The sequence below is a fragment of the Netta rufina genome, assembly GCF_964035555.1.
Source record: "Netta rufina genome assembly, chromosome: 19".
Classification (NCBI taxonomy): domain Eukaryota; kingdom Metazoa; phylum Chordata; class Aves; order Anseriformes; family Anatidae; genus Netta; species Netta rufina.
This window is the reverse complement of record NC_140143.1, coordinates 12,674,074-12,746,162: the sequence shown is the minus strand read 5'-3', so window position 1 is coordinate 12,746,162 and position 72,089 is coordinate 12,674,074. Positions and strand designations below refer to the sequence as shown.

The window sequence follows — 72,089 nt, the reverse complement described above, 5'->3', positions numbered from 1 at the left end:
TAGGTGCAAGGGAGAGCTTTTTTTAGTTATGACAGACTGCTGTAGGTTCACTTGAAAAATTGATTGGCCACACCTATTTGCAAGACACAGAAACACCGGATATCATGAGGCCAAGAATTAGCCAAGAAACAGACTAAAAAGAAACCACATGTAGTAGTAGATCTTTAAATGATCTTTGCAGTCTAACTGCCTAGAATAAATTAGTTCTGTTGTTGGAGAGGAAATCTTAATGGCGCAGGAACAGTCTGTCCCCACGTGCCCAAAGACAAGCTGGCGGGGAAGAAGACCAGCCTGGCTCAACAGAGAATTGTGGCTTGAGCTTAGGAGAAAAAAGAGAGTTTATAATCTTTGGAAAAGTGGGCAGGCCACTAGGGAGGACTATAAGGATGTTGCGAGGCTGTGCAGGGACAAAATTAGGAAGGCCAAAGCTCGTCTGGAGCTCAATCTGGCTACTGCCATTAAAGATAACAAAAAACATTTTTATAAATACATCAACACAAAAAGGAGGACTAAGGAGAATCTCCATCCTTTACTGGATGCGGGGGGAAACTTAGTTACAAGAGATGAGGAAAAGGCGGAGGTGCTTAATGCCTTCTTTGCCTCAGACTTTAGCGGCAATACCGGTTGTTCTCTGGATACCCAGTACCCTGAGCTGGTGGAAGGGGATGGGGAGCAGGATGTGGCCCTCACTATCCACGAAGAAATGGTTGGCGACCTGCTACGGCACTTGGATGTGTGCAAGTCGATGGGGCCAGATGGGATCCACCCAAGGGTACTGAGAGAACTGGCAGAGGAGCTGGCCAAGCCACTGTCCATCATTTATCAGCAGTCCTGGCTATAGGGGGATGTCCCAGTAGACTGGCGGCTAGCAAACGTGACGCCCATCTACAAGAAGGGCCGGAGGGCAGACCCGGGAAACTACAGGCCTGTCAGTTTGACCTCAGTACCAGGGAAGCTCATGGAGCAGATCCTCTTGAGAGTCATCACGCAGCACTTGCAGGGCAAGCAGGCGATCAGGCCCAGTCAGCATGGGTTTATGAAAGGCAGGTCCTGCTTGATGAACCTGATCTCCTTCTATGACAAAGTGACGTGCTGGGTGGGTGAGGGAAAGGCTGTGGATGTGGTCTACCTTGACTTCAGCAAGGCTTTTGACACTGTCTCCCACAGCATTCTCCTCAAGAAAATGGCTGCTCTTAGCTTGGACTGGCGCACGCTTCGTTGGGTTAGAAACTGGCTGGATAGCCGGGCCCAAAGAGTCGTGGTAAATGGAGTCAAGTCCAGTTGGAGGCCAGTCACTAGTGGTGTCCCCCAGGGCTCGGTGCTGGGGCCGGTCCTCTTTAATATCTTCATCGATGATCTGGACGAAGGCATTGAGTGCACCCTCAGTAAGTTTGCAGATGACACCAAGCTATGCGCGCGTGTTGATCTGCTTGAGGGTAGGAAGGCTCTGCAGGAGGATCTGGATAGGCTGCACCGATGGGCTGAGGTCAACTGCATGAAGTTCAACAAAGCCAAGTGCCGGGTCCTGCACCTGGGGCGCAATAACCCCAAGCAGAGCTACAGGCTGGGAGATGAGTGGTTGGAGAGCTGCCTGGCAGAGAAGGACCTGGGACTGATGGTTGATAGTCGGCTGAATATGAGCCAGCAGTGTGCTCAGGTGGCCAAGAAGGCCAACGGCAACCTGGCTTGCATAAGAAACAGTGTGACCAGCAGGGCTAGGGAAGTGATCGTCCCCCTGTACTCGGCTCTGGTGAGGCCGCACCTCGAGTACTGTGTTCAGTTTTGGGCCCCTCGCTACAAGAAGGACATTGAGGTGCTTGAGCGGGTGCAGAGAAGGGCGACGAAGCTGGTGAGGGGCCTGGAGAACAAGTCCTACGAGGAGTGGCTGAGGGAGCTGGGCTTGTTCAGCCTGGAGAAGAGGAGGCTCAGGGGTGACTTTATTGCTCTTTACATGAACATAGATGAACATAGTTTTTGTATAGCGTTTATATTCATTAAAACCTTAAAGGAGGCTGTAGCAAGGTGGGGGTTGGTCTATTCTCCCATGTGCCTGGTGACAGGACGAGGGGGAATGGGCTTAAGTTGCACCAGGGGAGTTTTAGGCTGGATGTTAGGAAGAACTTCTTTACCGAAAGGGTTGTTAGACATTGGAACAGGCTGCCCAGGGAAGTGGTGGAGTCACCATCCCTGGAAGCCTTCAGAAGACGTTTAGATGTAGAGCTTAGGGATATGGTTTAGTGGGGACTGCTAGCGTTAGGTCAGAGGTTGGACTCGATGATCTTGAGGTCTCTTCCAACCTAGAAATTCTGTGATTCTGTGATTCTGTGATATTCCAAGCCTGTACATAAAAGATATTACCAGTTTTTAAAATGTTTAAATGCTATAGTTTTTGATGGGAAAGGACTATTTCCAATGCTTTGAACAGCCAAAACATAAGAACAGATACAGAAGCTCAGAACAAAACTTAATCTAGACTACAGCAACTCAAAGAGAATGCATGGGGTAGAGTGAAAGAACAAGAAAACATATAGAAGTTTTTCCCTTGAATATTATCCCATCATCAACCAAGGACTCAGAATTATGACTCATGTTCATATGACCAAATATGTGTTTCAAGCACAATACAAAAATGCATTTGATGATAGAGAACAGATTTACCTTTGATTTCTGCCTGTTTCAGAGCCCTGTTCAGGTGGCTCTGCTGACATTGGAACTCTCCTTGTACAAGATCCATTATGAAAATAAGATCAGATCAGATGTTCAGTTCATTGCCTGACTGTGGCCACTGTAAAACTTAGTGATGTTCTAGGGCAGGTTTAGTCATCTGTACCTGTGTCATCTGCCAATGTCCAGAATTGTACCTGCTATTTTAGAGCCAGACTTAAACAAACACAGTCTCTGTCTATAAAGGGACAGTGATATGACATGAACGAACAGCTTATGGTGATTCACCTGAGACTAAACTGGATTTGCCTGCCAGGATAATTCACCTGTAGAGTTTACTGCTTCCATTCACCCCCTTTCTTGGAAACAAGCTGAGAATAACAAACTGTTCTGATAACATTATCCTCCTTACAGTCAACATACTCTCTGTGGAGAAGCAGGGCAGGTCACACCCTATTACATGACAGGCACATATATGGTCATATAAATGTGATTCATAACTCTGACTCTTCAGCTTAAGAGTTAGGTGTCACCAACACCCTGTGGTCACAAACCACCTTGATTGAAATGTTGATGCCATGACTTCTCTACAGCAGTTCAGTGTTCAGTTCTCTCTGCCTGGGAGTCAGGAAAGTCTAAGTCACAAAAACGTACTCTAATCAGCTGGCTACAGACTTCCAGGAGAGAAGTGCTATCAGTCCATCTTGCTGCGGCTCCTGTTGGTGCAAACTAAATATGCTTTGGGTAAGAGACCAGGGCATTCAATAGTGACAAGAACATTCACAAATGAGGGCATACCTCTAGATCAACTCAATGACTCCCAAGCGTTTATATTCATTAAAACAAATACCATAACCTTGTCTTATCTTCTCCCAGGTGAATTCTATAGCCAGAACTTAAAGCATCTAACACAATTTTAAGCATTTCTTTATTGAAAGTTTAGCTATTTCATGCAAAAGAGAAAAATCCTTAGGAGGAAGATAGGCGTTATCTATAAATCATGTTGTCTCAGTATCAGTAACCAACAAGCTGTGGACATTTGTTTTTCAGTTTCTAGAGCTATACAAGAACATAAGACAAATAGCTCTGGGTTAGAACACAGGTCTGTCTCGTTTATTAGCCTCTTGCCAGCAATGTTTAACAGCAGAAGTCTAGGAAAAAGGACAGGTGCAGAGACTTATTTCTGAAGAATATCCTCTGGATTTCCTGCTAATGATAGCTCGGATCCTCCCCAGTGAGAAATGGTATCTTGTATTTAGAAGAGCTCATTTCCATTATTTTGGGCAGTTATTTTTTGAGCCCATGAAAACTTTTGGTATCCATAAGATCCTGTAGCCAGGTTTTCCAGTTCAGGCACTGTATTTTGGAACTTGCCTCTTGCCTGTTTTGTCTGAGGCAATGTTGGCCCACTGTCATAAGCACAATTCACCTACACTGACCTTTGTGTTATAGCTGCACTGATGCCCAAACTTGAATGGTTGAACTGAAAGTTACCTGCATGTAAAGACGTGGACATGCACATACATGAATCACCTACTTTAAGCATCTTAAGGACTTTGTCCAAGATCAAATGAAGAGGCATCGGAAAAGCAGGAAAACATCCCAAGATGTCTCTGACAAAAGCCCATAAACCTTCCTTCAAATATCTTTCTCTCTGGTTTAGCATCAGTCTCAGTGGTGTGATTTGGTCTTGCTAGATCATCTACAACAGGTTGCTGGGTCCCAGAGCATCTGAACTTTTGATCCCAGAGAGAATTAGACTTTTAGCCAGCTAAAAAGAGCAATCCAGCTAGGTAGTCCTCCAGCCAAACTTCCCCTGGGTGTGCTCATTTGGACATTAATATTTCACTGATACTAAACTTTGCTCTTCATCATGAACTGCTCATTACTTGAATGCCATCAGGGATTTCTTATGTCATGAAAGAGCAGAGATTCTGCATGAGCACACTGAGCAGGACTGACTTTCTGCTTTCTGTGGATAAAGTCGTTGATCTGTGTATATGTGTGTGCCTGTATCTGCAGAACATAGATGTCTTAGTGTTTTCCTCTCAATGGTGTCTCTGTTCTGCAACCATCTGTGTATAAAGCTGCTATTATCTCATGAACAATGAGTCATACAGGAAAGTCTCTAAGAATTAGGCAAAAACTATGTTCATCTCTATTACTGAAGATGAGGATTCAGTCCCACAAGCTCTCTGGAAACTCAGCATTAGTTTTCCCTTGACAGTTTTAATCTTTAAAATCTGCTGTTGCTGGCACAAACTTACAAACAACAGGTTGGCAGTAAGCTGTCTGCAAACTGGCATTTCAAGTCTACTGCTTGTCCTCCTCTTGGAACTTTCTAACAAAGACCCAGTACAGCATTGCTTACTGTGACCAGCCTTTTCCTCATTCCATTTTCCAGTGGGGATCTACTAAAAATAATTCCCCAACTCTTTCTCAGCCCTCGCAGATGACTCTCTCCGGCTCTTTCATTTCCAAACTACTCTGCAGCTCTGCAAATTGCAGTGGGAGAGTTGGAAAAAGTTAGGGTCACTGCTCCTTGTGTCCAACAAGCTATACCTAGACCTGGAGCTGACCAAAAGATTGCGAAGTTGGCCATATGAACGGAGACAGTGATCCATACTGGTATCAAATAATAAGATCAAGAGCAAAGGTCTTGCACCTGAGTCAGGGCAATCCCAAACATGAATATAGGCTTGATAATGAGTGGACAGAAAACAGTCCTGCAGAGAGGGACCTGGGGGTAGTGGTGGATGAAAAACTCAACATGAGTTAGCAATGTGCACTTCCAGCCCACAAAGTCAACTGTATCCTGGGCTGCATCAAAAGAAGTGTGACCAGCAAAGCAAGGAAGGTGATTATCTCCTTCTACTCTGCTCTTGTAAGACCCCCCCCCCGGAGCACTGCATTCAGCTCTGGAGCCCCCAACACAAGTAGGACATGGACATTTTACAATGAGTCCAGAGGAGGGCTGGAGCACCAGTTCTGTGAAGAAAGGCTGAGAAAGCTGAATTTATTTAGCTTAGAGAAGAGAAGGCTCTAGTGAGAACTTATAGTGGGCCTACAAAGAAAGATGGGGAGAGACTTTTTATCAGGAAATATAGTGATAGGACAAGGTTTAACAATTTAAAACTAAAAAAGGGTATGTCTAGATTAGATATAAGGAAGAAATTCTTCATAATGAAGGTGGCGAGGCACTGGACCAGGTTGCCCAGATACACTGTGGATGCTTGATCCCTAGAAGTGTTGAAGGCCAAGTTGGATGGAGCTTTGGGCAACCTGGTCTAGTGGAAATGTCGTGGTTTAACCCGGCTGGCAGCTAAACACCACACAGCCGTTCGCTCACCCTCCCCCCTCCCTCTCTGGGATGGGGGAGAGAAATGGAAAGTGAAGCCTGTGAGTTGAGATAAAGACAGATTAATAAGACAGGAAAATAATAATAACAATAATAATAGTAACAATAATAATAATAGTACAATAGTGATAATAGTACTACTAATAATAATGTGTACAAACAAGTGATGCACAATGCAATTGCTCACCACCCGCTGACTGATGCCCAGCCTAACCCCGAGCAGTCCAGCCCCCTCCCCCCGGCTAGCTACCCCTATATGTTGTTTAGCATGACGTCAGATGGGATGGAATACCCCTTTGGCTAGTTTGGGTCAGCTGTCCTGGGTCTGTCCCCTCCCAGCTCTTGCTGCATCTCCAGCCTGCCCGTTGGCAGGACAGAGCAAGAAGCTGAGACGTCCTTGGCTTGGTATAAGCACTGCTCTGCAACAATTAAAACATCAGGGTGTTATCAGCACTCTTCTCATCCTAAGCCAAAACATAGCATTCTACCAGCTACTAGGAAGAAAATTAACTCTGTTCTAACTGAAACCAGGACAGGAAAGTATCCCTGTCCATGGCAGGGGGCTGGAACTAGATGATCTTCAATATCTCTTCCAACCCAAACTATTCTATGATTCTAATAACAACAGCCTTAATTTCACATATCCAATGAGATTTGGGTACTTAGGAAATAATTGAAAGAAAGAAAATACCCAGAAGATTTTCTTAGAAAGTCTCCTGTGGCCAGAAAGGGTACAGAAAGAAGAATATCTGAAAATCAAGTGAGCTTCTCTGGCTAGTGGGGAAGTTTCTGTTTTGGGTCATGTTGTCAGACACAGTGGATAGAAAAGGTTACAGGGTTTTCATGGTCTCCATTGCCCCAGAGAGGTAACTAAGATGATTAAGAAGGTTTGAAATAAACAGTCACATATCCTAATAATGTAATGTACTCTAAATAAGTAGATCATACCCAGGAAACATGCACATGATAAATTCAGATTTACAGTTAGTTTAGATTTTTAATTGGAAATTTTAATCTTAGATTTTAAAAGTTCTCTAATATTTTGGGTGATAAATAAGGGTTAGAGATACTGATACATGAAAGGAAACATGCTCCTGTGGGCATGAGTGAAACTGGGTGGCTGGAGTTAGACCAGATGTTAAGATCAACATATTAAATGACAATAACTGAATCACAGAATGTTTGAAGCTGGAAGTGATCTCTGGAGGTGATCTAGTCCACAAGCAGGGCCACCTAGGTCTGCTTGCCCAGGACTATGTCCAGATGGCTTTTAAATATCTTCAAGGATGGAGATTAAAATCCTATGCTATATAATGGGAAAAAGACATTGCACTTTATACCTGGAGTCATCACTTTGGGCACCTAAGGAAGTGATTGGGTAGCTCACTTGGATGGTGTCTGAGAGACCATCCATGCTATCCTTCCTCAGCCACCACCCTTCCTGTTAGCTGCATCCTTCTGACTCTCCTGTGGCTGGTATTAGTTTTGTGTTCTCCAGCCTTTTCACTGAACTGATCAGTCTTCAACCAGAAGAAAGCCACTGCTAGGTGGGTTCACTGAATCATTGAAAAATGTGTCTTGGAAGGGCTATTGGAGGTCTTCAGTACAATTTTCTACTCCAAGCAGACCTAACTTAAAAGCTAGATAAAGTTGCTCAGGGCCTTGCTCATGGGAATTCTGTAAATCCCTAAGGACACAGATTCTCTGCAGAGTCTCTGGTCAGCATGTCACAGGGCATCACCACTCTCATGGCAAACAATGTATTTGTCAAAAAACATCTTTCTGGTTTGCAACATGAGACCATTGCCTTTTGGCCTTCCACTTTGCACTTGCAGGAAAAGCCTGGATGCATCTAATTTGCATACCCCCCTTTTCAGCTGTGTTAGTTTTAGTTACATAGTCCCTAAGCCTCCTCTTCTCCAGGCCAAACAAATCTAATTCTCTTTGCATCGTCATATGGCATGTTACAGCTGACCAGTCATAGTAGGGGCTTTTGCTGGATTCTCTCCAGTATGTCGACACCTCTAATATAATCGTGGGGCGGGGTGTGTAGGGCATGGCAGAGAACTGTACAAAGTATTACAGAAGCAGTCTCATCAGTGTCAAATAAAGTGAATAATTACATCCCCTTACCTGCTGGGTCCATTACTAGCTACTTACTAATGCAATGCAATCCAATGACTGGTTAGTATTATCACTACAGGAGTGCATTGCTGACCTATGTATAGCTTGTTTTCCATGGGGATCCCTAAGTCTTTTCTGCAGAGCTGCACCCTAACCAGTCAATTCCTAGTCTGCACTGATGCAGGGAGTTGTTCTATCCCAGGTAGAAAATATTAAAGGATTTATTATTTCATAGAATTAGAACAAACATATGAGGTCAATTAGACCAAAATTTACCAGTTGAAAAGGTACTTCAGTCTTCTTGTGCTTTGTCTGGTAATACATGTGATGAGCAATGGTGACGTATAGGAGCAAGGTTTCATCCCTGAAAAATCCTAATTTTCTGCAAAATATTTTTAGAGCCGCATAAGGTCCAATGTTGGTCACAGACGTACGCAAATGGCCTGTAACTCTCAGCACAATTTACCCTTTTTCTCACAAAAGGCCCTGCAGGCTTGAAAGCGAATCTTGTAGGCCCCTGGAATGAATCCCACTTCCATCTCTTTCCCCAGGACCTCAAAGGAGCAGCAGGCACCATGCCTAGAAAGGATAAATTTTGTGTGTGCATGGTATGTTTTTAAATCAGCATTTTAATCCTCCTTCTGACTTCACAGATAGACAAACTACTAGGAGTTCTTAGTACACCGTGACGTATACTAACATTCCACTACATTCTTAGTACACCTTGAGGTATGACAAAGCTCCAGCTCTCCTATTAAGCTTATTTGTTACTGTCATAAAATAAAGAGTATGTCCTTTTTATTTCCCCAGTATAACTTAAACTACTCATAGGTCAACTAAATGAACAGTAGTCTGTTTCTTGGTCTTAAAGAAATAAACAAAATTTATTTAGAAACCCTAGCAGCTGTCCTATTTCAATTTTCTTCCAGCTTTCTGTTTGGTTGGTTTTGTCCACTTTACTCCCTGTCCTGTTTTCTAGAAACTGTCTGCTTCTGTTCAGAATGCTAATGCTAATACACCTGCAGTTCTTATACATTCAGAAGCAAAAGCTAAGTACAGGGATACAGAAATAAAGAAATACAAAAAACTCCGAAGCTGGGCAGAGCTTAGAGCTGCTTCCTGGAATTGCTAGGCACAGACCTGTGTTCACATTCTTCCCAGTCTATGGAGGCTCAGTGCCACTGTCCTGTCTTCTCAGATCCTCTCTGTGTGAAGATACTTAGTTGAACAGTGTGCAGTTTCTGAAGAACAGATAACACGAATTTTTGCTTTTATTTTGACATTTATAGCTAATTTAAAGGTGTGGCCTGTTATTTATTTATTTATTTGTTTGTTTATTTATTTATTTTTCCCTCAACTTAAGAGAAGTTCAAGCCTTTGGCCTGAGCTCTGTGCCCACCATCAGCTTGGACAGTGCACTCTGCCTCTGTACAGTGGTGACAAGTAGTAGTATAGAGTTGGACTAAGTCTTTAACATTTACCTTGTCCATTCTATGTCTCTCCCAAAACTGTCTTAAATGAGCATGGTGACATGATCAGAGGTCACGAAAGGAAGCCACTGAAGCTCTTTTAACTGCTGATGCTAATGTATGACCTGAACACCTAACAGGCTGATTTACTGAAATACAGCTGCAGAGAAACAGCTGATCACACAGAATGATCCTTCTTACTGCTGACTGGCATGCCCAGAATAAGCCAGTGCTGGCTCATCGGTAATACATGTGTCTGGTCTTTCCATTACCTCTACTTTCCTGGCATACTGCGACAAAGCAAAGGACACAGAGGGTTCTACATGACATCTCACCTTATGACAGCTATCGTGCACATCTAGAAACTTCTGGGAGTTCAAAGAAATTTTCAGACGAAGGCTCTGCTTTCAGCTTTATAAATATGCTTTTAGTTTTCATCATGTTAAAGAAAAATGGTGTTAAAAAACATACCTGCAGAACAAAACTTCAATGCAGATGTTATTTCTCCTCTTTGCATATTTCTTCCTTTATATACAAATAAAATTATAAGAACTGGTTTGTACTTAACAAAAGGATAAACCCTGCTAATCTACTTTATGTGCTAGCATTGTGCTTACCACAGCACCGTTTGTTGGCTGAGGCATACCACTGTGGTCCTAATGTGCACAGCTGTCCAATGAAAACCGTATCATGTCATGTGAGTGTGGGCAGGACTTGCCAGTTTAGAGGGGGTTGGACACAATGACAATTCAAGTCAGACTGCTGTGTTTGTGACGTTGCTAACCATACATATCTCTAACAATTGAAAATGCCATGCTGAGGAACGTACAAGCTAGAGCCAATCACAGCAGGTAGCCATGGAGCAAAAGAAGAGAAACAATAAGATGATTTTGACCAGCTTGACAGGCAGTGATCACAGACCATCATGTGATGGGGCATTAGTAGACAAAACACCAGAGAGCTATGACTGGCACAAAGAACCCTGAATACAAGTAGGATGATGACCAGTCAGGAGGCAAATGGGTTACAGCCAGCAGTGATGACAGGGTACAAAACACGGAAGGATGACAGAAGCCCAAACTGAACACAACATACAAGAACAACTGCCACAATTGTTTCCCAAAACAATTTTTGAATTCTCCAAATGAGAAAGGAATGAGATGGAAGGAACAAGGAATGAGATAAAGGAGATAAGAATAGTGTGCCACTAAGTACTGAATGTAAATGAGGGGAGGCAGGAAACCTGACAGGTGTGACCAGCTGATGTACATTGATGGCACGTGTGTCCAAATACAAAAATGAAACAAAATAATGATCAGAGCCACTGACACTCAGAACCACCTGGCTGAACATGATTACCCCACATGGCTCCTATTGACATGAAACACAGAGATGTTTTAAAATTAAAAATTTGAAGCTACAGCCAATTAATTGGCCCCTTATCTTTGCTTTTGAGAAATTATATAATTCTATTAAATGATCCTTTTTTTTTTTTTTTAATTTTTATTTTTATTTTTCACTTAGGTCTGATCCTTAGAAAATGACAAGCAGCTTGATAAAGACCTGGGCAATGGAGGCCTGGAACGGCCCTTTCTTTTTCAATGTGTGGACCGTACTCACCACAGAGGGTGCCAAAACACAGTGTATCAGAGTGGCACTTTGAGGTGAGAGTACAATCCCACCATGTTACAGAAGCCTGAAATTGGTGGAGGGAAACCAAGACTGTGGCAAGGGACGGGGCTACTTCGGAAGGCTCCTAGGTCAGGCTGAGAACTCAGATGTGGCCCTGCTCCAGCACCACCCTGGGAAGAGGTTTCTGGCTGATGTTTCTAAACCTTGAACATGGAGACTCCGACTAGAGTTCAGTGGGTGACGCCCCTCAGGCTCTGGGCCTGCACCTCGGGACACACGAGCTTGCTCGTCTTTGGAAGAGAAACCAGGGCTGAGGAGCTGCGACACTGCGTACGGTGAAAGCACTTCTCCCCCTAAGGGCGGAAAGAAAAGGAACGTTCCCTGCCGCAAGGCCTCCGTCCCGGCCCGGGCAGTCGCCCGGCGGTTCCGACTCAGCAGCGAACAGGGTGGGACGGCCCCCACCCGCCACCGGCCCCGGCGCGGCGAGGAAGCGCCCTCTGCAGGCGCCGCCAGCCCCCGCAGGCTGGGTTTCCGCGACCGGGCGGCGGCACGGCCCCCCCGACCCTGGCCTCCTGGGAGCTCCTGCTGCGACCCCACGGCGCGCCAGGGCTTCCCAGCGCTGCGGGAGAGCGCTGGCGCCGGGCTAACCCGCTCCGCGGTCTGGGTGGGTGAGCTCGGCGGGGTTCTCGTGGAAGCTGCGCCAGCCATGCGGCTTCCTACCCCCACGGCGCTCTGTGCGGCGTAGCCCCCCTTCCCTCCCTCCTTGGACGCTCACGGCACGGCCTTCCTGCCCCACGCAGGCAGCATGGAGCAGACCGCCTTATTTTCCCTTTCTTCCCACAAGTAGGTCTCTACACCACAGGAAACAGCGTATGCAGCAAATCGCCACACATCCCTTAGACACCGCAGATCCTCACACATGCACTGTAATGGAGCAGAGGCTCTACCCTTTCCTACAGGACTGTGTCAGGGACTGCTAAGGCAGACAGAAGAATGGAGCAGTTCATAAGTGCTTGTGATATATGGAGTTATAATTTGTGCTAAGAAGATAGTTGATATTAATAAAGAAGGGGGAGATGTAGGAGTGTTGCCATGGGGGTCAACAAGCCCCACGGTTGATGATAACATCAGACTCTTAACGATGAGGCCATCAGGAATGTAGAGTTTAGAGGGAACAAAGAAGGGTGATTCAGGAGACTCCATGCAGTCTCAGGTTGCTGTTCTCCAGCTGTTAAGGCATGGAAGTTGCTGGGTGTTTGCTAGTTGCTGGGCAAAGTTGTTTGACCAATGAGAAGTTGCTTTGAAAAGGACTGCAAAAGGTATGAGGGGGGAACCTGTCCTCAAGATGAAAAGGCAACACGATATAATGAAGTTATGTCATCAATAAAGAAGTAGAAAAAAAAGGAACGAATTGAGATGGGGAAGATGCTAAAACTTATCTGAATTAATATTTAGCTACATATATGGTAAAATATCCTAATTATCTGGGATGTAGATGAGAACCTTATGAGAAGCATATGTAAAAAGGAAGATATCGTTCAAGACCAATGGATTAGGGAAGGACGAACAACTCATTAGGGAAGAATGAACAACTTGTTGGCAGGAAACAAGGCAAAGATAAACAAAAAACTTCTAAATACTGTCCAACAGAAGGTCAACGTTCAGAAAGGTAAAAAGTTTAACCTCCTCTTCCTTGTTGCCTTCATCCTGAAAGACCCCTGCCCACAACCACCAGGCTACATTGCGCAGGCGCAACCAGGAGGAGCTAAGGGCGGGGAGTATAGAAATGAGTACTTGGAAGAGGTCTGCCTTTTCGGGGGAAATAATGAATATGCATTACAGCTCATGTAATATGTAACAGTATTCATGTATAAAGTTGTGAGAGATGACCAGGCAGGCGTGCACCTTTTTGAGGGAAGCTATTCGCAGTGTGCCCGGTGCACCACAATAAAGTATACCTACTTTACAACCCTATGGTTGTGGAGTTTTCCGCACATCAGGATAGGGACAGGCTAATAGGACAGGGACCAGGACAGGAACATTGATCCCCTAAATAAGATAAGTTCAGCCAAACTCAGCAAACCGCTCAAAGAAGCTTGTATAGAAAGTCGCTGGAAATAGGCGCACCGGAGCTGGAAAGAAGCTCAAGCTGAGAGAAGCGAACCTGCGCACACAACTGCCCCTTGGTGGTAAGCAGTTACGCATTATGGAGAATCATATGTCCTTAGAAACAAAGACTGTCCTGGTAACCTTACAGCTTATTCCCTTTATTAACTGTGATAAATTAGTAGGGGTTTGTTCATTGTCCTTGAGAATTTAAAGAATCTACTGAGGAGATAAGGTTTCACAAATCACGGCATTGAAACATGGGGACAAAGCAAGACATCCTGTTTTGCCCCCACCTGAACACAAGCACAACACATGATCACCGGAGGAAGAATAACGACCCCCAACAACAGACTGTGCAATCTCAGGACAGGTCTCGACAAGCCGACAGGTCTCGACAGGTCTCGACAAGTCTCGGCAAGCCGGAACTTCAATGCTATAAAACAGCGACACTGGAAAGGGGAAGTTGCGTGCCGTGGTGGAGCAGAGACTCCCCAGCCTCCCAGAGCTGTTTTGCTTGTGTCTGCTTACTTGATTAATAAAATAATTTCAATAGACCAGTAAATTGTGTGGTCTAACTTATAACATTAACAATCAGACAGTTTATGATTGTGAAACATGGGACCAAATTGAGGTCAAGGTGTGGGACTCTGCTACTAAAAATGACAAGGTTGCAGTGGGATTGCTCGGCACCTGGCGAGCAGTCTCTGAGGCCTTACAGAGCCATGTGGGACCACAGTCAGAAACGTGGGGTTTGCCGGATAGTGAGGGAGCTGCGGACTCATCCACCCATCCTTCTACACCATTGCCCCCCCCCCCCCCCCCCCGCCACTACTGCCATCACAGGCCTTTGCTGTTATGCCCCCTGGTGACCTGGATGTGCCTTTTTACCCAGGCCGTATTGGCCTTGAAAAGGAGATGGATATGTTTCCCTTCAATCCGGAAAGAATGGGATACATAAGACTTGAAGGCTGAGTTGCTTAACAACTTGAAGCGAGACATATTGTTCCCATGACTAGCCCTGGAATTCTCCAGTGTTTGTAATCAAGAAAAGGAATGGAAAATTGAGACTGCTATATGATCTGAGAGAAATTAATGAAGTCATGGAAGACATGGGAGCACTTCAACCAGGATTACCAACTCCAACTATGCTCCCCCAGTCATAGACATTAATAGTAATATTAATGGATTGTTTGTTAAACACTTGCCTTTTAAAACTTTGCCATGTTTATGTTTCAACTGATACCTTTTCTGATTGTACATATGTATAGGCGTACTTGGGTTTAATATGTAAAAGCAATGATATGTATATTTAGAAAGTTCGATGTTAGTATATGCGTGTTGGTAGAGTGTAGACTCCCTGCGCACCCAGCACCCCAGCACTGTTTACTTGCCCTTTAAATATTACTAAATTCAGATTGATAACATGCTGATATTGTTCCAACCTTATGGAGAGATGTTTGCTGACTTCCCTCGCTCCTTCCTCCCCCCTCCCCCCCTTCTTTTTTCTTCTGTTCTTCTGTTTAATTGTTATCTAAGCATGAAAGTTGAAAACATGGAGGACAAATGAGGTTTCTGTGCCCATTACCTTGGGAATCCTTTTCCCTGCATCGGATGTAATCCATACTTGGGTAACTGCTGCCCTACTTGCTGTAAGCGTTTACACTCAATCTCATTACAAATGAGATAGCCCTTACAGTCACCAGTGTGCCATGCAGGTTTGTTTTTATTTCTCACATCTACTTAGGGTTGACTAAGAATGTAGAGGCCAAACAGCAGTTACATGCATACCTACTGATTAGAAGCAGGTAATGAATATTTGTTGTATGCATAGAAGTCTCTAGTGTCAGGAAGCCTGCAGCAGCTCTGGTCATGGACCTCATTCTTCTGATTTCTAAATGTTAAATAAATAAATAAATATGCAGGTTATTGGGGGTAATTGAATTATTTGTGGGGTTGTTACAGGTCTGTGGCTATTGCACATGTTATGCCATATTACTGGCAAAGAAATATTATCTCCCAATTCTGCTGAAAGACCTGGGTTCTTACAGTAGATTATATGTGATATATACATGTATCTTGGGAGGCACCAACAGGATTTTCAAAAAACACTGATTTTGAATAAGTGCCAACTCTGTCCTTCCTTCATGATGACAATCCAGTGCAAAAGTGTGAAAAAGACCGCTGCCAGGTGTTTGAGCAGAGATCTTTGTGGCACTTGGTGAATAAGAAGGGTCCTTCTCTGCAGCCCTTGAGCTTACCTGTCTTCCAATATCACAGCTTTTGGCTCGCAGTTTGTTAACTAGAATTTCAGCAATATCAGCTTGTTCTTCAGCCTCTTCCAACTTGTGCTGGGTCTTGCGGCATCGACAGAGATTAGCGTTTGCCTGTGCTTCCTGAAATCATGGTGCCATCAGGGACATGCACACAATCTGTCATCACCCTGTTCCACTTAACACCCTGCACCTGTTCCATAGTAATGTAACCTAGTACAGTTAGCCTCACAGCTCTATCCTTGCAGTGCCAGAACTCAGTGCATTTGTACTACTTACAGGAACATGAGTACTGGGAAAACTGGCTGGTGTGACTCCAAAAGTGTAACAACTCCACGATAATTACAGCTGTGCCTGCTCTGTTGTAAGCCAAAACTCTTTAAAATATAGGGAATATTCAAAGGTAATGGCCACCACTGTCCCATCAAACTGAGTATTCACTTATTTTAATGAACCTGGGAGACCAGGCTTTTCAGAAATATCCACCCAGGACCCACAAAGATTTAAAGAGTCCTGCACTCACAGCTTCCTCAGCCTGTTTCTTGTATACTTTCACTTTTAACTGCAGCTTGTCCACCAGTTCCTGAAGCTGGGAAATATTTTTCTTATCCTCTTCAGACTGTGAGAAGTGAAAATAAAGTCATCCTGGAAAGATGGACCAACGTGATGCACTTAGAATACAAGAAAGATACAGAATAGAGCAGAGGATTTGAAATACCTGGTAAGTGAGCTCCTTCAGTCTTCGTTCATACTTGCGAGCAACTTTCACTGACTCTATTCCTCGTTTCTGCTCAATATCAAGCTCATTTTCTAGCTCATGAATCTGAAACAGAGTATCATGATAAAGACAGCAAGCTGCCAAGAAGGGCTGCTGACATCATTGTAGGATCCAGGGTTTTGCAGACTAAGGGCTGCAGAGCAAGTGGCAGTGCAGAGCAGCTTCCTGCAGCTCCTTCTTGGACTAGCTAAAACCTTTCACCATGCTACATTAGTAGTGACATGGTGTGTGACGCCACAGTTACTTATACAAAGAACTTTGCTGTGTGTAGCTGGGGCAACTTTAACAAAAATCAGGCTTAAATCTGTCAGGGAGGAGGAAACTGAAACAGTGAAGGGAGGGTTGTTCTGCAGTGTATGCAAGTCAAATTTGGACACCAATTGTTTTATTTTTTCAGTGGATATTTCCTTCCATGACCAAAAGCACCTAACTCCCAGTCAATTGTGCTATATCTTGTAACAGGAATAGATTGAGTGCAGTAAGTGGATCAGGCAAATGTTCCATCTAGCCTAGTGCTCTGTCTCTGGGAGTGGCAATAGCAGATGCTATCTAGGGATGGCATGGAAACCTGGCCACTGTCTACTTCCCTCACACTTGTCTAGCTTTCACTGTCATTAGATTAGGAGTTTCAGTTGACGTATCTGTGCCTGTTCCCTTAAGTATCTGTTTATAAACAGCTGATTCCTAATCCCTTTTTGAACCTTCCACCACTGCCTCTACAGTCTTCTGTGACAGCAGTTTCCAGAATTTCACTGCCCAGTCTGTATAGTACTTTCTTGTATCTGCTTTAATGTGACCTCCAGGCAAAGATCTTCTCTGTATGATTTGTCCTTCTAATATTGTGCATTTTGATGACTAACCATCACAAATGCATCTAGTTTACTACTTTCATGATTCTGTAAACTTTGATCACATCCTTCTCATCCATCTCTACTCAAAACTGAAGAGTCCTAGCCTTGTTTGTCCCTCATCATAAGGCTTCACCCCCTCATCTGCCATTTCCTGGAAGGTTCTCTAACTGGTGGGTTCTTCTTGAGATGCAGAGACCAAACTACCTGTAGTACATATAATATAGTGGCAAGTAATGCTCTCTCTCTATCTCTGGTCTCAGTGCCCTTCCTAATAAAGGCTAACTATTTTTTTTTTTTTTTGGCTTTTTGCTTCTACTGCACATTGAGCAGTTTCTGAGACCTGTCATGGATTGAGATCTCTTCTTACTGTAACTGCCAGTTCCAAACTTGTCCCCATGTAAGTATGTTTTAAATTATTTTTCCCTAGGAGTATGCCTACACTGGTGTTCATCTGCCACCATCTTTGCCCACTTATTCAGGTTTTATGAGGTTGTTCTCAAGTTCCTTACATGCAGTGCAGCATTTGACTATTCAATGTCAAATTCATCAAACCTGCTGGAAATCCCTACTGTAACATTCCCAAGGGATTCCAGCAGCCAAAGATCAACTCAGGACCCTGAAACTGTGTACCCCAGTTTCTCCCATACCTTTGCCTCTAGTTTCTGAAGTTGCTTCTTTCCACCCTTCAGTGCCAGCTGCTCAGCCTCATCCAGACGGTGCTGCAGGTCCTTCACCATTTGTTCCAGATTCTTCTTCATCCTCTCCAGGTGGGCGCTGGTGTCCTGCTCCTTCTTCAGCTCTTCTGCCATCATGGCTGCCTGGTTATAGTACAGAGTTATATCTTCACATCACTAGCAGTTCCGTGCTCCCGTTGGGAGCAATGAACAATGACCAGCTTCATATTGGTGTTTGGATCTCTACATTCTCAGTCAGTGTCTATGGCTGTGCTAAGGGTCTGTCATATAAGAATGATCACCATTTGTTGGTATTTCTACAGGTACTCTGCCTTGGAGTATGGGCAGGGTTGATGACAACAACAACAACAACATCCAAATGACTCAGGATCCAAAGTTTAAAAGCATCTCTGCTAAACTAAATGATTTTAAATATCTGGTTGTTTGGTGCTTAAGTTTCAGAGTCAGACTCCTTAGCAGTGTTTATCAATTAAATGACTCTGAATGTCTCCTAGTAACAATGAAAAGCTTGTGCCTGTTGAACTCTTCAGAATCCTGAATAGCTATCACCACGGTTTCATAAAAAGGACAGAGAAGCTATAGGGGAACCTGCAGCATGGCTGCTGAGGGGGAACCAGAACTAAACACAGTACTTCAGACCCAAGCGTGTCATGATGTGTTGCAATAGTGTAACAATTTTCTGTTTCATCTTCATACACCATTTCTGGATAGTTCTAACATTTGTTTCTTCTGATACTGTGGAACAATTTCCTTGTTTAAATAAAGCATTTCTATTCTCCCTTTTTATTTTCTGTATCTCTTGCATAGAGAAGCACATATGATTTTAGTCTCAGTTCCTGTTTTCTGCTGTATCTAAATAGGACTTGGTTTGGGCTATTCTTCCCATTTCAATTTTGCCATCATTTGTTTTTTGCTTTCTATCTACCCTGGAAGTCAAAGTGAGTACCCACAAAGTAGGTATTAAAAAGAGGAGACACGGTTCTTTTTCAAAACAGACTGGTAACAGAACATGAGTACATGACCTAGACTGTATGGTTCTTCCATGACAAGCAGTAGAGCAGAGGCTGTGCAAGGCCCAAGTAGGAGGGATTGTGTGTCACTGATATTTTCTGTTCCTAAGTTGAATAATCAATTCTCCCCCGCCTAATGGCTATCTTTCTAAAGTATAAATGTGACTGGAGTGGTATAAAATGGAAGAAAGGGAAGCAGGAGAACTCACATCTATGATTGCTTTTTTTGCTTTCTCCTCTGCATTTCTGGCTTCCTGAATGATCTGTTCAACTTCATTCTGTAAATAAGTAATGTCTGCTTCCAGTCTCTTCTTGGTGTTGAGGAGGCTTGTGTTCTGTTGGGACAGTCCAAAGACAGCTCATTTCCATACCATTTCATGCCAGACCAACATGCCTATTACAAAGGAGATACCAAATACCTGAGAGTGGAGAATCTGCACTCGCTCACTGGCATCTATCAGCTCCTGCTCAGAAACTTTCCAGACTCGCTCTGTCTGCTCCAGGGCAGCTCTCATCTCCTCAAGTTCTGTTGTCATCAGGTTGTTCCTACGCTCTACCATAGCAAGCTGCTCCTTCAGGTCATTATTCTCTCTCAAAGCATCATCCAAATGGAGCTGGGAATCCTTTGAAATTGAAAGCACCATGAGATTCAGAGGCAAGCAGAGTGTCAAAGTCTTTATAGGACAGCTGCCCTTCTGATCTCTACCTGGAGTTGCCCTTGCATGCCTTTGATGTGCTTCCGTGTCTCTGCCACCTGACAGTTGGCATGGCTCAGCTGTATCTCCATGTCATTTAGATCTCCCTCCATCTTCTTTCTCAGCCTCAAAGCATCATTTCTGCTTCTAATCTCAGCATCCAACGCAGTTTGTATAGAATCTAATACCATCTGGTGATTCCTCTTCAGCTGTTGAATTTCCTCATCTTTCTCTGCATTCCTTCTATCAACATCTGACTTCACTTGGTTCAGCTCCAGCTGAACATGCAAGATTTTTACTTCTTCGTGTTCTAAAGAACCCTAAAAGTGTTGAAACAATATTATTTGTCTATGTAGTGTCTATTCTAGGAAACGCCCATGCAGAATTTTGACACTTCACAGTCAGTAACACAGACGTATTTGCATTACTGTGGACCTTTAGAAAAGGCCTAACTCTGCAAATGCAGACTGCTTTTCCCATACACAGGAATTATTATACCTTAGTGGGATAGTAATCAATAATTTAATAATAAGATTTCTTAGAACAGTGACTCCAATACCACAAATTCTGGGCACCGAGAGCTATGTTGACACTGCAGAGATAACAAAACGTGTGAAAACATTAAATTTCCAGGAAAGCCAAGCCTCATACTGAGAAGAAGCTTGCTGTCATTTGTGTCTCAATGCTGAATTCTGTTTAGAGACTCTGCATGTAGTTCCTCCCAAGGCGCGAAGCCCCAGCAACTGTGTGAGCATTCCCCCCTTCCATACAGCCGTTTCCCTGTGATATTCATATCATCTAGCTTACAATGTTTGGGAATTAGAGTTTGAGGCTGGGTCTTTAGAACAAGTGGACAGAAATAAGCGCATCCAGAGGATTAAGCATTTGATGTAGCCCTGGCATTCCTTTTTAGAATAGACCCTCCAGAGATACATAGTTCTCCTTCTTGTTTCTACAAAGAGCCTGTGGTGACTAATTCAGGATTAGACTGCTGACATTTAGATACAGAAATGGGACAAGATGGATTCTCATGGCCACTGTAACTCTTGTTCCTACTGGTGTCCCATCTAGTGTGATCTCAAGATCAGAGATGTCAATTGTTTTTATTCCATTTTATTCTATCTAAGGAGAGCTATTGCGAAAATGAAATGAAGCTCTTCATGGAAGTGGACATCACAAAAGAGTAAAAAGTTGATACTATGGAAGTCCTGACTGAACTAAGCATAAAAATATTCCCCCACAAGAATGAAGCAGCAAGGGTAAAGGTTGTCCAGCAATACTATGAAATCTCCATCCTTGAAAATTACAAAAAACAATTAGAATAGGCTCTGCGTAACGTAATGTATTTTGACTAGGGAACAAAAACTGTCAGAGTTTTGAAACAAATGACCTTTCTGTAGCCTTTCAGAGGAGCAAAATCAAACTGGTGGTGCAAAATGAGCTTAGTTTTAGCCTGGGACTGATTTATTTTGTGTGTGTGTGTGTGTGTGTGTGTGCAAGGTGGCACAACAAGCTATGCTACATTAGGAGAGGGGCAGCGTCTATGTTATTTGTTCTGCTTTCTCCATTTATGGTCTCTCCCAAAACAAGACCCCTTATTGAGGACACTTGCCTCTGCTTCTTCTAATGCTGCCTGAAGGTCACATTTTTCTTGTTCAGTTTGCTTCTTTGCTTTCTCCAGTCCATGATTAGTTTTTCCAGCTTCAGCAATCTGTTCAGTAAGATCAGAAATTTCCTCTGTAACACAGAAAATACACAGAAAATAGCTCATCTTGTTGCCAATGGCACCTGCAATTGCTGTTTGACAGTGGGAGTGACAGAAGAGATAATGGTGTATTACGAAATGGCAGTGAGAGGAAATAACAGATCCTGTCTCATGTGCATTTATTTCTGATTACCTGCTATTTCCAGTTCAATGTGCAAGTTTAAAAATGAGGGGGACCAACTGGAGGGAGCTCAGAGAGTAGTATCAGTTACCTCTGGATAGTGATATCATATCTCCAGAGACAGTTCTGTTTGATTCCCAAAATCCCAAATTCATTCCCAAATTCTCCCTCCCCAGGGATCACTAAACTTCACAAAACAGAATTGAATTCCTTTACACAATTGGTTAGCTGATTAAATGCCAATCTGTTGTGCCACATCTGCATGGTGCTCCAACCAGAAGGCAGACAACAGCCCACCAGGTCTTTTCTAACGGTAATGACTGAAGTGGTCTGAAAAACATGAGTATCTGTTTTCATCAACATTTCTGTCTGTTCGGTTAATGTGTTCCCTTTCCATCAAGGGGATTATGATGGTGTGAAGGAGGAGAAATATAATGATGGTGTTAGAAACCATGAGGAAGTAGGATATTATCATAAGCTGTACTCATGTGCTTGTAGGTGAGCTTGTGATGAGCTGAACAGGAAGGAAAGTCACCTAACCTGAGTTTTGTGGGAAAAGCATAAGAAACAAAAGCTTGGGAAGAGGCAGAGTTCTGGTACCCCAGAAACACAGAAGCATCTTAGCATGATGGATCCCAGCTGACAGAGATCTGAGAACTTACGCTGGAGGTTCTTATTCTCCCGTCTGACAGTCTCTGCCTGGTCAAGAATTTCTTCATAGGCATTCTTCATCCGGAATATCTCAGTGCTAAGGGAGCAAGACTCCTTCTGGGCAGCTTCCAGGTCAGCCTGACTCTCCTGGTACTTCTGCTTCCACTCAGCCACAACCTGAAGTGACAGAAACCATCAGAGCATAAGAATGGCCCGTTCTTCAACACTCCTGTCCCTGCACGTATATGTAACAAGAACATCAGAGGCATGTCGTTGGGTCACAAAATCTTCTTCATTGCACATTCACTGCCTCTGACAATCCATTCACTGGGATACATACTTTGTCTGTTTCAAGGGCAGCTACTTATATTATCCTCTTCAGACAATAGGAGTGTATGCCCCCAAGCTCACAGGTAGGTGTTTGGTTTCACAGCAACTTGGACACAATGTCGTTAGTCTGAATGAGGCTGTGTGAGCCTGTTTATTATTTCAGGACCCAGTGCTCTTGCACTCAGCTCACCAACAAAGATCGTGCTATTTTCTCCTATTGTCTTCTGCACAACCCTGCAGGCCATCTTTAGCTCATCTACCCATTTCAACCACATACGCAGGGCTATGCAACATCACTTGGGCAAACAGTGTTGAGCCTTTTAGCAACGTTATTAAAGGCAGTGAAGGTTGGAACTGATTAAGGAGGTTGAAGCTATGCCTAATCTGAATAAAAGGCTGGAAGACTAGCACCAGCCAAAAGTAGGGGCTTGTTAGAATTTATATGAAAACTTTCAGTCTACTTGGTCAAAGACTTGATACAGATCTTCCAATTCTCCCTTGTGAAAACGTCATGCTTTTTAAAACTATACTGTGTTCAGTTTTGGGCCCCTCGCTACAAGAAGGACATCGAGGTGCTTGAGCGGGTGCAGAGAAGGGCGACGAAGCTGGTGAGGGGCCTGGAGAACAAGTCCTACGAGGAGCGGCTGAGGGAGCTGGGCTTGTTCAGCCTGGAGAAGAGGAGGCTCAGGGGTGACCTTATCGCTCTTTTTAGGTACCTCAAGGGAGGCTGTAGCGAGGTGGGGGTTGGCCTGTTCTCCCACGTGCCTGGTGACAGGACGAGGGGGAATGGGCTAAAGTTGAGCCAGGGGAGTTTTAGGTTAGATGTTAGGAAGAACTTCTTCACTGAAAGGGTTGTGAGGCACTGGAACAGGCTGCCCAGGGAAGTGGTGGAGTCACCATCCCTGGAAGTCTTCAAAAGACGTTTAGATGTAGAGCTTAGGGATATGGTTTAGTGGGGACTGTTAGCGTTAGGTTGGAGGTTGGACTCGATGACCTTGAGGTCTCTTCCAACCTAGAAAATTCTGTGATTCTGTGATTCTGTATGTGGTTACCTTAGATTATTCACACTGTGACATTATTATTACTACATGTCCTGTTTGGTGCTCCTTACCCCCAGTTTTGCTTTGGATAAAATATAATTTATCTTATTGTGAGTGCAGAACTTTCATGCTTTCAGAATTTGGCCTGGCCTATCAGATTTTTATGATATTCGTATCTGGTAGGCTTTCTGAATGAACCTTGTCAAAATTCTTCTGCTTTTTATCAAATGCTGCACGGGCTGCGTTCAACCTCTCCATTTCAATCATGAGGTCATCCACTTCCCCCTGCAGCCTCTGCTTTGTCTTCTCCAGTGAAGCACACTTTGAATTGACAGCCTCAGTCTGCTCCTCTGAATCCTGCAGCTGCTGAGCAAGCTTCTTTCTGCAGGACAAGACAATCAGTACTGAGAGAAGGAAAATTCTGACATTCTGAGAAAATGGACAGGAAAGAAGTGTGGCATAGGAGAAAGAAGAAGAGAGAGCAGCATACAAAGCTGTGATAGTGTGATCAGATAACATCAATAGGAGCCTAGGATAACAAAGAATGCTTGGAGTGGTGTGTAGGCTGGGAGAATACACAGAGGAGATATAGACATGTGAGTGATCATAACTTGGAAGGGGGACTCCCTAGAAATCTGGGAGAGAGGTGAAATATGAGATGGAACCAGTGAAGAAACAAGAGTATCCAAGGGGTAGCCTACACCAATGTGGAGAGGAACCAGAAACACACTTTCAGTATCATCAGTGTCAAGAGTGCAATTTTTCAACTACTATGTTTAACTCTATAGTTAATACACTGGAATTGTCCATTCTGTAGAAACTTTAACAAACCTCCACCTCTCCTCCTTTAAACCTTTACTCCCTCCCTTTTTCAGTCCCAACACATTACAAAGTACATTGCTCTGCATATTCCCACTACAAACATATTCTGGTTTCCTCCAGTTCCTTCTCACATTTTTACATAAATATCCTTCTACTTGTTCAAGATCATCCCTCCACATACTTTGCTTCTTCCAGCTCTTCCATGCGCTGAATAGCATCTGTCTCGTATTTGGTTCTCCACTGGGCCACTTCGCTGTTGGCTTTGGACAGGGCACGCTGCAGCTCACCCTTGGCTTCCTGCTCCTCCTCATATTGTTCCCGGAGCAAGTCACAGTCGTGGCGAGCAGACTGCGAGGCGTGGGCTAGGGCATTCTTGGCCTGTGTAGTTAGAATGATACAAATTGTCAGAACACTAACCGTTTGTGACTGGACATTTTTACTACATTTTGATAAAAACAACAACAACAACAACAACAACAACAACAACAATAAAAAACCTCCACATCTCACAGCCTATGTACAGCAGTTGCTAGAGTAACTGGAGGAGAAAAGTGAATAGCATTTGGAACTCTGTATTTCAGACTCGACATTGTTCATCAGGATCAGTTCTTTTTGCCCAATTTGTCTGGGATACTGCCTCTTAAACACATCAGCATGAAGTGCTTCAGGCAAAGATGCAATAAATTCAGCAACAGCAAATGTGTGAATAATTGCTCCAGAAGATGTTTTCCTGTAAGCTTTTTAGGTAGAATTTAGTGTTTATCTGAAGGTGGAAGAGACTTTAAACTGTATTGCCATTCCTAGTCCTGGGTACTCCCGGTACTACCTGGGTACTCCACTACTGTCTTTTTTTCACTGCTGCTGTACCCTTTGCCTGAATGATTTCCTGTAGGAGTAAGGTATGTACACAGAGCTATTTTTATTCACTTCCTTCATGTTTTTGAACTTCAGAAAGAATGGCAAGAAGGGCTTAAACTGTCTTATTTAATTTCTATGTCACTTCTGTGTATTATATTCCAAGGCAAAGCTCAAAAGTTTCACTGTTCTCATGTCTCTGCCTTCATTTTACAGTTTTCTGGGCCAAATTAAAACAACTCACCTTATTTTCTTCCTCTAGTTGCCTCTTCAGCTCTTCTGTCTGCTGTGTGAAAGACTGTTTGCTTCTAGTCAACTGAGAAATCAATGACTCCTTCTCCTCTAGTTGCTGCGTTAGTTCATCTAATAAGAAAACACTTCTTTTTTTTAGACGGAAAAATATGAACAGACAGACATAAAAAATTCATATGAATGAGAAAAGAGATTACATGGAAAAAGATTACAAAATACAATGTGGTACAAAGAAGGGAGAGTAACAATTTAATTTCCACCAGGTAGGAAAAAGCTATCAAAGATGAACACTATGCTAGCATCAAAAGAAAGGGGATGAGCTGACTGCAAAAACCGCACACTGGTTTTGGTTCTTTTGGGTTATCTTTGTTTCTTTGGGTGGAGTATCCATGACGGCCACAAGGAGGAAATTCTACAGTCTGAGTTTTGCTCAGATCACTCAGTGATGAACATATAAGAAAATACACAGGCATTCAGGCAACATATTTAAGTGCTTGGCACAGGACAATTATATTTTGTCTAGGGACACACCATTCTTAGTCTGTAGACATGTTTTCTCTGTGTTCAGGTCATTAATTAGCCGCATATGTTCATCATCTTTGATTCTGACTTCACTGAACTGGTCTTCAAGAGCTCTGCACATCTTTTCCAAATTGCTCTGTTAAGAAATAGAAAGCACATCTGTCAGCTCATCCCGTTGTTCAGAAGAACAATAATAGCGATGAGAAATGTTTTTTCCTATGCAGCAACCTTGGCTTTGGAGACAGACTCCATGTTACTGGCCAAGTCATCTATCTCCATCTTCAGCTCACTCTTCTCCTTCTCCAGCTTCTGCTTGATTCGTTGCAGGTTGTCGATCTGCTCCCCAAGCTCAGCTGTGCTGTCTGCGTGCTTCTTCCGCAGGGCGGCAGCTGTGGCTTCGTGCTGCAGCGTGGCCTCTTCGAGGTCGCGGCGCATCTTCTGAAATTCTGCCTCACGCTTCTTGTTCATCTCAATCTGAGCTGCCGTAGCTCCTCCTGCTTCTTCTAGGCGCTCGCTGATTTCTTCCAGCTCCCTGGAAAGTTCAGCTCGCCGCTTTTCAGTCTTTGCATAGACTGCACGTTCAGCTTCAACTTCCTCCTCCAATTCCTCGATTCGAGCCTATGAAAATTAATTGGTTAAATGAAGATTTCTGAATAGAAGTACTTGAAATTACCTTTAAGGAACAAAGAACGTACATTCACTTCCATTTATATCAGCATAGATAGTGAAACGCCACTAGAAATTTCACTGAACTGTGTCCTAGGACTTAAAATACTCAGTTTTGGAGCAGCAGTGAATGTAAAATCTGATACTTCATTTTATGTTGTATTTTAGAATGGATTCATTATGTAATGACAGACGTAGTACTGTACTTTTCTAAAGGCATGAGGGATGTGCCACTGACAAATATAAAATAATATGAGTTTCTTATAAATTTGCAGAAGGTCAGGCAGGCCATCTCCAGCAGCAAACAAGATGGAAGGAACCTTGGGATGATCAACCATGGGATAATGTCACTTAAGGGAGTTGTCTTCCTGTGTCTCCATTTGGAAGGTGATTTCTGCCCCAATGATGAGAAAATATCAGTCTTTTGTTTTCTCTGAAAGGTAATTCTCAGTAGCTTCACTACTGTTACAAGTCAGCATTGGATCCATTTTTGAAGTCTGCCACAAGGTTCACTTAAGTGATTTCTTATATAGTCAGCTATGAGTATAGACCAGAGCCTCTTTAAAAGTGCCCTGAGATTGGAATAGCACCCATGTTCATTGTTTTATTCATGTGTAGATAAATATTTTTGTAGAACAGTCTAAGAAAACATAAATTCTTAATTGATTATCAAATATTAATTCTAATGAACCTTGTGGTAGTTTTAGTTTGCTGGGCAGCCAGTTTCCACCACAACTGCTCTCTCACTCTCCCTCCTCAAAGGGAAAGGGGAAAAAATATGATGAGAAAGGCTCAAGGGTTGAGATAAGGACAGGGAGATCACTCAACAGTAATTGTCACAAGCAAAACAGACTCAACATAGGGAGATTAATGAAATTTATTACCTTTTACTAACAAGCTAGAGCAGTGAGAAACTAAAAACAAACTATGAACACCTTTCCCCCATCCATCCTCTTCCACCTCCTTCCTTCCAAGAGGCACAGTGAAATGGGCGTTGTGCTCAGTCCTTAATGCTTCATCTCCACCACTCCTCAGTCACTCTGACCCTGCTCCATGTGGGGTCCCTCCCACACGATGCCCTCCTTCACATACTGATCCCGTGGGGCTGCCCACAGGCTGCAGCTCTTCAAGAACTGCTCCCATACGGACCATATGACTCCGTACCATGGGGTACATACCCCAGGAGCAAACTGCTCCAGCATGGGTCCCCCAAGGGCAATAGCTCCCCTCAGGCCCGCTGCTCCTGCATGGGCGTCTCTTCACAGGCGGCAGCTCTGGCTCGGGGCCTGCTCCTGCAGGGGCTCTCTATAGGCTACAGACTCCTTCAGGGCAGATCCACCTGTTCCACTATGGGCTGCAGCGTGGAGATCTTATTTTCCCTTTCTTAAATATGTTCTCCCAGAGACACAACCAATATTGCTTAATCGCTCAGTTCTGGGCAGTGGCAGGTCCCTTTTGTAGCCAGCTGAAACTGGCCTTTATCTAATATGGGGCAGCTTCTGAACTCTTCTCACCTGAACTCTTCTCAGGCCACCCCTGCAGCCCCCTGCTACCAAAACCTTGCCATGTAAACCCAATACAAAGCTGTACTCAGCTACTAAAAATATCAATATCCCTTAGACTTTACCTGAAGCTCCTTGATTTTCTTTTGCAGCTGAGAACTTCGAGCCTGCTCATCCTCAATTTTACTTTGCAGCTGGTTAATTTCAAAATCTTTTCTGTTAAAGAACAAAAATGCAAATTCAATATGGTGAAGATAAAATATGAATTCTAGAATTCAAATGTCAGTGCAATACTTTTTTAGCCTGTCATCCATCTGTTTCCTATCATTTTCCAGATCCATGATGGAAACCTGAGACATTTTCAGATCCCCTTCCAGTTTTCTCTTTGCTCTTTCAAGGTCCATTTTCAATTTCTTCTCTTGTTCCAGAGACCCTTCAAGCTAAAACACATAAGACATAGTTTGAAACACATAAAACATACCTCAGTGGTAAATATTCCTGATTTAAAAATCTTAACTTAAATTGAATATTGAAAACTACAGAAAACAATTGTACTGTAAATGCTTCTCATCTTTTGATACGCTCACTACAGAGTCAGGTTTTCTCTTCAGATATTAATCTGGCCACAACTTGGCCATTCACAGTTGAAATGAAAGTTTTTGAAAAATACCCAAATTATTTTTTTCAGTTAGTGCAGTTCTTAGCATGCAGACTGCAAAACATCGACAAATTCCCAGTGTCTGCAGTGTCATGGTGTATATACATAAATTTTATAAGTTCACAGCAAGCTTCAGAATGTCACAGATACACTGCTGTAGCTAATTGGTTAAAATGGGGCACAAAGGCCTACAATGCTGGAATATCCACTGATAAACATAGATTAAACAGGCAAGGAAATATGGAAGAAACACTGGATTCCACAATACCCTCTCAACTACCCATGAGTTATTAAGTGAAATTACTAGAGCTGGCTTGGCTGCTTTAGATATTGTTTACATACCTAGCTGCAGGTTTCTACCCTCTCCTAATCTGTCAGAGCATCCACCTACAAAACTCCATTTTTTTTTTTTTTTTTTTTTCTTACAACATCTACTTGCTGCTCCAGTTTGGTCTTTGTTTTGGTGAGTGTGCTGACTTTGTCTTCCTCAGCTTGCAGGTCATCCAGTGTCTGCTGGTGTACCTCCTGTAAGGCCTTTTTCTCCTTGGTGAGTTTGGAAATATTTTCATCCAGAGCTGTCATCTCTTCAGTTAGATTCTTTACCTGTTAGGCAGCAAGCATCCATACTATGAGGGGGTGCCATGGGAAATAGACTAAGAAGGAGCAGTGAGTGTAGCCTTGCAAAATATTGTATGGGTTACGTCAAAGTGCTCTCCACTAAGTTATATACTATTAATGATGGGAGTAACCAGCATCATGGCTGGCACACCTGTCTGACCCTGCAATGGTAAGAATTCCTGCTTGAGTTGGTCTTGACTACCAGTTCTATCCTGCTAGTTTTAGTAGTGGAATGTGTGCTAGATTTTCACAGCCTCTGCAAGCTTTACTTTATTGGGATTTACTAAAGGCCTCTGGGTTGTTCCTGCACAAAAAATGCATTTCCTAAATACGATACATTTCCTAGGCACACAGATGTAATTTCTCAGAAAATGAGGCTTATTAAGTTATTACGAAACACAGTAAGTGAGTGAACAGCTGTGTGGTGTTTAGCTGCCGGCCAGGTTAAACCACAACAAAGAGAAATATAAGAAAACATTTGGCATCTGCAAGATCAGTTCTCTTTGATGCACATGAGAAAGGCTCAAAACAGCCATTTTGTACTGAGCCTCCCACAAGCATACTAGTTCTCCATCCACAAGAGACACAAATATACTGGCTCCTTATGTGTAAAAATAGTGGAAGATAGAAGTTCTCCATCAAACACCTTAACACCTAAAAAAAGTTAACTCATTTGAACTGCAACAGGAAAATAATAATATTTTTTTTTTCCTAAGAGGAAGTTATAATTTTAGCAAAATCTTTTATGCCACAGGCACTTAGGTGTTACCTTTCCTATACTTTGGGGACATATCACTTCCATTCAAACCACTTAGGAAATTCTGTAACTTGCCACAGAACTGAAAACATTCTGGGGAAGAATAATTTCATGATCCCTGTCACCTTATTCTCTGTTGCATGCTTGTCCTTTTCCATTCTGGCCAGAGTCTGTTCAAGATCATCAATATCTTTCTTCAGCTCAGAGCACTCATCCTCAAGTTTCCTCTTCTTTGCTGTCAGTTCAGCGTTCGTCTCCTCTTCATCCTCCATTCTTTCACTAAGTTCTTTAATTTTAGCTTCCAGCTGAATTTTACTTTTGATGAGACCTTCACATCTCTCTTCAGCATCAGCTAGATTTTCACTATCCTATTAGAACATATTGGAGGCATGTTATATTTTCATAAAAATTATGAAAGGTAACATGTTGCTCAAACACCACCTCCAGGAAATGAATTGTATAAGTCAGGGCAAAAGTTCACATGCAAACCACAGTAATGCACAAGATCTAATCATGGGGAGATTGAACTGCTTTGTCATGGCTTAGGAAAGTGGAGCATAATCCCACAACAGAGACACTTCCTTTCATCTGGTCAGATATTTTGACTGTAATAACACACCATAAAAACTGATCGGTTTGTGTCATAACAAGGAGCCTATTGTATCAGCAATATAAATAGGTGGGTGTCCTGGTTTCAGTTAGAACAGAATTAATTTTCTTCCTAGTAGCTGGTGGAATGCTGTAGCCCTTGGGCCAGTTCGAACAGGACCAGATGTAAAGAATGTGCTCTACACTGCAGCCAGGGAGAACGGCCCCACCTGGAGCCTCTGGCAGAAAGAACCTGGGGAAACTCGAGGTCAGCCCCTGGGGTTTTGGAGCCGGGGATACAGAGGGTCTGAGGCCCGCTATACTCCAACTGAAAAGGAGATACTGGCAGGATATGAAGGAGTTCGATCTGCTTCAGAGGTGGTCGGTACTGAAGCGCAGCTCCTCCTAGCACCCCGATTGCCGGTACTAGGCTGGATGTTCAAGGGAAGGGTCTCTTCTACGCATCATGCAACTGATGCTACATGGAGCAAGTGGATTGCACTAATTACTCAGCGGGCTCGAATAGGAAACCCCAGTCGCCCAGGAATATTGGAAGTGATTATGGACTGGCCAGAAGGTAAATACTTTGGGATATCATCAGAGGAGGAGGTGGGTCGTGCTGAAGAAGCCCCACTGTACAACCAGTTACCAGAAAATGAAAAGAAATATGCCCTGTTCACTGATGGGTCCTGTCGTATTGTGGGGAAGCATCGAAGATGGAAGGCTGCTGTATGGAGTCCTACACGACGAGTTGCAGAAGCTGCTGAGGGAGAAGGTGAATCGAGTCAGTTTGCAGAAGTGAAGGCCATTCAGCTGGCTTTAGACATTGCTGAACGAGAAAAATGGCCAGTTCTCTATCTCTACACCGATTCATGGATGGTAGCAAATGCCCTGTGGGGATGGTTACAGCAATGGAAGCAAAACAACTGGCAGCGTAGGGGCAAACCCATCTGGGCTGCTGCTTTGTGGCAAGATATTGCTGCTCGGGTAGAGAACCTGGCTGTGAAAGTACGTCACGTAGATGCTCATGTGCCCAAGAATCGGGCTACTGAAGAACATCAGAACAACCAGCAGGTGGATCAGGCTGCTAAGATTGAAGTAGCTCAGGTGGATCTGGATTGGCAGCATAAAGGTGAATTATTTATAGCCCGATGGGCCCATGACACCTCAGGCCATCAAGGTAGAGATGCAACATACAGATGGGCTCGTGATCGAGGGGTGGACCTGACCATGGACGCTATAGCACAGGTTATTCATGACTGTGAAACATGTGCTGCAATCAAGCAAGCCAAACGGTCAAAGCCTCTTTGGTATGGAGGACGATGGCTGAAATATAAATATGGAGAGGCCTGGCAGATTGATTACATCACACTCCCTCAAACTCGCAATGGCAAGCGCCACGTACTTACAATGGTGGAAGCAACCACCGGATGGCTGGAAACATACCCTGTGCCTCATGCCACCGCCCGGAACACTATCCTGGGCCTTGAAAAGCAAGTCCTATGGCGACATGGTACCCCAGAAAGAATAGAGTCAGACAATGGAACTCATTTCCGAAACAACCTTATAGACACTTGGGCCAAAGAACATGGTATTGAGTGGGTGTATCACATCCCCTATCATGCACCAGCCTCCGGGAAAGTTGAACGATACAATGGACTGTTAAAGACTACATTGAAAGCAATGGGCGCTGGGACATTCAAAAACTGGGATACGCATTTGGCAAAGGCCACCTGGCTAGTCAATACTAGGGGATCTGCCAACCGAGCTGGACCTGCCCAATCAAACCTGTTACGTACTGTAGATGGGGATAAAGTTCCTGTAGTGCATGTAAAAAATATGCTGGGTAAAACAGTCTGGGCTACTCCTGCCTCAGGAAAAGGCAAACCCATTCGTGGAATTGTTTTCGCTCAGGGACCTGGATACACTTGGTGGGTGATGCAAAAGAACGGAGAGGTCCGGTGTGTACCTCAAGGAGATTTAATACTGGGTGAGAATAGCCCATGAACTGAATTGTACCATGTTAATTGCTATATAATACTGTATGTTACCACTACCCATGACTACTATAGGTGACTAATTAGAATGTATGGAAAAGAGTGTAACCTGAGCATGACATAAATGGTATGGAATAAGGGGTGGATAGATGTCCTGGTTTCAGTTAGAACAGAATTAATTTTCTTCCTAGTAGCTGGTGGAATGCTGTGTTTTGGCTTAGGATGAGAAGAGTGCTGATAACACCCCGATGTTTTAATTGTTGCAGAGCAGTGCTTATACCAAGCCAAGGACACCTCAGACTTTTGCTCTGTCCTGCCAACAGGCAGGCTGGGGGTGCAGTAAGAGCTGGGAGGGGACAGACCCAGGACAGGTGACCCGAACTAGCCAAAGGGGTATTCCATACCATCTGACGTCATGCTAAACAATATATAGGGGTGGCTAGCCGGGGGGAGGGGGCCGGACTGCTCGGGGTTAGGCTGGGCATCGGTCAGCGGGTGGTGAGCAATTGCATTGTGCATCACTTGTTTTGTACATATTATTATTAGTAGTACTATTATCATCATTGTATTATTATTATTATTATTATTATTATTATTATTATTATTATTATTATTATTATTATTTTCCTGTCTTATTAAACTGTCTTTATCTCAACTCACAGGCTTCACTTTCCATTTCTCTCCCCCGTCCCAGAGAGGGAGGGGGGAGGGTGAGCGAATGGCTGCGTGGTGTTTAGCTGCCAGCCGGGTTAAACCACGACAGTGGGTCAGCAAACTGGATGTCATGGAAGCGTGAGCTTAGATGTGGATTTATAAAACACAGTATTTCATAGTCATCTTTCAGAGTGTTGGGGATGATTCTGTCTGTAATAAGCTCTTCCAATTAATGACACAAGTCTGATAGTCTCTGTCCCAACTTCTGCCACTTAATTCACATGATGCTTCCTTGCTCCCATCATTCTCTAAACTCTCTCTCAGCCAAGACAGGCTCAGGCTCATGGCTAAACAGGATTGCTCAACCTAAATTTTAGCCTGCAACTTATCTATCATTTTGAGCAACATGACTGACAGATAAAATGTTACCCAAATTAATGCTACTGTGAGGTATTCTAGGCAGAATACCAGAAAAGGTATATGTTGCTTCCCATAAGAGTTGTGGCCAAAAGACATCACTGCAGTAATGTAGTATGTTGTGTATAATTCTCTCTCAGATTCCTACTGAAACTCATGGGGCACTGAAAATAATGGTTATCAAGTGTGCATTTTCTGATAACAAACATGGACAAGATGGCTCTTGAGGAACCCTTCGAGCAGAGTTGATTGGAATTCACACAGCAATGGGACTTAAAGAGCAGACAGGAAGGGCTGTTCTAGTGATGAAACAGTAAGAAACTGTGATTCGAGGAAGAACCAGACAACACTCTGAGGGCAACGATCATACCTTAGGACTTCTTTTATGCCCATAAATTTGAAACTATTGAATGCTTCAAATGGTATCCTAACGTTGAAGTTAGTTAGCTAAATATGGTCTTCTTGCCTTTTTTGGATTACCATACATGAAGTGAAGCCTGAAATGCTTATAGACTAGGTTGGCTCTGGAGGACAGGGCATTAAGTACCAAAAAGGGTACAAAGAAACTCAGAAAAATATGTTAAACTGAAGTGCTGAAGGAGGATTCGGGTAAGGAATCTTGTTTTCAACATGCATGGTTACATCCTTGGGGCCTAAAACAATACAGGACTGTCCAAAGAAGGCTGGTTTGGGAGCACATAGAACCAAGTGACAGGTCCACTTGCACCACACTGCCCTTGGCCACAGAGAATCTTTATTATATTTCAATACCTTCTTGCCTTGTGCAATTTCAGTCTCTGCTCAGCACTGTTGTAGCTGAAAAGCATGTCTTTGTTCCACAGTTTCAGTCCTGTCTCTGACAGGAAAGCAGCCCCATCCCTGGCTCCACATTTTAGTGGTCAGTAAATGAGGAAATAGTCTGTATTTAATCCAGATTTGGAGACCACAGGTAGTGCACATTGTATATAGAGTGTAACATCTAAAACACTGAAAAATCTGGCCCTGTTACCTGTCTGTTTATGTAGGACAACAGAAAAGAGAATTGAAGAGGCAGTAGGGTGAATCTGAAAATGGAGGCTACTCACAGACTGAACCTGCAGCTGCAGGTCATTTTTCTCTTGCAACAGGGACACCATTTTCTCCTCCAGCTCCTTCCTCTTTGCCTCAGACTTTGCAAGCTCTTCCTTGGTTTTTTCAAACTCTTCCTTCATATTTGCCATCTCCTTCTCAGATTCTACGGTCTTCAACATGGGCTTCATCTTGAAGTACAGCTTCATCCAGGGCCAGTGCTTGACATTCATGAATGCTCTAACATTGCATTGGATGATGTAAATGGATTCTCTGAAAACACATGAAAACACATGATACAGATTATCAGACTAGTGAGACTTGTGTTAGAAACAGACTCTGGTTATTGGTCACACAGCATCAGCATTCTGCTCAGGGAAGTTTTGTGTGAAACTTTTTATCTCACCTTGCTCCTTTCTATTAAAAGTCATTTCTAGGCCCTGGATTGCTGCATGACTAGTTCAGTAGCATGAACAATAGCTATGTATGGACATGGAAAGAAATACTTAAAAACAGACAAACTTCTCTGGAATGTTGCCTGGAAATCTCTGAGACTTTCCCAAATCTCAAAGAAAGTGCAAGTGCTCTGGTAAAGACCAGAATGAAAACTAATTTCCATGAACTATTGCTGTTGCGATTATAAATATGGGAGTTACTGTAAATCGTGGAAGCAGTATCTTGATGCTTTTGGGTCACAAAAAATAGCAACTATAGAAATTAAGACAGAACATGAAAACAAAAATTAAATCTTTTTTATGGTATTGAACGCCAAAGGATTTTCGTTTATGCCCATAGTTCAAGGGGACCTTCAACAGTTCATTGTAGAGAAATCCAATAAGAGTTATTGAATTCTTAGAAACTATGCCTGGGTCAGGAAGTCGCTGAACTAAATATATGCTGTAGAATACTATAGATAAAAGCAACTGGTTAGCAAAGAGCTTCCTAGTGATCCTAGCTTTCCCTAAAGCTTTCACTTGTCAACAATGTTTGAGACAGTTTGCTTGGCTGCTGCCATCCCTACATTCCAAATGTTGCATGACTCATTCCACCTTAAAGGGACAGAATAGAATTTGGAAGGGTATGTGGGAAGGTCAAAAGTATAGAATATTATATACAGTATAGAGAAAAGTATTCTCTGTACAAGCTAGAATTCTTCATCTTAGATGATGAAGTCATGAAAGAAAATTGAAGAGAAGGAGAGCAGAATGTGATTTTGTTCCTTTCCTTACACAACTGGATTAATGAGATTCAATAAAATTATCAGACAGCACAAGCCAAACAGCCTACTGAACAAATGGAAAGGTTTGTCTGTCTCCATCACAGGGAGAGGTTGAAAATGGTTCTAAAAGTTAGTGCATTCCTGGAGGAAAGGTTCACTGTTAAATATTAAATATCATGGTCCAGATGCACAGTCCAATTGCTAAACAGCCATTGCAAGGATTTGGAAGGCTATAACAAGGAAAGTATTAGTTTCTGCTTTTTCTGTTTCCCCTGGTCTTTCTAAGGGTCTTCACTGGGGACAGATTTTTTCCCGAGAGAGGGTAGTGCATTGCCAGACTTTTGGTCTGTCACAATAAGTTACTTAGTGTGTCCTTGTATTACCTTCTTTCATTCATCTTTTTAAATTCAGTTCTCATGAGGTACCCTCTGCACATAGCTTGTGTATGAGTGATGAGGCTCACAAGCTTCTCATCTCTCATCTCTTCTAGGAGTCCTAAGAGACCCGCTTTGAAGAACACCTAAAACATAAAAGAGGTTTGAATAGTTTGAGGGCTAGGCAGATACACAACCATTGGAAGCTGATGCAGTATAGTTTAAAGAAGTTTTGGAAGAACACCTGCAGAGTAAACATTGAACAGCTAGAGAAATTTGGGGTTCATATCCTCAGTGTTTCTGTGATTGATGACAAGTCACGTTATATGTGAACTAATCACACTATTGCAATGTTATTTGAGGCACATTCTAGAGTAGGTTGTGGAAGATCTAGCTCATCAATAGTTATTAAAACAGAGTTAACTTGCAACTTAGTATGATATCTCATCCCGTCGCTTCACTGTATCCTTCTGTGTCTTAGTGGTCAGGCTCTGTAAACTGACATACAGATGGCTTGAGAGCCATACACAATGATGTCCATATAATAGTATATACAGTTGGGTTTGTGTCCAGCGATAGTACTGCTTTGATTGTGTTGGTCAGAGAATCAGTGTACCACCTAATGCTGCTTTGGATATGGAAGAGAGACATGTGTGTACCTAAATCCCCTGAAAAGTCTGTCTTCCTAAACTTATCTTAGCTTGCCTAATGTGCACTGATGTCAGGGAGTTCATCTGGCAGGAGAAAGGGGCAGCACTAGTTCTAGTTACAGCCATGCAGGGTCATTCTGGTAGCATGGTGTTGCCTGGACTGACAGGCCTATCGTAACACATACCCCAAGAACCAGACAAGTTTTGTGTGCTCCTTCTTGCTTGTACTGTACTTTGTTTCCTAGTCATCATGAAAGCTGATTTGATCTGGAAGAAATTCTTTAAACAAATGGTATTTTTTTTTTTGCCACTGATTGTACCCACTCTTCCACAAGGACTTTACCTTGGTATGGCCAAATCTGTATAGGTTGTGGTCCACATCAATAGAGGAAAGAAGCTTTTCCGAAGCACTTTTGCTGTCAGTGAATTGGCCTTCTGGAATGGCTGAGGCATTAAGAATCTTGTACCTGTGGTAAGACAAGTTGCAAGGCACTGGTTGCAAACAGTGTGAGGAGAATAGGAGTCATCATATATCATAAGATAATGTGATTGGAAACTGAGCTGTCTGAAAGCAGCTGAATATGCTATCTGAAATTTAGACAGTCTTGGCTGAACAGAACATGATGACAAGAGGATATGTCTGCTTTTCAAAGGAATCTGCTGGCTGTGTAACAACATAGTATGCTGTTACATACAAAATTAATGTGCATACTTAACAGTGTTTGCAGGTCCAGGAATTAGGAAGAACATAGTGAGAACACGTCAACCTTCTCTTCCCATCTTGTTTCATTGACCAGAAAAAGGCTATTTAAATTAAAGTAGAAGGTAAATTAAAACTGCCGACAAAAAAAATCTATATTCCAAAAGGAATACAGATCTTGCAGAAGTCACTGTCTGTATAAATTCTAACAACGAAGCCTTGAGTTTGTGCTAAAAATGGCACAATATTATTTTTTAGCTAACAGAAGTCTTAGTGTTTTGTAAGGTAGCTTAATGATTAAGGTAATCCTGTGTCATGGACAGGATCACCTCACTCTTCTAAAGTGTTTTCCTCAGATACAGGAATGAGGACGGGTGACTGCACTCTGGCGCACTTCTTGTTCTCAAGTATATCTTGAAAGAAAATATATAAAATCAAGATAGTGGAAGTGGCACAAGAACTTTATTCTGTATTTTAGGCTTCTGTTGTAGATCTTCTTAAACTTTGGCATGTTTCTTTTGTACTGTATAGCACTTTTTGGTTCTGGACCATGGCCATTATGGAGAGATCCCTTCACCTTGTCACTTCAAATTATGATTTGACAGTTGAGACCAGCTAATGCCATAGTGAATTAAACAGCAGGTTGCAGCACATATTCAGAGAGGTCCTGCATCCTAGACTGCATTTCCTCAAAGTTTGAATACTCTTGTCGCAAAAAGATTAAAAAATAATATTGATTTCTTGGGAAAGGGGAAGGAAGGGAAGGGGAAGGAAGGGGAACAGAGGGGAGAAACAGACAGGCTATGCCCTCTTGAGGGGAAGAGCTTTTTACACCAGGTCAGCATGTAAGATGCTACTGATACATTTATTAATAATAACAACCAATTCAGATTCAGCACTTTATAGTAATTGAACTCACTTGAGCCAGTTTCATTATCTCAATTTTAAAGAAGAGAAAGCAAGACACAGGATGCAGGCAACTGACCGAGCACCAACAAAGCCTTGGAGTTGGGAATGCTTAGGTACCGCACTCTAAGGAGACTGTGCTGACATTTATTATTCTTGTATTGTTTTGTAAGCCTATAGGAGACTTACAAAGAGCAATCTATTATGCCATTTAATTCATTGCCCTAAAAACATTTTGCATCTTTTTGAATCACCAGGCAATGACTACAGTTCAGAAACAATATGGGTTCTGATGAATCAACAAATCTCTGATCAAAGAGGGAGAAGACTGGAGAGACCTAAGACAGTATTTATGATGACATTCCCTCAAATTCCACTGCAGTAGTCTGTTTCAGAGGATGTGTCTCCATGATATCACCAGATTTTTCACCTGAGTTTTGGGTTTACTGAATCCTTAAATTAACAGACAATAACTGAAGACCTACCGTTGCTTAAAGTCTGCATAAAGGATTCTGCTTGGAAACCCCTTCCTGCAAATTCGGATGCCTTCTAGAACCCCATTGCACCGCAGCTGATGCATCACCAAGTAATGGTCCATTTCACCTTAAACAAGATACATACATCATGACTGTTTTTATTTTTTAATTTTACCCCCCCCCCCCCCCTCCAGGAGTCTCCATATTTACTAGCATGACAGTGCAACTTCTCCTTTTGCTAAAATTCAATCAGTTCTTGGTTAAGGATGAAGGAAATGAAGACAGAACATGTTTTCAATTCATAGAAGTGAAAAATATCATCACTCACTGGATGCATGTAGAAGTGGCACAATGTAGAATGTAATACAATCTGTATAATCAGCTCTTCATGTTATGTAAGATTTTACCTTGGATTTTCTGTAGAAGTATTGACTATACTTAACCTTGATTAGATTTGATAGATAGATTCCTACACAGTAGAGGATAAGGAAGATGCTTAAAGTTTTTATCAATCCTTTTAACTGCCTGTAAAGGACAGCTGGAATAATAAATTGGAATAATTATCCTTCTTCTATAACATCTATCAGGTATAACAATTGTGAGGAATGTTTTAACAATTCGTGTCCATAAAGAACAATTCTGTTTGAATCCTGTCTGCCTCTGGGCCCTGCACTGGCAATTTAATTCTTGAACCACAGATACAGTGTGTCCCAGTCTCTCCCTCATTGTAGTCAATTTATCACTTCTTAAATTTATGAACCTGTTTGCTTTTGTTATTCCGGACTTCTATTTCTAACACTGCTATAGATGTGTCTGTGAATGGCTGGGGAAGAATGTTTTAATTACTCGTGTGTCTGGGAGTTTCAGAACAACTGATAACAACTAGTGACTGTTATGGGATACTATGTGGATCTTTGGTATCTGGTTAGGGGGGGCCAAGAGATAAAGAGGAAGGAGAAAGAAGCTGAAGGGCGGCTGGGAGACAAGACTTGAAGAAGATGTTCCGTAAACTTGGTATGGTGCCCAGTAAGTACAAAGGTGGAGAGGAAGACTACGAGCCTTCAGCATGAAAGACCCCTAGAGACCCCCAGAAGAGACCCCAGAGGAGACTGCGCATGCTCCAGTAGGAGGGACTGCACCCCGGAAGCTAATTTTAATAATCTATTTTTTTTAGAAGTAGTAATGAATATGTATTAGTCTAGGAGCATAAAAATCAGCTGCTTGATGTAACTGGTGTGCGTCCTGGTGGAGCGGAGACTCCCGGTGCACCCAGCGCTGTTTGCTTACCTCTATTCCTTTATATTCTTTCAATAAATCCTATTTTTTTATTTAATCCTAATTTGAATCCTGAGCCATTTATAACACAATCAACTATATTCCTTAATCTTATTCAAAGTATTGCAAACAAAGTACAATTGAATAAAATAGTCTTGGAATCACTTGGTCATGAAGAAATTTCTCAGCTCCTAGAGGCATTAATTAATGCAGAATGGTACATATTGCTAACCCTTACCTTTTCAGTGTAATTAATAAAGGTGTACCCAAAGAAATGGTTAGAAAAATCAAGCATAAGCAGCCTAAAAACAACTAAAATCAGAAAATGACCAGTTTCTCTTCACTTTACAATCCTTAATTTTGTTCACACATTACTACTTTTCTTTTTCTTAGAAGGCAAAAGTCTAATTTCCTCTGAGTCATCTCTGAATATTAAAATGACAGTCATATTTGGCAAAATCATTCATTCATGTATATTTCAGTAGATTTCCTTAATTCCCTTACATCTTCTATTCCTGTCAAGATCCCAGTGGGATTCCTCTCTCTTCACTTTGCGGATATGAAGTGTGGGACATTCCATATGGGCTTCATTTATAGTCAGTGGAGTGAAGCAGAAGCATTTTTTTCTAGGATGTGATTCATCTCATCCTAAGACATATAAAAGCAGCCAAATGAGTCATACCTTAAAATGCCAGCTTCTCTCCATTGAATATATAAATTTAGATGAATAGCTGAAATCTGAGTGTCGTACATATGTGTGCTGCTGAAACCATGCTTGTGGTCTTCAGGGTTATACAAAGAGACATAAACAAGAAAGGTAAGAAATGCTTTGAAATTCTGGAGCAGATTAAATAGGTGCTAAGTTCCTGTTTCCTTGTATTCTTATTATATCCATTACAACTTATTATTCCACCAGTATCAAACCTCCTATAGATTAGACTCCTAAAACCCACACAAGCAACTCTCCCCAGGTACTTAACGGCCACATGAAATACCCCCCAAACTTGACTGTTCTTTGAGACTAAACTCTGAGTGAGTTAAATATTTAATTCAATAAATGAACAAAAATAATTTTATATCAAAATGCTCATCAGGTGCAAAGAGTACCCAGCAGCCTATACAGGGAATTCTACAAAGGATGCATGATTCCTTTGTCAGTCCTCCAGCTCAGTGAATCAGTTTCTAACACGAAATATTTTGAGTTGTTAAATTGTCTTGAACTGAACCCAACAGTATTGAATGACATAGTGGTCCTTAAAAATATGCATTTATTAGAAATTTGCTACTGTTGTTACTTGTGACATGCAATTTCATCAGCTCTAATACATGCCATCTTTATCAACAGCTCTGTACACACATTAAGCAAAGATGAGTAAGTGTGGTGGACCATATAATGCTCAAAATTTTACAGTCATGAAAAAATACAAGAAGGCTTACTTGAGCACTGTTCCATAGGCCACCCCCCACAGGAATTTTACATGCATGGGGAGCTGTTCTAGAAGAAGTTGGTGTGGAAGCTTAGCAGCACAATTCTGGTCAGTCTAGTGTATAATAACAGACTTACCAGGTGTCTTGGTCTCATTAGGAATCAAGCAACGCACAAAGTGAGGATGGGTGCTTCTCAGGTTAGTCATCAGCTTGTTTAGATTTTCCTGTGAATAGAACAAAACATGGGGTTTGAACTCTGAGCTACAAAGCTTTTGCATTTTTATTCAGATGTCGAAGAGCTGTGGCTCAGTTTTAAGAAGAAATTCACATACCCTGAACACAGCAGACACTGTCTGGAAAGAGCCCCCCTTCTTCTTAGCACCTTTCTTGCCACCACTACTATCACCTTGGAAGAAATACATAAGAGCTGAATGGTTAGAGTAGGCAGTGTGTTATGGACTAATATAAACATTATATTTTGATGTGAAAGTGATTCAGTGCTGCATGGGAGTTTTATGTGAACTGCTGCCAGCTGGTTATATATTAATCGGTGTTTGGTATATTTTGGTCTCAGATGCACAACTTAAGTTGCGTCATAATGTGATGTGGCTGTGGTAGTATGTAACACTACGGTCTGACATAAACTCCATAGCAGTTTACTGTGTACCACTGGAAATTGGTTTTACTTGAAGATATACTCTCAAATTATTTTTATTTTGTTGTAATGTGGTGAAAGGCCACATGAATGGTTCAGCGGTGGACATTTGTTTATGAGTGCAGTGAAGCCTTTAGGAAAAATTTGTTCTAATGTTCCAGTTGAAGAATAGGGACCTATTCTGAGTTACGGCATCCCCAAGGCAATAAATGAAATACAGCCTCATGAATACAAACCCAAAAAGCTCAGTACCTTTTCAGAATTGCTGTATTGTTGAAGTCATTTAAATGGAGAATTAAATGGAGTCTTCTCTTCTCACCTTCCTTGTATTGATGATACTAGTAAGGACCACAACTGCTTCATCCCCACTGTTTTCTAGGAGTATGTGGTACCCTCTTGAGCCTCAAACCCAGCTGCCCACATGCCTGTTGACATGTTACTCTATACTAACACTTCTTTATGCCTAGCATCCGAGTTTCCTTTTTTTTTTTTTTTTTTTTTTTGTGGCAATCTGTATGGCTATTTTTGGTAAAACAGACCCACTGACTGTCTTACTTGACAGCCTTAAGTCACAAAAAAAAGGCAAGAGGTTGAACTGCTCTCTGATGCCCTTAAAGAACTTCTAAATTAATTTGTCTCTCCCTCTCTTTTTTTTTTTTTTCCCCCTGTTGCACCAGGACTGCTCAGCTGGATATGAAATAGTTCTGTGATCTCCTTGAAGATGTAAGGCTGTGAACCTCTCCATTACTTTTAGCTCTTCCTGTTCACCTAAAGAAATAAAACTCTGTCTCCTAAGGCTATAAAGTGCTTACACTTTGCACATACATGTATATTTGGCACCTGTCTGGATGATGGCTGACCATGCATATGATTCACAACTCAGTAAGCCAGGAAACATCCAACTCCTATCATTTTGTTTTGAACTTGCTGAGCATTGCTTCTGTGCACCACACCACATAAACATGGTGCTTTCTGCAGTTATTCATGATGGTATCTTAGTTTGGCATACCTGTGCATGTGAATAGGATGAGATTAGGGATGATGAGAGGCTAGAGAATACAACAAGGAGGAGACATAGACTTAATTTTTTTTCTTGCCTTATCAATCATCACTGAAAAACACACTTACTTGTTTCTGCACCAGCATAGTTAGAGTAAAGGAAGGACAGGAGCTTCAAAGATGATTTCTGGTACAGCCCAACAACAGTTTCATTCAGGGGATCCTTGTTCTTGTCAAGCCAGCCAGAGATGTTGTAGTCCACTGTGCCAGCATAGTGCACCAGGGAGAAGTGGGCCTCAGCCTTGCCTTTGGCAGGCTTGGGCTTCTGGAAGTTGTTGGACTTGCCCAGATGCTGGTCATAGAGCTTGTTCTTGAAAGAGGTGTCAGTTGCCTTGGGGAACATGCACTCCTCTTCCAGGATGGAGAAGATGCCCATGGGCTGGGAGAAATATGAATATATGAAGAAAGAAAGTGTCAGGGAGAGAGAAAGTAAATAAAATTTCACTTTGCATGTGTTTTGTAGTTTGTTACAGTGACTGTAATTTCTACTGCACAGGTTCTTAATACATCACTAGTTACTATAATAATCACACATACTATAATTAGACTTTGCTGCTCAAGCCACTACTATGAAAACGGCAACTTGGCAGTAGAGTTTAAACACATCTTTGAGTGAGAGGCTTGTGATGCACATTATATTCAACAGCTTCAATCATCTTTGCCCTAAACTCTTTGGAATGTAAACCAGTGAAATCAAAATAGGAATTCAGAAGACAGGTTTCAGTGCCCTGTTCATGGGACTGATGATATTTTGTAGGTCTGTTACAAGTCATCAATTGCCAATTGCCAATGTTGAACTTAGTTTGATGGCTTCTCAGGAATGTGAATAGATAATATCTAACAAGTTCTGTGCGGTCTCCAATGGATGTGCATGATGAATTAGATTTTCTTCATCTTATATGGGGGAAAAATGGCAGCAATCTGGTGCTTTAGAATACCCACTGACTTCTAATTTGTCACAGAATGTATTTTAAAATTGAAATACTTCAATACAGAGGCATATACTTAGCTACATGAGGGCCTTCATCTGAGCTACATTAGGAATCTTCTGATAGTGCAGATATTTCCTCTAATTTTGCTGAAGACACTGATTTGACTTGCACTTCATTGGCCTAGATAGTATTCTAGGAGTTCCTTCTTTTAATGTACCTACTATATATAATATGGTAAGACTCTATCTATCTAGTGACGCTCTCAGATCAGATGCTTACATCTGATGTCAGCTGGATAGCTGCCAAAGCTAGAATTAGGGATCCTACAGAACATCAGCAAACACAGGAATTGGGTGTTGGGAAGGAATACCAAGTTTTGAATTAAACTTTTGCCCACTAGGTGTGCCTGTTGTATGAGGACTCTGGGGTTAGGATTAATTTTGCCCAGCTGTAGGTGTCTCTAAAATAGAATGTAGATCTGAGATAGATGTCTGTATTGTTCTAGAATCAGTGGAAGCATTATGCAGACATTTCACAGTATCAATAACAGGATGTATTTTATGAGATGAATTGCATCCTAGAAGCATCATCTTCTTTCCTGCTGTTCCAAAAGTGACTACAGTGCTAGATTAATGCAGGTGATGTAATTCCTCTGTCTCTAACCACTCTACATTTCATAGACATGAGGCACAAAATATGTGGACACTGAGCAGTAAGTGTGGATTTTGAGTGTTAAGTATAGCAATAGACACCAGCTGTGAATGATAGTGTTGTTTGTAGATGCTACTGTGTGGTGAGAACAGTGGGAGGTTATCAAGAAATGTGAAGCTTTTATGTGCAAATACATCATCCATGGGTATGAATATTAAGTTGTGAATGTGCTCATGAGATAGCTGAATGGGCACCAGGCTGGGAATAGGTACTTGTATTCTCCTGAGAAGGAAGATATTTGGGTGTGTGTACAGTAGATTTGCACATAATATTTAAGTGCTGTGCACAAGTAACCACTGGACACTTACTCCTAATGCTGTAGTTGGGGGTTAATTCACATTAAGACCACCAGCGCAGTGGCAGTGGGCAGTGACAAAGGAGCCAGAAAGAAGAAGATTGCTACAACCAGGAACTCTGAATTCTGTCAACTACTACAAGGACTAAGACTTGAAGTTTAACCTTACTGTCTACTGTTGAAAGCAAAATTAACATTGTGCTTCTCTCCCTTCCATCGCAGCCATGTTGTCCAGATTTTTTTTTTTTTTTTTTTTTTTTTGGTGGAGAGGCAGTGTACCTCTCCAAAATGTCAAAATGTTTGATTTTATAAACTGCTTCTTCTGATGGGAGAATCATTCAACAGTAATTATTCAATTTATAAAGAACATAAGGACTAAAATAAATCACCAGGAAATAAATGTGCTTTTCTAAAATTAGATTTCCTCTACCTTTTCAATGAGTTCAATGCAGGCAGCCAGGTCCATTCCAAAGTCAATGAACTCCCAGTCAATTCCTTCCTTTTTGTACTCCTCCTGCTCCAGCACAAACATGTGGTGGTTGAAGAACTGCTGTAGTTTCTCATTGGTGAAATTGATGCACAGCTGCTCCAGGCTGTTGAACTGCAAATTCAAATATAATAACGCCAGTTAGTTTGGAAAAATAATCAATTGGCAAACATACTAACTGTAACTCACATCAAAAATCTCAAAGCCAGCAATATCCAGGACACCAATGAAATGTTGTCTGGGCTGCTTTGTATCCAGTTGCTGGTTGATTCGAGTAACCATCCACAAAAACGTCTTCTCATAGACTGATTTAGCCAGAGCCCCCACTGAATTGTATACCTGTAAGAAACAGCCACAGCAGTAAAGAAAGTTAGATTAGCATTAGTTGAAATAATTGTCTGAACAAAATGAAAACCAACCAGCTCTCTAGATACCTGTTGGACATTTTGTCCTTTAGTCACGTATTCATTCCCAACTTTCACCCTGGGATAGCATAAAGCCTTGAGCAAATCAGCAGAATTCAGACCCATCAGGTAGCCAGCTTTGTCAGCCACTAGGAAGAGATACAGCAAAGGAGTTCAACATAGACAAAGATGTCATAGTCCTCTAGAATATTTCTGTTACAAGGAGCCTACTTCAGACACTACTCAGATACTCAGATGTGCCTGTTGTCAAGGGAAGCTTGTCTCAGCTGCACCACACTCCTGTGTTTCATGCCTAGGGAGCTGTAGCAGTGCTTCATCTATGTGTTTCATCTAGTGCTTCATCTATCAGTTTCCACGTGGTGCATAAATTAAATCAGTGACTTTGTGGCACTTGCACAAGTTCGTAAAATTTACTTTCTAGAAGGGCAGAAACAGTCTTGAACTGATGGGCACTTTATTGGATGAGGTTCCTCTCTTGCCTCCTAGTGCAGTTCACAAATGAAGTCTGCAGTCAACCCCTACCTTCTGTGCTGTCTGGCTCTGCCTGCTCCTCCCGCTGCTTCTGCTTGAACTTCATGTTCCCGTAGTGCATGACAGCCCCTGTTAGCTTGTATATCCCCACCTTCTCATCAGGGCTGAAGCCCAGGATGTCCACGGCACTCTCCAGAGGGAATAGACAAGTTGCGAAAGGTCAGAAAAACACAAGTTGGGGCTTCTGCTTCTGCCTGCATGCCTGCCCAGCGCCAAGTGCGTGCAATAGCGGCTGGGAGTGGCCGCGGCTGCTGCAGAATGACAGAGGCCACCTCTGCACCCAGAGCAGAACCTGGCTCTGACAAGGAGTGCCATTGCCATACTCATATCCATTGCCATACTCACATCCGTTGCCAGCAGCTCCTCACTGTCATCAATGCTGGCAACAGTGATTTCTCCTTGGCTCACGTAGGCAAAGTCGTAAGGATTGGTTGAGATAAGGAGGAGATCTGCAGGCATACAGTGCACCTTTGATGGTACGGGGAAAAAGTGCAAAGAGAACGCACTGAACCAAACCCAGAAATGCTGGCACTCACCAATGAGCTCTGGCTTCTTATTGGACATTAGCTGGTAAAAAATATGATAGCTCCTTTCACTGGGTAGCTGGAAAGTCACTCTGGATTTCTCCAAAAGATCTAAGAAAAAGAGAGATGCCACTGGTCTCCTGGGAAACTTGAGATCACAAATGCACAAATTCTGCATGTGCTGACTAGCTCCAACTCACAGGTTTCGATATCTGCAGAGGCCAGCTTGCCATTTTTTCCAAAGTGAATACGGATGAATTTTCCCTGTTGAGTAGTAGAGATCAAACAGTTGGTTAGAGCGATCAATGAATGAGACATATATAGCAGAAATCCGAATTCCAACAAAAAAGAAGTGAACTCACAAAACGTGAGGAATTATCATTCCTGACAGTCTTAGCATTTCCAAAGGCCTCCAGCAGTGGGTTGGCCTGGATGATCTGATCCTCCAGGGTTCCCTAGTTACATGGAAAAAAAGGTTCTTAGCAAACCTCACTGCTATTTAATAACAAATATGGAAAAGGATACATCACAAACAGGTCATTATTACATCTCACACATGATTTTAACTTTTAGTTAGCAAATGTTTTAAGCACTCATCAGCCATCACTAAGGAATTGGTTTCACAGGGAAGAGTGCTGAAAAACTGATTTGTACTTCATTTTCTTTTTGTCCATGCTATCATATATCGTATATAATATACAGGGTAATTTCGGTGGAGCTCAGAATGTTTGAAATCTGTATGAGAGGCACTTCTGCATTCCCATTCACTGCTCACAAAGGCTATAACAGCTAAAGAAAACGTGAAAAATCTGGGATTCTTTTCTTGAGGTTACTCAAGCACAAGACAGAGGGAGTGGTACAGCCTCAAAGCTGAAAGTAGGAAGCACCTAAAAAGGGATAATGTAAAGTTTTGCAGTTATGTTCAAACAAACAGTAACCTTTCAGAATGCAGAAAAAAATCTCCAGAGATGCTTTGAAAAGACAAGTAGGACATGGGTGAAGCGTGATACTCAAATGCCAAATGTAAAACAGTACAAAGCAAAAAACAAAAACAAAGTACCTCTTGGATGCTGTGATGGTTGTTCCCCCCCCCCCCCCCCCCCCCCCCATTTTTTCTTTTCTTTTTGTACATGGCTACAGTAGAAAAGAAGATCATCAAGCAAACATACAGTTTCAATTCTGCATTGTATCACTCCTGTTAACTGAAAAAAAAAATGGGAGGAAAGAAGCTTCCATGACATTATGTCTCTTCTGTGCAAGGCAGTGTCACAGAGTGCTGTTTTGGAATCACAGGGCAAAGCTTTTCTCAAGGCACCTACCGAACTCATGATTGATCCTTAAGTAGTTAGGAAATAATTGTTTGCAGGGATGGTTTCCAATACAGAGCAGGAGAACAAAGAACGAGGGGATAAAAAAAAAAAAAAAAGGCAGTTTTTATTCACATGAAAGATCAGTGGCAGAGCTCAAGTTGCTGCATACTACTTGGTGTACAATGGTGCGTGCAGCCTTCAAGATCTTGCAGTGGAGAGGCAGCGCCATGCCCAATACGGTCTGAAGGTGGCGCAAAGGATTTAAGTTAGTTTGAACACGAAGCTACACCTTGCAGAACTAAGGCCACGCAGTAGCATAACTCTCTCTCTAAATATACACACATATTTTTAATAAAAAAAATCTCGAATATATAGACTAATGTCCTCTCACATACAGCTTCCTAAATAAACTTCCTCCTTTTAGAGACATTTGTGTCAGTGCTGCTGACTTCACCACAAAACAAAAAAACAAAAAACACAAACAAAAAAACTCTGTTGCACAGCTGTGAGTCATGAACAGACAAGAGTGCACGGTGAATGGAGAACAGCATAGAATATCTGGCAATTCTTTACACAAATTCAATCTGGAGTACAGTCTGGGTTACAAATTGCTTGAACTGAGAAAGCAGTCTTGGGAAATGTTACATACTTCCCTTATTTTATGCTCTTACCTGGCATCTGATTTCAGTCTATGCCTGAGATGGGATGTTGGGAGAGACATAATTTAATGGTGTTTTATTTTGTGGTCTTATGAAGAGAAAGATACTTCTTAGAGATTGTGAACACCAAAGAAATAGAGTATTCTGTGAATAAACTCAAGAAGAGACCAGAACAGCTTGTTGCCCATCTGAGAACCTGGTGAATTTTCTTATATCAAACACAGCCAGTACAGCTGTCTCAATGTTTTTGTGAAATCAGTCCCAGCATAGTGAGCAGCTGGTGAAAATTGAACCCAAGTTATACAGAAATGGTGCTAATGGAAAGAGAGCTTGTGATGAACTGGTCTTTGCCATAACAACCCATCAATCACAGACACCTGCCTCTGAGTGAGAAAAGAATATTCAGCCTTGGAATCTCCTTAGATTCTGCTGTGCCCTTGGGTACTCAAATAACGCACTGACAGGCATCACCCTCTTTGATGCACATACCTTCTCACATACTGTGATGACACACTTGTGCCACAAGGATGTTTGTTGCTTGCTCTGTGCTAGCCCATGCCTTGCAAATGCACTAGTGGGCTCAGATTGCAGCAGCTGTGCTTGTACTTTCCTCCCTGGAAGGATCTGTTCTGAGGTTACTTTCTAATTGTCTGGCAAGTGGTCCCAGCTGTCCCAAGTCTGACACTTTTTTCACACTGCCCCTCAGGGCTGTTACATAGACCACAGGCAGTAATTTCTACTGGCTTGTTCTTCTGTGTGATGCAATTGAAATATCTTTAACTTCAGTGCAACCTCTCTGGAGTCCAAAGTTACTGTAATTCCCTTGTTAATAGGAATGAAACAGGGAGTTGTAACACAATCACATGCCAGTGGGAACCAACTGGTCTCTTTCAGGCACTTGGGTGGAGATAGCAGATCTCAGGTACACAGACATGTAGGCATCCATCACAGAGAGAACTTCTGCTGTCTTATATCATTTTCCTCTGGTCAAACTTTCCCTTGTGTAATCATTTACACTGGACTGGAGAGGAACGGAAACTTGGGGCTTTGCTACATTAAAAAGATGGCCTCTTCAAGGATCTACTTGGTAGAGTACCATGGGATAAAGCCCTGGAGGGGAAAGTGGGTCCAGGAATGTTGTTTAATATTCAAGGATCACCTCCTCCATGCTCGGTATCAATGCATCCTAACAAAGAGAAGTCAAGCAAAAATGCCAGGAGGCCTGCATAGATGAACAAGGAGTTCCTGGCCAAACTCAAACACAAAAAGGAAGCCTCCTGAGGATGGATGCAAAGACAGCTAATGTGGGAGGGATACAGAGACATTGTCCAAGCATCTAGGGATCAGGATAGGAAAGCTAAGGCCGAGACAATTGAATCTCGCCAGGGACATCAGTGATAAAAGAAAGAGTAGTGAAGACTTTGCCCCACTGCTGAAGGAAATGGGAGACCTGGTTACCTGGAATATGGAGGAAACTGAGACACTCAATGACTTTTTTGCCTCTTTTGTCTTCCCCAGTAAGTGCTCTAGCCACATCTCCCAACTCACAGAATCCAAAGACAAAGACTAGGAGAATGAGGTACCATCCACTGCAAGAAAAGATCAGGGTAGAGACCATCTAAGGAACTTGAATGTGCATAAGTCCATGGGACCTGATGAGCTGCATCCAAGGGTCCTGAAGCAAGTAGCAGATGAAGTTTCTAAGCCATCATCCATCGTATTTGAGAAGCCATGGCAGTGAGGTGAAGTTCCCAGTGACCAGAAAAAGGGGAAACATAATCCTGATTTTAAAAAGGGAAAGAGAGGGAGACCTGAGGAACTGCAGGCCAGCCAGTCTCACATCTGTGCCTGGCAAAGAGATCACAATCATGGAGCAGATCCTCCTGGAAACTATGCACATAGAAAATAGAAAGGTGACTGTGAAGCCAACACCACTTCATTAAGGACAAATCATGCCTGACCAATTTGGTGGCCTTCTATGATGGGGCTACAGTATTGGTGGATAAAGGAAAAGCAACAGATGTCATCTACCTGGACTTGTGCAAAGCTTTTGATACTGTCTCACACAACATTCTTGTCTTCAAATTGGAGAGACATGGCTTTGACATGCGGACCACTTGGTGGATATGGAATTAGTTGGATGGTCTCACTCAGAGGCATGGTCAGCAGCTGGAATTTCAGGAAGAGACCAGTAACAAGTGATGTCGCTCAGGGGTTTGTGTTGGGACTGGCATTATTTAACATCATTGTTGGTGATATGGACAGTAGGATTGAGTGCACCCTCAGAAAGTTTGAGGTTGACACCAAGCTGTGTGGTGCAGTTAGCACGCTGGAGTGACAGACTTGAGAGGTGGGTCTGTGCAAACCTCATGCAGTTCAACAAGATCAAATGCAAGGTCTTGCATATGGGCTGGGGCAACCCCAAATATGAATATAGGCTTGGTGATGAGTGGATAAAGAACGGCCTTATGGAAATGGACTTTGGGATACAGGTGGATGAAAAACTGTATAAGAGCCATCAATGTGTGCAATTGCAGTCCAGAAAACCAATTGTATCCTGAGCTGCATTAAAAGAAGTGTGGCCAGCAGGCTGAGGGAAGTGATTCTTCTCCTCTACTCTGCTCGTGAGACCCCACCTGGAGCACTACACCCAGCTCTGGGGTCCCCAGCACAAGAAGGATATGGACATAGCTTATGGACATAGTAGAATGAGTCCACAAAGATGATCGAGGGGCTGGAGAACCTCTCCTGTGAAGACAGGCTGAGAGAGCTGGGGTTGTTCAGCCTGGAGAAGAGAGAGCTCCAGGGAGACCTGATAGTGGCCTAAAGGGGGCCTATAGGAAAGCTGGAGAAGGACTCTTTGTTAGGGAGTGTAATAATAGGGCAAGAAGCAATGCTTTTAAACTAAAAGGGGGTACATTTAGATTAGATATTAGGAAGAAATTATTATGAGAGTCATGAGGCAGTAGAACAGGTCGCCCAGAGAAGATGTGGATGCCCCATCCCTGGAAGTGTTTAAGGCCGGATTTGGTGGGGCTTTGAGTAACCTGGTGTCCCTGCCCATGGCAAGAGTGTTGGAACTAGATGATCTTTAGTGTCCCTTCCAACCCAAGCCATGCTATGATTATGACTTTAGGTGGACTTTCAGTATTTATAAGAGGGATGGGAGTTGGTTAGCAGGGGTAACAGAGCATAGGTGTGCTCAGACTGTGTATCCTGCTTGTCACCTCAGAGGCATTACACTTTCATTTAATGGTATTGCAACGCAGAAATATGTACTGATTTTGTCTGCAGAGCAGAAACTTTCTCAGCAAAACACTGAAAGAGTGTGCCTATCACATACCTGCATTTTACCAGGCTGATGGTCTTTCTTCTTCTCACCAGTAACTGCAATTGTTGCAAAGTACTGGATGACACGCTTTGTGTTCACAGTCTTCCCTGCACCAGATTCTCCACTGTTAGAATGAAACTACTGTTATAGGAAATAGGACACATTTTTACTTTGGTCAGTGTTGTCACACATATCAAAATATACTCACGTGATAAGGATCGACTGATTATCATGATCTGAAAACAAAGCCACAGAAAGAGCTCTTCAGATGAGATGCGGAGGGCTTTTATTCCTCAGAGGTAGCTAACTGACTTCAAGGGAAAGAATTATATTGAAACTGTATCACTTTGTAAGGTGAATTCTGCATTAGTCTGTAAGTGGTTTTTTGCACTCCCGACTAGATGGAGCTGTCCAAACTATAATGTTAAGCAGTGGTTCTTTATAAGGCTTCCCCACTTATTAATTGCTTTTGGTTACGTACAGACCTTGGATTGAGTATTGTTTATTTGGAGTCAGATTCTCTGCTATGATCATTCTATATTGTTTCTTCAAATTCCTTACTTTGGCACAATGCCAAAGAGCTAGCTACTGCCTTTCTTTCATTATCCAATGCTACAGGGTTCTTTAAGATGCCATAGTCAGTTTAACTTGAATTTTGCCAAAGGACTATGGGAGCTATTTCCATCATGCCTTGAGTACAAAAGGATGCAAGATGCCTGAACTGTTACGTGTTCCTTGACCAAGCAGCCAGCTTCTGTTCTTGCCAAATGACTCACCAGTCAGCATGAACTGATAGGCATTGTCAGAGATGGAGAAGATGTGTGGAGGGGCCTCCTGGCGCTTTTTGCCTCGGTAGCCAGCCACCACCTTGGGGCTGTACACGGGCAGCCACTTGTAGGGGTTGACAGTGACACAGAAGAGACCCGAGTAGGTCTGCAAGGAAGAAAACAGGCACGTTGGCTTCTGCTCAGCCTGGAACAGCAGGCCTTCCAGCTACCCCAAGGAAGACTGCTGCGGAGAACTCAGAAGGCAGAGGTCAACAAAACTCTGCAAAGACCAGGGCAGTGGAAGAAATTAAATTGGAGGAATGACCTATCACAGAATGGATGAAATTCACCGTATGACAAGGAAAGACAAAGGGAAGAAGGAAGAAGAGGAAATGATACATAGAGTACAAATGAAGAACACATGCAAGAGAAAAAAACAGAAATGAGGAAAGGAGGTGAAAAGTCAGGAATATCTTCAGAGAGATTGAAAAGTGTCTTCAACCCCTCAAAAGCACAAATCTCCTTCTGCTTGTACTTACATAGATCATCCAGACTGCATAACGCTCTTTGAGGTTATACAGCACCGCAGGCTCGTGGAGGTGGGTCATCATAGCCATGTCCTCAATTTTATCAAATTTGGGAGGGTTCATGGGAAAGACTTCATCATCCTTTACTGTTACAGTCTGACAAAACCAGAGAGAAACAAAAGGAGAAGAAATATTAGCCAGGGAACTTTTAGAACTGGATGAGTTATGTATGACGAGTGACGGTTAATGACACTTACTATATCATCACATGTTTTAACTGTGACTTTACCACCTTCTCTACTCTGTATGGTACCTTTCACATACATTTGCTTTTCATCCACTACAAAACAGGCTGCCTTAGCATCAAATGGGCGATTCTGGTCTTCAATTCGCTCCTTCTCAGATTTCCGTAAATAGGGAGCAGCTTCTCCAAAGATTGCCATCTCTGCATCTGATGTCATGACTGGAGTTATTCTGGAGGAATTTAGAAGAGTTTCAGATATCTTGTGCATTCGTAATTTATATTTATCCAGATCATATCCATTGATCATACTCAATGACTAAAATGAAGAAGAGGACTAATCAACCTCAGGCACCTGTCCTCCATGTCAATTTTATGTATTCACTGAAGAAATTTTAATAAAGAAAGTTTCTTGTAGACAGGAGTCTTCAAGACTCTCACAGATTAGTGAGTTAAGATTTGTTCTCATACATAATTTTTAAGTGGAGGCAGTCTTCATGCATTTCTATGTTTTAATGACAAACAGGGCAAGTTCAAATAGTTTCCTTCTGTATCGAGCACAGAAACTAATTGTAAGCAACAATCATCGTCCATCTAGAGCTAAACCCATTTATCCTGCCTATGAAATATAAAACGTATTTACATACCACTGACAAAATTAGCAATAATGGAATATAACATGTAGTAAAGGAAATAATTCAAAGCATAGTGTTACCCAGATATGTAAGTACTTGATATTACCTTTCAAAAAACAGTGTCAAAGTACCTTTTAGCTTGATATTATGTAGGGGGACATCAGTTACAAATCATTAAAAGATGGTTTGTAAGTACCAATACATACCAGACATTCTGTTAGGGATTCTTCTAGCAGAAAAATTTCATAGAAAGGTTTTTGTGTTCAGTTTTATTTTACATTTTCAGCAACATCTATTAAAAATTCTTTAATACAAATAGATGTTATTGGTTGCTACAGTTGAAAGGACTGATGTGGATAATTCAAGACTATCTGGAAACAACACAGGTAGAAATAATGTAGGCAGCAATTAACAAACAGAAAGTTCTGCAAGCTAGCATTAAAGTAAGGTACTGAAGTAATCAACACAGAGTGTTTTTATGTGGTGCCAAGAAGTAAATGAAAACAATTAGAATGCATTTGCAATGTTTTGATTTTGGACACATTGATGTAGAAGTGCTGAACTCTCAACAAAACCTATCTGCAATAGAATCTGTACCTTGCAGGACTTTGCGAGGCTGCATCTCTCAAGAGACTTTAACAGTCATGAACTTCAAAGCACAAAGTCTAGAACCATTAACATACTTTGAAATTATTATTCTGTGTATATAGAGCCCAACTTTTTTTTTTTTTTTTTTTTTTTTTTTTAAACCTATACGATCCTTCCTCTGAATGGCTCAAGTGAAGCAACATGAAAGAAAGAGAAAAACTATCTCACTGTAGCCATGAAAAGGCTAAGCAGAGCATCAGAAAATGCTGATAGGTTGTTCAAAACTTTCTTGAAAGGCACAGTCTGTTATACTACTGAATCATCTTTGATTTATGCCTTCATGAAAAGACAGAAAGGCATTCTCTGAATGGATAGTTTGCATTTCTACCCCTTTCAGCACCTCAACTCTATCAGTGGACCTTTTGTGGTATTAGGTATCCACAGGTGTGGATGGCTCCTTTTGTTACTCTTGTGAGCTCTTCCAGTCACTAACCTTCCCTAGAAAACTTAGAAGAGAATCATTCATATATAAGTTCTTTATGAAGGTGTCTCTTTATTCGTGAACAGTTCTGTCTATCAGATAGGAGACAAGACCATATTGAACTTTGTTCTGTATTCAGGACCTCATGGATAAGCCATGCGTACATAAGTCAGCATACAATGCTTGAGACCTTACCCCAGAGGAAACTAAAGGCAGGATAAAGTCGAACCCTTCCTAAATTGTACTGTGAGCATCCTCTCTGAGCACAGCCCTCAGTTTCAGATTTCCAGCAGTTGTACAGATGGTAGGGGATGAATTGTAATTGTCTACAAGTCCCAGAATACCAGTTTACATGACAAAAAGACATTACCATCTCTGTGATTCATGCCTTCTTGGCTAAGCTTGAGTATCAGTAACTTTTCTTTCCCCATAACTGGAGTATTTCCTACCAAGATCTATGGATGTGCTCCTACTGATTAAAACATATCCTTTGCAGTTAACCGAGTTCTACAACATAATCCTTTGCCACCTCCCCCTACCATTGTCTAGGTGAGCTACACTTACGGCTCAGGATCAAACAACAGAACAACCTTATTTGTTAAACCCTTACCTTCAGAGAGCCCAGGAGGAAATCTGCTTTCAGTATCTGTGTGGAACGGTTAAAGGAAGAACAGAGAGAGTTAAATCAAGAAGAATTAATTGCCTTGGTTAGCTCTCACTACATATGCCTTGAGCATATGCTCTATTAAACATGCACACATTCTTTGAGTAGTCTTTCCTAGTAGATGAACTGTACACAGAGCCTTACAACTCTTAAACTGGAGTCAAATCCCACAGAAAATCTTGTGTTCCTCCCCACATTGCTGTGATCTGCTGGAAAAAATATATGTCATCCAGGAAAGGATGTGCTACATTATTAACCCAATAAATTTCAGTTGCTTTCAGAGTTAGTTCTCTGTGCCTTTCATAGGGCTTGAAGTGAGCAAAATTTGTAGAGGGCCCTACAGTATGACTCTACTACTTCTGCTACTACACTGAACTGGGTTGGGTCATTTAACCTTAGCATCATGTGCAAAACACGAACAAGAATGTTAGAAGTGTGGATTGAGAAGAACATGCCCCTAGACGTTGAATCAAGCAAAGTGGACTTACCGTGAGATGCTGAAGTAACAAAGAATAAGATTGCTTTCAGCTGTAGCTCTTTATAAGTAACCTTCTGCCCACACAGCATTCAAGTGCTCTATTTTTGGTCAATAATAATTTGCTCTTTAGTTGCAAATGTGTTGAAGCTGTGATCTGTCTCCTAATTACTTATAGACAGGATTGATTCAAGGTTGTATGGAGTCAGCTGCACTGACCTTTTTTTTTTTTTTTTTTTTTTTTTTTTTTTTTTTTTTTTCTTCTCTCTTCTCATGCTCCTCTGTGCCAGGATAGAAGATTGAGGGACCCAAAGACAACTCTAATAATGCCAAATAAGGCAACCCTTGGCTCTTGACTTCAGGAGCTTTAAAAAGACTTTTTTTTTTTCCTAATTGTACCCAATTATTTCTTTACAACCCATGTTTTTAATGGATCCCATCCATCCTCTCTGTCTATCTGCACATACTGATAGAGAAGGAGAAAGACCTAGTGAGACTGATTTTTTCTCTCATTATGTTTGCTTATATCATTCTACAGGGTGCTGACAAGTCTAAGGTTAACATAAAGCTTGGGTAAGGCAACTGTCAGTTTATAGATCACAAGAAAGATTTGAAGTCCTGGCCTGTAGGACCATTCAGAGGGTTGTGCTTAGTAGTGCAAAGTCTAGTTGGAGGTCTGTAGCTAGCAGTGTCCCCCAAGGGTCAGTACTGGGTCCGGTGTTCGCCAACTTATTCATCAACAACATGGACAATGGAACAGAGTGCACCCTCAGCAAGTTTGCTGACAACCCAAAGCCTAGAGGAGTGGCTGATATCCCAGGGGGCTGTGCACCATTCAGAGGGATCTGGAGAGTTGGGCCTAGAGGAACCTCATGAAGTTCAACAAGAGCAAGTACAGGGTCCTGCACCTAGAGATCAATAACCCCAAGCACCAGTACAGACTGGGAATGACCTGCTGGAGAGCAGCTCTGCAGAGAGGGACCAGCAGGCTGACCACAAGTCAGCAATGTGCCCTTGTAGCCAAGAAGGCCAATGGTATTCTGGGGTGCATTTGGAAGAGTGTTGCCAGCAGATTAAGGGAGGTGATCTTCACCTTCTGCTCAGCCCTGGTGAGGCCACACGTGGAGTACTGTGCCCAGTTCAGGGCTACCCAGTACCAGAGGGACATAGAAGTATCAGAGTGAGCTCAGAGGAGGGCTATGAAAATGATTTGTACATTGTACTGGATACAGAATATAGAGTCCCTGAAAGGTAAAGAAAGTATGTTTTATACTTTTGAATGTATATTACAAAATTAACTTATATATATAAATATGTATAATATTTTTCAAAATTCTGTTTGTATGTCAGCCATTATTTTTTCTCCTTTTTTTAAAGCAAGGTATTTTTATTTTCAAAGCGGTTTCATAATGATGTTTCAAGTTAGAACTCCTTATCATAAGAGTTTATTTTATTTTTTGATTTATTATTTTTTATACCATTTATTTTGGAATGCCTCCAGCCCTGAAGACAGGTGCTATGTAATAGTATAGTAATAAAAGATGAATAGTATATAAAAATAAAATATGAAATATGAATAGTATAGTATAGTAATAGGTGCTAAGGATATATATATATATATGTATATATATAAATTTTATTAGTGTTACATTGCACTGGATCTATGAATGGAATAGAGTTCTGAAGTCATTAGAGTACCATGTAGGCAGATTTCTCATCATCCAGCATTTAAAACTCAAATGCTAAGCACTCCAGCATTCTGCTGAGAAATACTTATTATAAATCTCACAAAATAATTTACTTAGCATAAATTCATCTTTAATACAAATTTTTTAGTTTGGGGAAAATTTTGTGTTAAGATCACTGTTCCAAAGGCATCAACTGCATCAGACATATGTGTAGCCGTTGTGGTCAGGAAGAACAGTTTGGAAAGGAGACTGGTGTTTAGCCAGTACAAATTGCCTGAATTTGCCGGCATTCTAACATGGAAACTTTGAAGTCCTTGGAGAAGTAACCTTTATTTTCTTTGTACTCCATGTTCTTTTCCTTATGGTTCTAACAAAGAGCAGAGATGCCATCCAGGCAGAAGGCTTCCTATGGCTCAGCAAGATGGCTAGACTGGGTTTTATCTCACCTAGATTTATTTATCTGATATGTAACTTCCTGTAATTGAGAAAATCAAGATGCAGTTGATTTTCACTACTTTCTTCTCCCCGCCTTTCCGTGGAGAAAGTATTAGCTTTCCCCACTTTCATCACTGTTTTTCCTGAAGAGGCAGGAATGAGAAATGCTGTAGAAATACCTTCCACTCCAGCTCCTCTTACTTACTCCAATAGAATCCATTTGTAATTCCCCAAATCAGGGTATCAGTTGGACATCCAGACTAACTTCATTCATCAGATGATAACATATCAAAATTATATAGTAAATAAGGTTACATAAAGACATAATAATTGCTGCTCTAAGTTGTCATATATGATTTAAAACAATATACTATAGCAGTAAGGTTTACTACCTGGAAATGGATTAGCTCTCTCTTGATTTAAAAGTGCATGGAACAAGCTGCAATAACGACTTGAAAATTTCTTAATATGTATTTATTCCAGCTTAGCTTTTCTATGTTTTTCCTTCCTATTTTATTCTTTATATGTTGTTCAAAATAATACTGGTTTGGAATAATGTGTCTGTTACCAAGATATATGGATTATTTTACATGGGGCATGATGAGCCAAAAGAATTAGCAACACTCACGGCCTGCACTTGGAGCTGTAGATCATTTTTCTCCTGAAGCAGGGAAACCATTTTCTCCTCCAGCTCCTTTCTCTTTGCCTCAGACTTTGCAAGCTCTTCCTTGGTTTTCTCAAACTCTTCCTTCATGTTTGCCATCTCCTTCTCTGATTCTGCACTCTTCAGCAAGGGCTTGATCTTGAAGAACAGCTTCATCCAGGGCCAGTGCTTGACATTCATGAATGCACGTACATTGTACTGGATACAGAATATAGAGTCCCTGAAAGGTAAGGGAAGTATGTTTTATACTTTTGAATATATATATTACAGAATTAACTTATATATACAAATATGTATAATATGTAGTGACTGTTCTATATGTAATACTTTATAGTGATAATTCTCTATATAATGAATTACGTACATACAGGCATATATATATATATTATATTTTATGTATATAGGAAGCAAATATCCTATTGTGATGTAGTGATGGCCAACCTATATGGACAGTTTTGAAGTCCAGATTTTGGACATGAGCAGCTTACATGGCCTATATATCTGAATTCTGGACATTTACAGAATTTAGCCACTTATAGAAATTAGCAAAAATTACTACAAAGAGTGACATAATTTAAAGAAGGTCTTTTCTTCTTCTTCTTTTTTTTTTTTTTTTTTTTTTTTTCCTCTCCATTCATAGTGGTAAAATGAACTAATAACAAATAAATGAGTTTCATCGAGAAGGAGCTCGTTTTCAGTTTTGTTCACACCATTGGTATGTTAGGAGGATTGGCCCAGCAAGCCAAATAACTATATGTATCTACCTCCTCTCCATCATTTTCTGGAACTCCACTCTCATCAGGAAGCCTCTGCACCTAGCCTGTGTGCGAGTGATGAGCTGTGCCAGCTTCTCATCCCTCATCTCCTCCAGCAGTCCCAGCAGCCCAGCTTTGAAGAACACCTTGAGAAAGGAAATGGTCGCAGCACATAATTGTCAGGTACTGCAAAGTACAGATACACACTATTTAAGTCAATAAGTATTTATACCTTGGTGTGACCAAATTTGTATTGGGTGTGATCCACATCAATAGATCCGAGGAGCTTCTCAGAAGCCTTCTTGCTATCAATGAATTGTCCCTCTGGGATAGCACTGGCATTAAGCACCTTGTACCTATGAGAGGAAGTAGAATATGAAGAACAGCTTCCTGAAAGCTCATTCAAGCCTGTACAAACTGATTCCATTGTTAAGATTCTCTGCAGAGTGGCCATGAGTGGATGAGAAGTGAGTAAGCCTGAACTTTACTCTTTTGCTTAGAAATGATATTTCCATGGGTAAATGTTTTTAGAGTAAAACTTGCACTTTCCTTAGTCTCGAAATCCTTGACAAAGAATGAATACAGATTTCCATGGGTAACTACTGGCATATTTCCCATGTCTTTTTATTTAAAGAGTTATCTTCAAATGAGAACGCTACGTGCAAGAAAAAATGTGTGGGTATGAGAAACAATTCTTCACTAATAAAAAGTGTCAGTACATACTCTTGGAGCGTTTTCCAGCTGATACAGAGCAAGAATCACAGAATCGTCGTCTTGGTTGGAAGAGACCTTCAAGATCACCTAGTTCAACCTCTGACCTAACACTAACTAGTTCTCCACTAAACCATATCACTAAGCACTCCATCTAAACATCTTTTAAAGACCTCCAGGGATGGTGACTCCACCACTTCCCTGGGCAGCCCATTCCAATGCTTAACAACTTTTTTGGTAAAGAAGTTTTTCCTAATATACAACCTAAACCTCCCCTGGCACAACTTTAACCCATTCCCCCTCGTCCTGTCGGCAGGCACATGGGAGAATAGACCAACCCCCACAAGCCCAGCTCCCTCAGCCGCTCCTCATAGAACTTGTTCTCCAGACCCCTCACCAGCTTTGTTGCCCTTCTCTGGACTCTCTCGAGCACCTCCATGTTCTTCTTGTAGTGAGGGACCCAAAACTGAACACAGCACTCGAGGTGCTGCCTCACCAGAGCCGAGTACAGGGGGACGATCACTTCCCTAGCCCTGCTGGCCACACTGCTTCTTATGCAAGCCAGGATGCTGTTGGCCTTCTTGGCCACCTGAGCACACTGCTGGCTCATACTCAGCCGACTAGCATCCAATACGCCCAGGTCCTTCTCTGCCAGGCAGCTTTCCAGTCACTCATCTCCCAGCCTGTAGCGCTGCTTGGGGTTGTTGTGCCCCAAGTGCAGGACCCAGCACTTGGCCTTGTTGAACTTCATACGGTTGGCCTCAGCCCATCGGTGCAGCCTATCCAGATCCTCCTGCAGAGCCTTCCTACCCTCAAGCAGATTGACACATGCACCTAACTTGGTGTCATCTTCAGACTTACTGAGGCCACTTCCTAGAAGATTATGAGGGCCACATTCTGCTCCCCATCCCCTTCCACCAGCTCAGGGTGCTGGGTATCCAGACAACAACTGCTCTTGCCGCTAAAGACTGCGGCAAAGAAAGCATTAAGCACCTCTGCCTTTTCCTCATCCAGATCATCAATAAAGATATTAAAGAGGACTGGCCCCAGTACTGAGCCCTGGGGGACACTACTAGTGACTGGCCTCCATCTGGATTTGACTCCATTCATCACAACTCTTTGGGCCCGGGTATCCAGCCAGTTTTTAACCCAACAAAGCGTACACCAGTCCAAGCTGTGAGCAGCCAGTTTCTTGAGGAGAATGTTGTGTTGAGGGGAATGTTGTGGGGAATGGTGTCAAAGGGTTTACTGAAGTCAAGGTGGACCATATCCACAGACTTTCCCTCATCTACCCAGTGCGTTACTTTATCATAGAAGGAGATCAGGTTCGTCAAGCAAGACTTGCCTTTCATAAATCCATGCCTGGTTGCCCTGCAAGTGCCGTGTGATGACTCTCAAGATAATCTGCTCCATGAGCTTCCCTGGCACTGAGGTCAAATTGACAGGCCTATAGTTCCCTGGGTCTACCCTCTGGCCCTTCTTGTATATGGGTGTCACGTTTGCTAGCCGCCAGTCTACTGGGACATCCCCCTATAGCCAGGACTGCTGATAAATGATGGAAAGCATCTTGGCCAGCTCCTCCACCAGTTCTCTCAGTACCCTTGGGTGGATCCCAACCGGCCCCATCGACTTGCGCACATCCAAGTGCCGTAGCAGGTCGCCAACCATTTCTTTGTGGATAGTGAGGGCCACATTCTGCTCCCCATCCCCTTTCGCCAGCTCAGGATGCTGGGTATCCAGAGAACAACTGCTCTTGCTGCTAAAGACTGAGGCAAAGAAGGCATTAAGCACCTCTGCCTTTTCCTCATCTTTTGTAACGAGGTTTCCCCCTGCATCCAGTAAAGGATGGAGATTCTCCTTAGTCCTCCGTTTTGCACTGATGTATTTGTAAAAACATTTTTTGTTGTCTTTAACGGCAGTAGCCAGACTGAGCTCCAGATGAGCTTTGGCCTTTCTAATTTTGTCCCTGCACAGCCTCATAACATTCTTGTAGTCCTCCTCAGTGGCCCGCCCTTTTTTCCAAAGATTATAAACCCTCTTTTTTGTCCTAAGCTCAAGCTGCAACACTCTGTTGACCCATGTGGGTAGTTAGGGTCTGGTGGCCAGAAGGTATCGCGCTGTACGGAAAGGTGGAGCCCCTCCCTTGATGGGCAGTAGCACGTGGTCTGTGACGTAAGCAAGCAGAAGTGACGTTGTGGGCCTTGGCTATATAACGCCATGTGACTGGACAATAAACACCATTTGCCATCCTCCACATTGGTGTCTGTGAGCTGATGGACCGAGTGGCCTGGGGTTGGTCGCTGTGCCGTTCCTGAACCAGGTCACCACTGCACCCTGAAGGCAACAGAGCCAGGCCGGTCTTCTTCCACGTCGGCTCATCTTTGGGCACGTGGGGACAGACCGCTCCTGAGCCATTAAGATTTCCTTCTTGAAGAGCGCCCAGCCTGCCTGGACTCCTCTGCCCTTCAGAACCACCTCCCAAGGGACTCTACCAACCAGTATCCTGAGCAGCTCAAAGTCAGCCCTCCAGAAGTCCAATACAGCGGTTTTGCTGGTCCCCTTCCTGGCCTCGCCAAGAATAGAGGACTCTACCATATCATGGTCACTCTGCCCAAGACAGCTTCCGACCACCACATCTCCCACCAGTCCTTCTCTGTTTGTGAGGAGAAGGTCTAGTGGGGCACCACCCATAGTAGGCTCACTAATAAGCTGTGTCAGGAAGTTATCTTCCACGCTGTCCAGAAACCTCCTAGACTGCTTTCTCTGGGCTGTGTTGTGCTTTCAGGATATGTCAGGGAAGTTGAAGTCCCCCACGAGAACAAGCGCTGACAATTTCGCAACTTCTGTCAGCTGCCTGTAGAACTCCTCATCCATCTACTCGTCCTGGTTTGGCGGTCTGTAACAGACCCCCACAAGGACGCTAGCCTTGTTGGCCTTCCCGCCGATCCTAACCCAAAGGGACTCGACCTTGTCATTCCCAACCTCGAGTTCTACAACATCGAAAGATTCTCTAATATAGAGAGCCACACCACCACCCCTTCTCTGCTGCCTGTCCCTTCTGAAGAGCTTATAGCCAGTCATTGCAGCACTCCAGCCATGAGAGTGGTCCCACCACGTCTCCATGATGGCAACCAATGCATAGCCTGCCTGCTGCACAATGGCTTCCAGCTCTTCCTGTTTGTTACCCATGATGCATGCATTAGTGTAGATGCACTTCAGCTGTGCCATTGCCTTATCCCCCTCTCTGTTCCCTTCAGAAGGGAGTCCCCCATGACAACAACCCTTCTTTTCTTCTTGTTGGAGGTTGTTGTGTTGTGGGGGGTAGGCTGACTTGCCCCCAGCAATGCCCCCAGTGGGGATGGACCTTTGTCCACACTGTCTTCTGCTTGCCCATCAAGTTTCAGAACCTCATACCTGTTTTGTAGCAGCACCTGGAAAGGTGAGGTAGGCAGTGGGGAGGTTCACCTGCTGCACTGAACGGGAACCTGCTTCCACTTCACCCTGTCTCTTAGGTCCCCTCCCTCTGCCTGGTGGTGAGGGGGTAGGGGAACCTTCATTTCATGTGTACTAGCTGGCTGAGGAGCCTGTCTCAAGGATGGCAGAGCTCTACCACACCAGATCCCCTTCTCTGACTCCCTGATACTCCTCAGCCTGCCCATCTCCTCCTGAAGCCCTGTCACCAGGTGAAGCAGTTCTTCAGTGTGGGCACACCTCCCACAGCTGTGCTCACTCCTGCCATCCTGTGTTGGCCTAAGAGTAGTGCACACCTGGCAGCCTGACACACCTGGGTGGCAGCACATTCTCTCTAGAGGTCTGTCTGGGAGGCTGCGTTGGTTGTGGTGGGGGTTGAGCTCTGTGAGGCCATGGCCATCTGCTGGGTGGATACCACTGCTCCCTGGTCAAGCAGGCCAAGCTTTAGTGTCTTCCCTGTGTGCCCTGCCTTGGATATAGGGATATGGATATAGGGATAATAGATTGAAGATTGTTCTCTGTCAGAGACTATTTATTTTTTAAATCATTTTCTCCTTGGTCACTTTTTAATTAAGCAAAGTCTTGTGGCTTTTTTTTTTTTTTTTTTTTTTAATTTAAAGTTGGTTGGAAACAGAAGTGCTGAGATACTAGCAGGCCAACTCCTGTTCTTACCCCTGCCATCAGAGACTAAGTGATGTTATATGGTGAAGAACCAATCCTTTCTGAAGGCACGCCCATCTATTGGTGATTCTACGCATATGGAACCATTTTAAGACCTGTCAGTCAAGCAATTTTCAATATGCATAGTGTGTGCTGTGATTTTATGGTGTTCTAGCTTATCAAAACACTACAAAGAAATGAAAGCCAGTAAAAAATCTGTGTACTCTGAGAATCATTACTTTTAACAAGAAAGTGTATAGCCTTATAAACATCAACACAGTTAAAGCTATCTGAAAAAGACAGTACAAATGACAGTAAGTGTATCAAGTTTAGCATATCAAGTATTTCAAAGTTTGCCTCAAATCTATATCAGTATGATTAGACTGCTATTTACAATAGGTGTTACAAACGTTTATAATATTGATTTAATTTTAAGCTACTAGCTGCCCTCTGCATGTTCCCTAGTATCTCAAGAACCTCTAGTATCTCTAGAATCTCAACAAAATCATTATTAATGATGCATTTGAAATAAAATACCTTCTTGTCAGATTGTCAGAACAAGTTACTTTTTTAGAAGTGTGTAGAAAGAAAGAACAGCTGTTATGGAAAAACCTCCACTTGAGGAATGTCTAAGTAGACTTGGATTCTCCAGTTCAAAAAAGATTAATTGCAGAAGGTAAAATGCAGAGGTCTGAAAAACCCTGAGTGTCATAACATTCAATGTCTTTTTAATGCAATAACTATAAACCAACACAAGAATGTAGCAGAATGATAATTAAAAACAAAAGAGATGTGATTCATTGCCACAGGTCATAGTGGATGCCACCTGTGCAGGGTAGCTTACTCCAAGAGTCAATAGCAATGATTACCTCAAAGGCACACATCTAGAATGAAAGAGAAGTGATAAAGATCATCCTCCACCATGGCTGGGAATTCGTAAGTTATTAGAGGAGGGTCTGGGTTCATGAAAAACAAGGGTATGCAAGACATGTAGATGATGAGCTTCAGGAAGACTAGCAAACCATGTCCTGGGCTGTGCATATGTAATACAGCCAAAAGGAACTAGCTTTATAGGTGATGGCAGTCCTAGATTTGTGCTTGCTGCCAGTAGATAAAAGGACCTTTTAACTAGAACCTCTTGGGTTTTAACATTCATTCGTTTACTTTTCTTCACAGAGTGTGAATATATGTAAAGCAGCCCTGTATATCCCTGTACACCACTTATTCAGCAAAGGAACAGCATGGTGTGTATGCCATAACTGCTTCCTCTTTTTGTTTTACAGAGCACAAAGTTGTTCTTTAAGAGGGTTCTCCATCTCCTGGTTATATGCTGATACCAGTGTTATTTACAAAAGGGAGTGTCCCCTGTCGATAACTGTCAAACAGGCAACTGTGGAGCCATTGCACTGAAGGAACAAGAGTATATGAAGACATGGAAAGGTTGCATGTCTGTGCTTTGAGCATGATGACTTTCTGAGGCATCCCAGTAAGGCACCAAGGAGCTAAATAATTCAGGAGTATAGATGTCTACCTTGCTTCCTATTGTATGAGTAGGGGAATAATGTTTCCATTAAACTAATGAGATATAGAAGACATTTCTTGTGGCTAAGTAAAAAATTCCATCTTTAATCAGATATGCTGAACCTTCAAAGCTTACTTAGGTTCAAAAACCAGTTAGACAAACCATTGTATGTAGAGACTTGGAAAGCATAATGTACCAGGAAAATTAGTTGAAATAACATTTTAATACAATTCAGGTAAAAATACCAGGTACATTCTATAAACACTTTATATATCTGTGCAGGTATAGGTGTGATATTGATGTGATTAATCTATTGTCCATCTTGTTTGATGGGTTGTGGTTCATATTACTTATTTTCACGTGTTATATGCAGATATGAATTTATCCAAAGGATAAGTATGGCTGGAGTCTTTTACAGCAATTTATCTGTCAAGAAAAATGTTACACATTTATTGTGCCAGTTCTTGAACACATGTTGATTCATCTGAATGGTTTCTGTAAAATTCTTCTGTTTACAAGGGGTTGATAAATCCATCAAGGAAACAGCATCTTCATGAGTTCTCATAATTCTGGCTTTGTTAAGCAATATGTAAAATGTAACTGCAGGCCTGTCTTGGTAGCTGACAGGTTAGATATGCAAACCACAACCTGTACAATTTGTGCATTTTGTTATCTTAGATTTTTTTTTGCTCTTTATGGATAGGAGTGTTTGTTTTCTGTATTCATGTGCTCCCAGCAAGACTCCTCAGTTAACTGCAGTTAGTCAGTTGCAACACACCTGTTCACAGAACTAAATACATTTGATCATATTACACTTACCCAGTATCTTTTCCACCAGGTGTTCATTAAAAGATACTTTTCCTAGAACAAGTTGTCCTGTGAAGTAAACCTGCCCATGCTAAGTCCCCCAGACAGTTGATAACATGGTATATCTGTAACTGACACCAATTGGTTGGATGGACATTTTTGGTCTCATCCAGTGTAGCTATTCTCAGTGCTCCACAGTTAGTTGAAAGTTAGTTTGCTATATCTGCAGATATATATTTGTTCATCATGCAATGTTATCATCTACCTTTCTGACTTTTATTATTCTGTCAATGTTATTGCAGTACACCTGGAAGAATGAAGGGGGAAGAGAGTTTATCCCATAATTGTTCATTAGGGGATAAACCCTGTTCCCTGTGCTGTAAATCATGTTGCAAAGTTATGTGGGACTGGTGCTGGAGAAAAGCAAGAGTAGCTTCCACAGAATAGAATCATAGAATCATTAAGGTTGGGAAAGACCTTCAAGATCATCTAGTCCAATCATCCCCCAACCACCAATATTAACCACTAAACCATGTTCCTAAGTACATCCAACCTTTCTTTAAACACTCCCAGGGACGGTGACTCTATCACTTCCCTGGGCAACCCTAGGAGTGCCTAACCACTCTTTCTGAGAAGAAATGTCTCCTAATTTCCAACTTGAAACTCCCCTGGTGCCACTTGAGGCAATTCCTTCTAGTCCTATCACTAGTTAACTGTGAGAAGAGGCTGGCCCCCAGCTTCCCACACCTTCCGTTCAGGGAGTTGTAGAGAGCAATGAGGTTTCCCCTTTCCTCTTCTCCAGACTAAACAACCTCAGTTCCCTCAGCTGCTCCTCATAGGACTTGTGTTCCACAAAATGGTAGAGTTCTCTATTTTTGGTGAAGTCAGGAGGGGGTTCAGTAAAACTGAGACCTTGGACTTCCTGAGGGCAGACATTGAACTGTTCAGGACACTGGTTGGGAGGGTCCCTTGTGAGTCAGTCCTCAAGGGCAAAGGCGTCCAGGAAGGCTGGATGCTGCTCAGGAAGGAAGCCTTCAAGGTGGAGGAGCAGGCTGTCCCAGTCTGCCGTAAGTTGAGTTGTTGGGGAAAAGACCGGCATGGCTGAACAGGGAAGTTTTGGTGAGTCTCCAGGAGAAGAGTTTATGTCCAGTGGAAGAAGGGACAGGCAACTCAGTGAGAGCTCAAGGAAGTTGCTAGCATATGCAGGGAGAAAATCAGAAAGGCTAAAGTCCAGCACGAGCAAAACCTGGCTGTGATTCTTACTGTAATTTAAAGCCACAGTAACCCACCAGTTTCATTTCATAATGTCCTGATCATTGAAGCCTTTTAGCCAATTGTCTCCTATTCCATGGGCAAAAGAGTGAAGATTCCTCCATAGCTTTTCTCAGATTTTTTACGTATTGGGCATTTATTTTTAGGCTCAAATGAAAAATGGTGACAGAATACATGCATATTCATGGAAAGATGCATCTTATATGTTTCTGAACTCAGCAAGTGTTTCTGCACTTAAGAGAAACACATGTATTGAGGTTTGGAAATGAGTCAGCATGACTTTAAATGACAGTTTTTAAATAAATGTTGAAAGTTAATTTACGTAAAGAGAAAAGAATATTAATCTAAACTTGTGAAAACTGTATGATACTGCAATGATTCTGTTTTAATAACAGAGGATAGGCACTGAGGATGTCTTTCAACTAACAGTGGAGAACTGCAAAATAGTCAATGATATATATTATTTGGGCTCAAAGGTGATCTCTATCCTAAATTTATCACTTTTTCCGTCATAAAGCAGTAATACATACCTTCAGATTTTTTCAACAGTTGTGAGGTTGGCAGCAATCCATATTCTGTGTAAATTACTGGCAGAAATTGCTTATCACCTGTTGGACTGTGGGGCTATTTCACCTTGAATGCCTTATTTCACCTTCTGCCTTTCCTGAGGCAGCCTAATTAGAAAGCACTTCATTACTAGACTATTGTTTATACCTTGGCATTTTGAGGACAACAAACTACCTTCTTCCTTCTTTCTGGCAACAAAAGGAGAAGCAAAGGCAGAAGAAATTTGAACAACACACTTGGCTTGCTCCCAGTTACAACTGTCCTCATATTTCTACTGTCTCTGTGTACAAGACCAGTTCATATTGCTAACTTGGAATGTTATCTAGTAGCAGCAGAGAATCAAAATGGTGTTGGGAAGAACTGGTTTGGTTTCCATGCCAGAATTGTTAAGCTAATAAAATGATGGTGATTGTACATTCTGCATGTTGCCAAATAGACAAAATGAATAGTAACAAGTGACCAAGACCAGATGGGATGAAATAGCTGATCTGTTGACTGTGATGTGTGAGCTTTTACTAAAACTACATTGTTATTGGAAGTATAGAAATTTTCTATCAGAATGACAGTTTTAAAAAAGCATTTCAAGGAAAGTTGGCTCAGTAAACCTGGTGGTTGCACTGGGAAAACAGTAGGAGCTAATAGTGAATATAATTTGAGGACATACTTGGAAATCATAGAAATCATTGAATCATTAAGATTGGAAAAGACCTTTGAGATCATCCAACCATCACCGTACTACAAACGTTGCCAACTAAACCATGTCCCTAAACACCAGGTCCAACTTTCCTTGAACACCCCCAGGGATGGCAATGCCACCACTTCCCTGGCAACCTGTTCCAATGCCTGAATAGTCTTTTGGAAAAGAAATGTCTCCTAATTTCCAACCTGAAACTCCCCTGGCACAACCTGAGGCCATTCTCTGTAGTCCTATCACTAGTTACCTACAAGAAGAGACTGATCCCCAGTTCCCAACAACTTCCTTTCAGGGAGTTGTAGAGAGCAACGAGGTCTCCCCTGAGCCTCCTCTTCTCCAGACCAAACAACCTCAGTTCCCTCAGCCGCTCCTCATAGGACTTGTGTTCCAGGCCCTTCACCAGCGTTGTAGCTCTTCTCTGAATGTGTTTCAGGGCCTTGATTTCCTTCTTGTGGTAAGGGGCCCCAAACTGTACACAGTATTCAAGGTGTTGCCTCACCAGAGCAGAGTACAGGGGAACAACCACCTCCCTGGTCCTGCTGGCTACACTATTCCTGATACAAGCCAGGATGTCATTGGCCTTCTTGGCCACCTGGGCACACTGCCGGCTCACGTTCAGGCAAGCATCAATCAGCACCCCCAACATCCTTTTCCTCCACATAGCTTTCCAGCCACTCTCTCCCCAAGCCTGTAGCATTGCATGGGATTGTTGTGACCAAAGTGCAGGACCTGGCACTTAGCCATGCTGAACCTCATCCTACTAGCCTCTACCCGTCTTGTCCATGTCTCTCTTCAGGGCCTTCCTACCCTCCAGCAAATCAACGCTTCCCCCCAACTTGGTGCCATCTGCAAACTTACTGAGGATGCAGTCAGTTCCCTCATCCAAATCATCAATAAAGATATTAAGAGGATGAGCCCCAACGCTCCCTGGGGAACAGCACTGGTGACCAATGTCCATCTGGATTTCACTCTGTTCACCACCACTCTCTGGGCCTGGCCATCAAGCCATTTTTTAACCCAGCAAAGAGCATACCTGTCCAATCCCTGGGCTGCCAGATTCTCCAGGAGAATACTGTAGGAGACTGTGTCAAAGGTCTTGCTGAAGTCTATGTAGACTACATCAACAATGTTTCCCTCATCCACCAGGCAGGTCACCCGGTCATAGAAGGGGATGAGATTGGTCAGGCAGGACTTGCCATTCATGAACCCATGCTGACTGGGCCTGATCCCCTGGCTGTCCCGCACACATTGTGTGATTGCATTCAAGATGACCTGTTCCAGAAATACATACCAAGAAAAAAGGCTTTTGTAATGGAAAGTCATATCCCACCAATTTAGCGGAGAATTAAAAATACATGTATGGGGGAGAAGCAGCTGGTATTTTCTTAATGAATAGTTAAAAGCTGTGTGAGCTAGTATATATTTTTTCTTAATGGAGGTAAATGTGTGTGTGTTGTTATATAAGATCGTTCTGAGAAGTGACCCTGGAAGAGGATAGCTAGGTAATCATCACTGAAGATACATGATAGTCCCTGAGCATGGTCTCTGAGTGTCCAAAGTGGCTTGATCTGAAGGAAATC

At 42.4% G+C, this 72,089-nt stretch overlaps 1 protein-coding gene across 1 annotated transcript; it reads right to left on the bottom strand.

The window, feature by feature from the left end:
* Window positions 1-12,879: 12,879 nt before the first annotated feature.
* Window positions 12,880-54,640, bottom strand: LOC311216809 (myosin-13-like; the record flags this gene model as incomplete). Its single annotated transcript, XM_084298354.1, has 40 exons — window positions 12,880-13,012; window positions 14,942-15,003; window positions 15,615-15,749; window positions 16,150-16,245; window positions 16,345-16,449; window positions 17,903-18,073; window positions 19,170-19,295; window positions 19,380-19,583; window positions 19,667-19,975; window positions 21,268-21,392; window positions 22,204-22,369; window positions 23,761-23,944; window positions 24,566-24,762; window positions 25,484-25,602; window positions 26,023-26,149; window positions 26,242-26,631; window positions 28,307-28,397; window positions 28,476-28,621; window positions 29,266-29,442; window positions 30,340-30,582; window positions 34,956-35,211; window positions 36,541-36,677; window positions 37,525-37,648; window positions 39,273-39,390; window positions 42,103-42,190; window positions 42,299-42,372; window positions 43,750-44,059; window positions 46,049-46,219; window positions 46,295-46,444; window positions 46,540-46,658; window positions 47,053-47,191; window positions 47,407-47,510; window positions 47,598-47,696; window positions 47,786-47,849; window positions 47,948-48,040; window positions 52,898-53,009; window positions 53,094-53,121; window positions 53,662-53,818; window positions 54,192-54,335; window positions 54,437-54,640. 40 exons carry the CDS (start codon window positions 54,638-54,640, stop codon window positions 12,880-12,882), a joined length of 5,997 nt encoding a protein of 1,998 aa, XP_084154480.1.
* Window positions 54,641-72,089: the final 17,449 nt, after the last annotated feature.